This window comes from Phoenix dactylifera, chromosome 2 (genome assembly GCF_051530095.1).
Source record: "Phoenix dactylifera cultivar Ajwa chromosome 2, Ajwa_hap1_PhDact_Kaust_v1.1, whole genome shotgun sequence".
In the NCBI taxonomy this organism is placed as follows: domain Eukaryota; kingdom Viridiplantae; phylum Streptophyta; class Magnoliopsida; order Arecales; family Arecaceae; genus Phoenix; species Phoenix dactylifera.
In genome coordinates this window covers 54,277,416-54,349,504 of record NC_143191.1, presented here as the reverse complement: position 1 = coordinate 54,349,504, position 72,089 = coordinate 54,277,416, and the positions used below count along the sequence as shown (strand labels likewise).

At 37.2% G+C, this 72,089-nt stretch overlaps 2 protein-coding genes and 1 long non-coding RNA gene across 7 annotated transcripts; 2 read left to right on the top strand and 1 right to left on the bottom strand.

The window, feature by feature from the left end:
• Positions 1-6,498: 6,498 nt before the first annotated feature.
• LOC103723402 (lon protease homolog, mitochondrial-like) lies at positions 6,499-25,726 on the top strand. Of its 2 annotated transcripts, none has more exons than XM_039124333.3 (20): positions 6,499-7,008; positions 7,905-7,970; positions 10,243-10,434; positions 10,552-10,617; positions 10,712-10,753; positions 11,637-11,759; positions 12,384-12,482; positions 14,455-14,520; positions 14,620-14,706; positions 14,977-15,016; positions 15,132-15,303; positions 16,315-16,439; positions 17,528-17,658; positions 17,772-17,876; positions 17,955-18,068; positions 21,718-21,885; positions 22,311-22,412; positions 23,211-23,519; positions 24,045-24,563; positions 25,145-25,726. In XM_039124333.3, the coding sequence occupies exons 1-20, from the start codon at positions 6,688-6,690 to the stop codon at positions 25,328-25,330; spliced, it is 3,033 nt and encodes a 1,010-aa protein (XP_038980261.3). In that variant the 5' UTR covers positions 6,499-6,687; the 3' UTR covers positions 25,331-25,726. The 2 variants fall into 2 exon arrangements, with proteins under 2 accessions (XP_038980261.3, XP_088573139.2); XM_088717013.2 differs by having other exon boundaries at positions 6,512-7,008; positions 10,537-10,617.
• A 2,826-nt stretch (positions 25,727-28,552) lies between these two features.
• On the bottom strand, positions 28,553-40,671 carry LOC103720625 (uncharacterized). Its single transcript, XR_003388200.4, has 5 exons — positions 40,524-40,671; positions 29,153-29,287; positions 28,984-29,057; positions 28,837-28,885; positions 28,553-28,732 (listed from the first exon to the last, which is right to left on the bottom strand). It is a non-coding gene; the product is annotated as an uncharacterized LOC103720625 (long non-coding RNA).
• Positions 40,672-42,333: 1,662 nt separating this feature from the next.
• On the top strand, positions 42,334-71,764 carry LOC103720626 (Vps51/Vps67 family (components of vesicular transport) protein). 4 transcript variants are annotated; one of them, XR_003388204.4, is made up of 22 exons: positions 42,334-42,712; positions 43,329-43,468; positions 43,922-43,976; positions 44,066-44,173; positions 44,994-45,092; positions 45,218-45,295; positions 47,189-47,266; positions 48,775-48,888; positions 51,722-51,822; positions 51,962-52,029; positions 52,769-52,842; positions 53,925-53,991; positions 57,114-57,229; positions 58,456-58,722; positions 58,866-58,982; positions 59,599-59,670; positions 59,785-59,835; positions 67,376-67,606; positions 68,409-68,585; positions 69,257-69,396; positions 69,809-69,882; positions 71,354-71,764. XR_003388204.4 is itself a non-coding variant. In XM_008810426.5 (21 exons), exons 1-20 carry the CDS (start codon positions 42,533-42,535, stop codon positions 69,380-69,382), a joined length of 2,319 nt encoding a protein of 772 aa, XP_008808648.2. In that variant the 5' UTR covers positions 42,334-42,532; the 3' UTR covers positions 69,383-69,396; positions 71,354-71,764. The 4 variants fall into 4 exon arrangements, 2 of the variants coding, with proteins under 2 accessions (XP_008808648.2, XP_008808649.2); XR_015975846.2 differs by lacking the exon at positions 69,809-69,882 and adding an exon at positions 65,882-65,998; XM_008810426.5 differs by lacking the exon at positions 69,809-69,882.
• Positions 71,765-72,089: the final 325 nt, after the last annotated feature.

Sequence of the window (72,089 nt, the reverse complement as noted above, 5' to 3'; positions counted from 1 at the left end):
TATATATATATATATATATATATATATATATATATATATATTGTATGGCCTACCTCCCAAGAAAGAAGAAAAATTATTAATTATTAGGCAGCCAAATTATACCTAAATATATATATATATATATATATATATATATATATTGTTTTGCCTATCTCCCAAGAAAGAAGAAAAATTATTAATTATTAGGCAGCTAAATTATACCTAAAAATATAATTTTTTGACAAAAAAAAAATATGCATAGACAATATTTAAACCTATGATAAGGTTATCTCGAGAGATCCATTCAATATTCAAAAATTACTTAGCAACAGTTAGATAAGTGGGTAATGCTGGGGTAAGCCAAAAAAGTTTACAAGACGTTGTTTTCTAGAATGGACGGAAGTATCTTATGAATAAAAAATTATTAAATTGTCATATTAAAGAACTTTTTATGTACAATTTCTATCATTTATTTAAAAAATGTTGCTAATCTAGTGTTTTCTAAGCAACTCATATTTTCCAAGAGAATATGAGGTGGTTGGGTAGCCTCCAAAACTTGGAGCATGAATTAAACGAAGAAAGGGATGGGGCTTGGCCTATTGCTAAGGCATTTTTTATATGGAATTATTTTTTTTTTGTTTTATCATACATGATTAATTTTTTTCTATGGTTCACTTTCCCAATAAAAAAAAATCTGATATAGGTTAAAAAAACACTCTATTTTATAACTTAGGAAAAGATGTTGCACAATTCAAACCATAACCCTGCTATATTGGATCAATCTTGCATGCTCCATGGGATGAAGCTTTTATCAAGTACCATAGTTGAGCCTACAGTAGTACACTTTATTTCGTCTTAGTATAATCATCCTTTTTTTTATAATTTTTTATATTATTTATATATTCCTTAAATCATATATCAAGCGGATTTTTTTTTTGTTGGAGTTGAAATTTTGATCTTCTAATTCTTAGTACCTTTTTCTTAGTAAAAACAATTTTAGTTTTCTCTAATAACTCAAAATAGCCAACCTCCATTTTTTTTTTTGGGCCTTGCTAGTTTGATACATGACATGAAAACTTGGATAGCTTATTTGGATTAAGCTAGGGTCCTCAATCTCAAGTCGTGCAAACTTCCTCCCTATCTTGTTTATGCATGGCATTGGATAATTTTCAATCACTTAAAAGATGATCAAGAGACCCTCCAATGTCAATTATTCATGTAATGCTGACATAACGCATGACATACATCCCTATCAAGTATGTTTACATGTCAAGTTTGATGTGCCCGCTACCAACTTTTGCAATAAGAATTCCATAGCTGAACTGATTGCCCATTAGAATTCAGATAAAGTTTAGCATGATAAATTGCATGTTAATATCTATAAGAAACATTTCCAGACTTTAGGATAAGTAGCTTGAGGCTAGAGAAAGGCCACCAAGCAAGCAAGAAATTCAGTTTGCCGTCATCTGCCAAGAAAAGATAGGGTTCAGGTTGTCTCTTTCGTGTGAAAGAATAATTGATTTTTCTTTCGCAGTGTCTATCATTGGATTAGGATCCTACAATTGGCGTTACAAAAGAAGATAAGTCATTCTTTCAAACGAAAGATACAACCCGAACCCGAACCTGAACACATAATGGGATCACTCCCCACTAAAGGATGAGCTCTCAAAGCAAACCCTTTTGGATTTTGTTTTAGTATTTTTTAAGTCGACGTCCTCAATTAGCTCTTCTTAGTTGGTCAAATAAATCCAGCTAAAGCATAAGAGAACAAGAACATGGATGGACACAAAGGAAAAAGGAATCAAAGACTGCGAGTGGTGATGGCAACAAGGTATTATAAAACTTTATCCCTTCGTACGGATGATTTAATGAAATACGATTTTGAGCACATTTTTTAAGGCAAAACATTTTGTGATGGATTGCATGTGTTCAAAGCATAGCATGATAATTACTCATAAATACGAGAAGACCAAAATTCAAAATGAGAGAGGGATATAAAAAGGACCCTAGATCAAGGATCAGTGGTTAGTGTAAGTGAATCTCTACATCAAACCAAAAGCTTTCTAAGGTTGTCTGAGAAGAAATGTAATGAGGTCTAGTTGCTTATCATATTCTACCTACTATATCTTTGCTTTTAGTAGAATGAAGCTACTTTCTAGCCATTAGGTCTCCTCTCACCAGAACTACAGCACTGTAAGATAATAGTTATAGCAATAAACAAGAACTCTAAACTTGAGAAATAGAACTCTAAAATTTCGCCTAATAATACATTAAATAGTAATCAGTTTCGATGCACATTGGTTTTAATTTGTAACTATGATAACCATCATTGCTTCGTATGGAAATGCAGAAGATCTATATTAAACATATATTCTTAGCAAGAAAAATAAAAACATTTATCATCCATCTTAGCTTCCTTTGTTCGATAATGTGATCTGCTAAAGCATCTAATATAAATTTTACAACTCTCAAATGGTGCACACTTGGTATGGATTGTGTCGACCTACATATTCTAAATTTAGATCCTTCGAACAAAATTATACAGCATATCGATGTGATTGATGATTATGATCATAATATTATCGTTACAATTTATAATCATATGGTCTTCAAATCGAGGAGACTTGTAATCAAATTAATCTGTCGTAGGACCAGCCAATTACTTGCTAAGTATGAGCTTGATCCGGTCTACTTGATACTCCTTCACCTTGGTTAGGTCTTAACCAATAAAAAATGCTTGCACTCTATCTTGGCATGACTGGAGAGTTCATGAAGCATCACTTTGGAGAATAACGCCAAAATAGTTTTGTATATTATATCAAAGTTAAAACTTGAACATTATATATCATGCATGTTCTAGAGTGTAACAACTACAAAATAAGTTTAGTCCTTGGAGGAGCAACTCCGGTCAAAAAAGGCACAGAAATAACGTGGGCAGTGCAGCAGCCACCTTCCACATGTCTTTGATTCCTTTTGTTTTTTTTTTTTTGTTTGTTTTTGTTTTTGTTTGCAGCCATGATTAAACTAAGAAAGCCTTAACACAGCCTACCACCTTGTTGTCATCTTTCGTGCTTGGCCTACCATCTTGCTCAGTTGTTTGTCCAATACGGCTATCCAATATGCTGCTACCTGCAACACAAAACATGCAAATCTCCGCTTAATAATATGAATAGAAATATTTCACAACTTCGACAGATGCGTGCTACATAGTGCCAGAAGAGGTGGTGCAGGTTTCAGGATTAGAAGCTCGAACTCTAGGATGGTTGTAGTTGGTGGGTATCAGATTTTTGATATTTCTATTTTTAGGGCAGAGCTGAGGGCAGTTTGGGCTGGTCTGTGTCAAGTCTGACGTATTCTATGAGCCAACGCTGTCCTGCTTTAGGGTGACTCGGCTACCGTGATCGACTGAATCCAGATGTGCGCCGTGGCATGGGTAGCTGCCACCTATTACTCCGAAATATGTGGACTATGGTAAGTGGAGACCTTTCAGGCCAAGCATGTCTATAGGGAGACCAATGGTGTTGCAGATTGAGTGGCTTTGTATGTGGCCGATTACTCTGAAAGAGCTCTTTGGATTGGTGAGAGGGAGCTGCTTAGAGTATTCCGAAACTTGTTACTTTTTGATATTTTTTTAGGTATATTCACACTAGAAGTGTATGAGTCATCCGTTATAGCAAAAAAAAAATATTTTTCAAATCAAATTCCATGTTAGTCTTCAAAAATAATATTCCTGCCATATTAATTGTTACTTAATTAAATAATATTATTATTTTATCCATTACTCTAAATATTTCTCATCATAATTTCTAAAGATTTGATACTATTTAACTTTCAAAGAGTTTTGGGAAAATAATGTCCGTTATTTTTTTCATAGTGGTAAAATTTGTTTTGAGTAAGTCCATGACTTAATATTAATAGACGCTGGATACGAAAATTAGACACGTTCTGGAGAATGGATGGACATATTTTTTTTTTTTTTTTTTTTTTTTGGTGCAACGGCGGCTCATACCCTACGGGTATGAAGACGGCCTACAAAATCAGAAGCAAGTAAATCTAACAGAGACTCCGGCACAGTGTCGGGCTCCCTCACAGTAAAACCACCAGAATGATGAGCCGCATAGGCAGCGACCCAATCAGCTGCACAATTCGCTTCCCTGTAGACATGTGTAGCCTGATAGGTTCCACACGCCTGCAAAAGTCCGCGAATATCCATGAGTAACGGTCTGCCCTCACCTGCACGACCACGACCCCTAATCCAATCAATCACAGTGGCTGAGTCGCCCTCTAGAATGACCTGGTCGGCATGCAGTATCCGTCTCGCATAAGATATGCCCTCCCATGCGGCTCGGAGCTCCGCACACACCACCGATGCATCGAAGATCCGCTGCCCCCCCAGTGCCACTAACCTGGCATCATGATCACGGATGACGAAGCCTGCACCTCCACCACGTCCATCAGCTGCCAAACTACCATCAAAATTCACCTTCAGGAAACCAGGGGGTGGGGGTACCCAGGATACGAAACAGATGGGCGCTCCAAGAGCGGTCGGGGTACCCCAGATGTCCCTGGCCAACCTGGAAGGTGACCTAACAGCAGTGCTCAAAAACTCCTCTGCATGCAGAAAGGCCCTGGCCACCACCGCCCCCGGGAACGAGCTGCGACCCTCAAAGACTCGTACATTCCTGTCTAACTAGGAGTGGTAGGCCAGATATGCAACACGAGTCCCTCTCTCCTGCACCCCAGGTCCTGCCCCTGGGAACTCCAGGAACCGGATGAGCTCGGCCATGGACGACCATCTCTGTCCCGGATCATAGGCGATCCCTGCAGCCCTCCAAATCTGAACAGCCCGCGGGCACTCAACTAGCACATGATAGATAGACTCCTCCACCTCCGGACAAACGACACAATCTGCAGCTATCCGTACTCCCCGTCGCATCAGAACACTCCTAGTGGGTAGGCAACCCCATGCTACCTTCCACAGGAATAGTGCGATGCGTGGATGGATGGACATATTTTTGATGTTTCATGTTTCTACTGCCTTCTAGTGGTCAAAGCCATGGAATAGACCGAACAGTGTTTTTTCCTAAAAGAAAAGATTCAAAGATTAAAGATAGCAGACTCTCCAAAAGAATGGTCGCCATTGCTGCTTCTTGGTTGATATTTATCGTACACTATATGGCATACTGGTCACAGTTTTATTACATATTCCATTCTAAGGCTGACCTTTTATGCTGAAATCCCTCATGATTTTTTTTTTTTTTTTTTTTTGAGGAGGAGGGTGAGGTCTCAGTTGGCCAGTTAAAGCTTTCCCCGACCTTGAGAAATAAAGGGCCCGGTTTAGATTGGGTCAGGCTCCAGCATGAGCTTTTTAGTCTTGGAGAACATTTGAGCCAAGGCCCAATCCAGCCCAACTTGGGTCATTGACATCCTTAATTTAACCTATTGGATGTGCATGCTGGAACCATCCCAATAGTAACCTGTCTCCATATCAAGCAGTATGTGACGGAAAATTCATTGGCTCGAACCTAATTATTTTGCAAAGCAAGTATAATGCTACGCAATACTGCTCTATTCATTGCTTGAATCATTATTGAATTTGAAATAGGGGGATTAGTATAGTTGACAGAGATTGTTGTGATTCATAATAGATTGGAAGGGTTGAGTGCTATATGTTAATACTGCATTGAATAATGGATGGGGTGCCACCTCTTGCTCCGAGACATCCGAATCATAATTAAAGGCAATGTGGCCTTCTATACCAAGCATATTTATAGAGAAGTTAACAGAGTTGCAGATTGAATGGCCTTGTATGTGGCCGATTACTTTGAGGGCCTGTGGGTTGGAAAGAAGGAGTTACCTAAAACACTCCGAGATTTGTTATTTTTTGACTTTTTTTTTTATATATTCGTACTAATACTGTATGAACCATCTGTTGTAGCCAAAAAAAATAAAAATAAAAAATAAAGTACGAGTAATTAGTATTTAACATGCGACATGGGTGCTCAAATGAATACACACTTTATCATTATCATTCGATGTATATAACTTGAACTTGAGAAGATTTCAACACCATTCATAATGCCAAATAAAACATGCTCTCCAAAATGGCCATCTAAATGAATGTCACTGGCCATTCCAACAATTAAAAATTTTGATAAAAAATATTTTCATATATTTAAAAAGAAGCTATATGTTTGTTTGTTTGTTTTTTTTTTACATCACAAATTGGCCCACCATTGCATGCGCATAGATTGATGTTGATCCGAGATGTTCTTATATGTAGTCAAGAAAATTTGTTTTCGCTTAACAAATAAATTTAATCTTTCTCTTTCCAAGAAAATAGAAGTTAACTTTTTCCGCAAATTGTGATTATTTTCTCCAAAATCCCAACAGATGATGTCAAGAATTTCCGAAAATGTACTTGCGATTAAAACGGCTGTTCCTTATCGCCATAACGGGAAAATGCTGAAAAATAACGGCGTCGATGCCGATATATCGGCCGCTACAAATATCGGAGGCGAGGGTTTTAGAAGGGTTTCTTCCCCCCCAAGGACCAAAGGGTCCATAAAATGCCCTCTCTATCTGGGTCTCGTTCCATGGCAGTTCGGCGCGAAACCCTAGGATAAACGAGGAAATCCGGCGAGAAAACCCTAGAAAACTGCCAAAGATTCGATCTTGCCATCGGGTTCTATCGATCTCCTGGAATCAATGCTGAAGGTTCTCTCGTCTTCCTTCTTCCAGGGCCGATTGCAGAGCCTCTCCACGAGGTTTCCGGCGGCTCTCGGCCATGGCGGAGAAGGGCGGTCCCCCTTGCTCCGGGTTCTGGGCTCTTTGAGGAATCCGAGCGGCGGAAGCCCGGTTTTTGGGAGGAGGGTGTTCTTCTGCTCGGAACCCGGCGATGGTTCCGATCCGCCGCCGGCGGAGGATGCGTCCGCCGCCGCTGCAGAAGGTGGTGGGGCTGAGGAGGCTGAATCTAAGGCGTCCTCGGCCATCATTCCAACGAATCCCCGGCCCGAGGATTACTTGACGGTCCGTGTTCTTCTATTAAAAATCGAATATTTGCAGTTATTTTCACTAATATTTTGGCAGTGTAGGCAAAGATTCGTAGGTTTTTGTTATTAAATTGGGATTTTATTGTATAGCAGTTATTGAAGTTTGATGGGATTGTTATCTTGGTTTAGTTGAGATGGGGAAGAATATCTTTCTCAACAATTTACACTTTCTTAGAGTGTTCGGCGCAAGGTATTCTGGTAGGGACATGATAGTGTAGATGGGACATGATAGTGTAGAGATGGTGCTGTCAACTTCTTTTGGTAATACAGGCAACCCTCGTTTTGGTTTTCCGTTGGACAAAAAAAATCTTTGAGAGGGTTTAAGCATGATTTAAGCATGTCAAGGATTTCACCGTTCAGATTTCATTTTTCTTGTACACAAGCGGTTGTTGGATGTTTGCTTTGAATTTTAGGCCCCTCTCTTAAAAGTATTACAATAATGTGACCAAGGTATTAGCATTTTGTGTATCTTGAAAGCTCTGGTGGAGTGTGCTATTAAAGTAATCATTCTTGAACATGAGAGGGTGGGAGGGAGATGGCTTGCAAGATGATGTTTTTTTATTGCCTTTAGAAGGCTTCTTCTATAATTAACAAGGTAGACTTAAAAAAATGTAAAATTCGATTCCTAAGTGCTTACAGAGATGTTAGAGCATGTAGAAAGATATCAGTTGTACTTTTGTTCAATTAGTTTGGCAAATGGTTGCACTGGAAAGTGGCCTCTTTTATCGCGTGAACTGGAATCCTAATCTATCTAGTCAATTTTTAAAATGGTCATCACTTGCTATGTTTATTCATCAGTTTCATTCTTACATCTAATCACATGTTTCTTGGCTTAACTATTTTTTTTTTTGCCTCCTTTGATAATTGAAGCAGGTTATAGCATTGCCATTGCCACATAGACCCTTATTTCCAGGTTTTTACATGCCAATATATGTGAAGGTATGCCCCGTTTTTTATGCAAGTCTGGAATTTAAGCTTTTCTGGAACAGAAATTGAATATCTCTGTTGTTTATGATTTACTCCATTGGTTTTTAAATATGCCACTTTTTGTTGCTGGCTATGGTTTGGAGTTTTGTTTGAAAGAAACTACAATGTTTCAATTTCTGTTGGAAGCAATCCAAACAAGGGCTGGCTTTGGAGTTTTTGCGAAAAGTAACTAGTGGGCTGAAGTTACTGTACGTACGGGCTATTTATGCTATATTTTGTTATTCTTTGTTTACTCGGCATCAGGGAGCACAAACTTTAGATAAACTTGAATTTGCAAGTTTTGAGATAATATTGGAAATGTGGTGGTGTAAGATTCTGTATAGTTATGAAGGAAAAGTGTTTTTCTTGATGTAGGCTTGGTTATCTTAGAGCTTGTCTCATAGATGATATTTATGAATCAGTAACGACAAGAGTAGTTATAGTCGCTAGCAAGTGAGTATTAATTAAACTAGGCCCATTCCAATAGTTGACCTGAAGCCTAGACCTCTTATCACATTTAACTTACGATTTCATCATTTCTATTTTAAAAGGAGGGTGCATGCTACCAACATTGGGCATGTGCAATGCATGTGGTTTTCTAGAGGTCTTATCAGTTAAATTTTTTTTGGAGGGGATTTGATAAATTTTGATTTTATTTATCTTTTGTTTTATAGCCGATAGAGAGAGTGAACATGTTATCCAAAAGAGTATGTTTACAATGAAGACATCGATGGTTGGCTCAAGTCTCACAGATAAAGGTTCAAAGGCCATTTGCGTTACATTAGCATAGTTTTGTTTTTTTTAAATGAAGTGTTAGTTGATAACATTAGAATAGGATTGATAGCAAAATAGGAACTATGAAAGAAAAATTTGAAGGTAAGGATACTCAGAAGTCTACATTGTATACTATATTACCATGTTGGTTAGGTATGGGTATGATATACCTTGTAATCTGTGTAGCACTTCCAACTGCTGCATGTTAGCTGGCACTTTTGTTTTTTGACTATAAGCCTCAACACTTTGCTTGCACATTGATACTTTACCATGTAAACCTGGGATCAGGCTGGTGCTTCTGGGTGAGAGACCATGGTCAGTAAAACCAGCATGAAGATGATATTATGTAAATTTTCTTCAAATATAAGTAAATGCACTTAAGGTTGACTGATAGTTACCCTATATGATCATTTTATTACATTGGATATGTTATACATCGCTATAGATAGATAAGCAAAATCATATGTTTCAGGTGTTGTATTACTTCATGTGCCTTCGAGATAAAAAATGTGAAGTTTTAGGAAATAGCAGTAAGATCTGCAGTATTGGATAAATTATGATGGTTGGCAAATAAAGGAGGCTACAAGCAAGATTCAGGTAAGCATCATATGGTTGTTATGTAATGAATGAGGATAGGGTTCGACATGAGATTGTTAAAGAATGTCGAAGCTACCATATTTATTGATGAATACTTGTTTTAAAGATTGAGATGGTATGATGTATTTGTTGCAAATATCTTTGCTTTCCTTGGTTAAGCAAACAATTTAGATTTTAGTCAAAGGTGAAGAAAAGTCAAGATATTAGATGAAAGTTGTGAGGAATGATTAGGAAATGCTAGCAGTTGCTAAGGATGCAACTCTTGCAAAAAAAAAAAAACACATGGCGAAGAAATTGTTAAAGGTGATTTTCAAATAATATATAAACTTGTTGACTATTGCTGATTTATCATGCTTAGCAGGACAACAAGGATCATGGTCATGGTTTGCTGAATCAACCCATACCACCGTCTATCAGGTGTACCATGCCTGTATGGTTTTGAGTTTTGGTTTGATATATGAGCAGAACCACTTTGAATTGAGCGGAACTACCTCATACCACCCAATTCCATGTTGTACCAACTATACTACTTGGTTTCAGGCGGTGGTACCATAGCTAGGCAGAAGAAAATATTGTTGCTATAGTATTCATTATCATACTGTACTGACTCTACCATACCGGTAAGGTATTTGTATGGCAGTCGGCTTGATTGTGGTGCTTGGTATACATTTTATAGCTTGAAATGTCAATATTTTCGTGTTATGATTTTAATCCCTTTTCCTACATATATGTAAGCATGTATATTTTGTGAAGCTGCATATCCTTGTTGTTAGACCGCATCAATATGGTGGCAAGTATCTATGGGTTTGAACACACATAGAGGGTGATGTATCATATGATCTGTTCACAAAATCCATTTTAAATTTCCTTGCAGGATCCCAAATTGTTGGCAGCTTTGGTGGAAAATCGTAAAAGATCAGTTGCATATGCTGGTGCCTTTCTTCTTAAGGATGAGCCAGGGGCTGATCCAACTCTTGTATCTGGTTCAGAAACAGAGAAAAATATTTATGATCTCAAAGGGAAGGAATTGTTCAAACGCCTTCATGAAGTTGGAACCCTGGCCCAGGTAACCTTTTCAACGATGTAGTGTGTAAATAATTTTCATTTGCTTATGCAAATGAATGTTGATGTTTAGAATGAGTCATTTGCTAACAGTTTTGCTGTCTAGCATTTGTTTATATAGATAACAAGCATACAAGGGGATCAGGTAGTGCTTATTGGTCACCGGCGTTTGAGAATAACTGAGATGGTAAGTTGCTTCGCCAAGGATGATTAGTTGCTTTTATTTGATTTTTTTGGCAGTATTCATGTCTGCGACTTGCATAATAACCTTCATTATGCAGGTTGATGAGGATCCGCTTACTGTAAAAGTTGATCACCTAAAGGTACATTTTCTGTTTTCTTCTCTATTTTCTGAGTCATCTTACAATAGTTGGAGTTTGCTGTTCGTATATTCCTTGTACCTGTGCTAATGCTACTTTTGATATACACTGGAGAATGGTGTACTTCCGCCCAACTTAAATGGATTCTGGAAGATCTTCGTCCCTTGTAGTTTCTTATTATTGATTTAAAGGGGCCTATCTTTGGTTAACCTGGCACAAGAAGGCCATAATTAGGTTGTGCCAGTTGCCAGAACTAAAAGTTTACATATACTGACTGAAAGATTGATACACCTGGAATGTAATTGAAATGAAAGCAACCAAAAACGAGGGCATGTTCGTTTTTACAGACTATGCATGACATCTGCAGCGCATTTACCTTCACTTTGCCTTGAAAAACCGGAAGCTCATGCTTATATGGAAAAAAGCAGGTTTTAATTTGACTCTATGGACAGGAAGAGCCACATGACCTGACAGCGTCGAAATTGTTATTAGTACTGGAATTTGTCTCTAGACATTGCCTTTTTTGGTTTTGTTCCAGTACTTCCAGCTACTTCTATGAATCTGTTTTTTCTGCCTATGATCATGCTCATAGATAAGCTCTTCAAGTTGTCGTTGGGTTAATGCATATAACATTTGGAATCATTGGAATGGATGACTATATCTTTTTTGATATTTTTGATTGCTCTTCTGTTACTTCAAATTTTTCTTAGATGATTTATTCAATAATGCCTAGTTTGAGATCAGAACTAGATACCCATTTGCAATATTTGACAGTGATTATGATTTATTGATGTTCAGTCGGACTTGAGGTTCATATACAATATCTCTTACTTACTCGAGAAGATTCCTTCAATTTGTCTACACTTAATTGCTGCTAATTTTGCAGGAAAAGCCCTATAATAAAGATGACGATGTTATAAAGGCGACCTCATTTGAAGTTATATCTACATTAAGGGATGTTTTAAAGACCAGTTCACTTTGGAGAGATCATGTCCAAACTTATACTCAGGTGACCTTTTTAAATTGATTGAATTTTGTCCAATTCTTTCATTACGTTACATGTCGGCTTCAACTTTGACCATGGAGACGTCACTCCTATTTTTCCAGTTATTTATTGGCTGAATAGCTGTTTTTACCCTCTATAAAACATCGTGATATCTGACTTCTCAAATTTACAAGGTTGAAGGAAAAAAGATCAAAGTTCTTACCAATATTAAAGCCTAAGTCACTAGCAGAATAAAGACAACTTATACATGCTATTCTGTATAGTCAATGATCCATGCATTTGAAAGTCGCTCTCTACAACCATGGGTGGTTTGCATTTTTGGTGGCCAGTTGAAAAGTTCTTATTGGTGCATTCTTGACTAGAATTTTCTCAACCTAACATTATCTTAATAAGATAAGGATCATTTGTATGCATAGATTATAGTTTATATCACATCTATCGTTAATATTAAGCTCTCTTTTTTGAGTTGAGATCTCAAGCCTGAAAAGCTTTGGCCTGTAAATTTTGTGAGTTGATTATTAGTTTATACGATCGAATGCTTTTCAAATATTATGATTGAAATGTTACAACTAAATTTTGCTGTAAAAGAAGTCACTTCTCATTTTTAACTTTTCTTCACAACCTCAGCATATTGGTGATTTCAATTATCCGAGGCTAGCAGATTTTGGAGCTGCTATATCTGGGGCTAACAAGTTGCTGTGCCAGCAAGTGCTTGAAGAACTTGATGTAAGTAACAAACTTGTGATTTATAAATGTCAATAATGCAGCAAATAAGGATTTAAGTACCAATGGTCCAGTACATGCCATTTGTCCTGATCGTACCGATAAGGTATGGGTGACAATACACCTCCCATACCATTAGCATACTCATGCATGGTAATTTACCTATATTTTGTTGTCCCAACCAAGGTACGCTGAACTGGTATCGGTAGGCATACCGGTCGCCTACCGGACCGGTTCGGACCGGTTTATACTGGTACCGAACTGCCCTTTATAAAATAGCGCGCGCGGGTGTGCTGCCCAGTACCGGTGCAAACCGGTTCGGCTCGCACCGGTACAAGACGGACCGGGCTTGTACTGGTGCGAACTGATCCGATTCGCACCGATACGCCTCCGTACCTCTCGGTTCCGGACCCATATGGGGGGCCTGAATCGTTTTTCATGCTTGAACCGAACCGGTTCGGTACATGCTGAACCGGCCGGTACGGGCCAGTTCAGCATACCATGGTCCCAACCAAGGTTCGCTGTATCAGTACCGAACCCCGTACCGGTGCCGCACTAGTATAGGCGTACCGAGTGTCGGTACGGTACGGTATGCGGTACATCAGGCGTACCGACATTGGCGTACCGATACCGGTACCCATCGGTACGGTTACGGTACGCCCAATACCGACCTGTACCGACCGGTACAGCATACCATGGTCCCAACGCTATGAGGCATATTGTATGTACCTATTTGGCACTAGTGCTGGTACTTGAAACCATAATTGCAAGTACTATTTTCATCAATTTATGTTCAGTTACTTATTATATTATCTTTATCTTCATTGCTCAGTTAAAATTAAATTTATTACTCATTCAGATGTCATGATACTTTATAGCTTCTTGGAGAATCACTGTTTTATATTGATCACTGAACTGCACCTACTACCTAAGAATTTGCTCTTAACCCCGAAATAGTCTTTATGAGGAGATATACTTGAAGATAGGTCATATATCTCCTTTGGCCGCCTCATGTCCACAAACTGTAGCATCAGTGGGCTGTTATAAAGAGAAATTAGTTGCTTTTTGAGAGGGAGTTATTTTACGCTCCTATATTGCCTTTTCTGTAAGCACAAAGCTCAAGACTTGCATCTTCACAAAACTTTGTCCTGCCAGCAGGTGTAATAGTACTTGTTTATCATAACCTTTTGTTCTGAGCAATATCATGATGTTATTTGACTGTGAAATTATGAACTTAATCTAGACAAATTCTCATTGAGTGTTGCAAAAAAAAAATCAGGACATCTACCTGGATGAGCTTTGTAGTTTACATGTCCTTATGTATATTGCTTCAGATCTACTCAAAAGAGGTCATGAAACATCATATTTATGACGCTTCATAATAATATCTGGACTGGATTGGCAGCATAGTGATAATGGAGATCTTTCTGGCTGGTTGAATCAATGCTAAGGTCTTGGCAAATGCCTTATATTGGCAGCCTTTTCCTGTCATTCCTTATTGATTTTATTATTGTTTTCTTATGTTGATTATGTGTTTCACTAGTAAGTGATTAGTTGTGGCAGTGTAGCATCCTGTAAATTGACATATTCTCTTAGTGCCTCTTCTTATTGGGTATTGCCATTTCATTAACTAATTACAGAAATAGGTGTTCTCTCGTAACTAGTATTTATTATTTCTTTCAATTGAACAATCCACTTGCTATCAGCAAGGCTTCCTGAGTGATATATTATAGTCATGTGTTATGCTCAACAAAAATGGTTTTGTTTGAAGAAAAAGATATGTTTCTGCACATTTTAGATATAACTGTGTCCATATTTTAATTTGTATATTTCAGGCTATACCGTTCTTAAGGTTTCTCACTCAATTTCTTGTTGGGTGGATGTTGGGCTGTTGTAGTTTACTGTGCTGTTACAATGTATTTCATAGATCAAAGTCTTCCGAGTCACAATATCCTTATCAATATTTTCTGACCAGGTGTACAAGCGCTTGAAGTTAACTCTGGAATTGGTCAAAAAAGAGATGGAGATCAGTAAGATACAGGTTGTTTTTACTTGGGTTTTTATTATGCTTCGCTTTTGCATTCTCTGGTTCAATCTCTAAGGAGAGCTGCAGTCTCATCTCCATTTGGTTTCATACTAGGAATCAATTGCAAAAGCAATTGAGGAAAAAATAAGTGGTGAGCAGCGGCGCTATTTGTTGAATGAGCAGTTGAAAGCAATAAAGAAGGTATGTCGTTGTGATTCTTATTCTATGGGGTCCACTGAAATTGATAGAATAGTCGTGTGCAAACAGGAAGGTGAATCAGGCCCCTTTGTGCATTAGAAATATTTTACCTTTTCCCCTTTTGATTTCATGATGATGACCTTGTGAATAGACTGCATTATTAGCATGTTAATGGTAACATGGGGATGTTGTTTGTTAAGTTGATTTTGTAGGAAAGTTGCTTCACCAGCACTCTATACTATGAAAGTATATAACTTATTTGCCTTTATCCAGGAGCTGGGTTTGGAGACTGATGACAAAACAGCACTTTCTGGTTAGTTATGACTTATGCCTAAGTAACATTTAGAAGGGTAGTGCAATATTAGTTATATAGTACTTTAAGACATATATTTGACATAAGGCACTTGTGTTTTCTTCTTTTCTTGCAGCAAAGTTTAGAGAAAGGCTTGAACCAAATAGGGAGAGATGTCCTCCTCATGTCTTGCAAGTTATAGACGAGGAACTCACAAAGTTGCAGCTGTTGGAAGCCAGTTCTAGCGAGTTCAATGTAACTCGTAATTATCTTGATTGGCTGACCTCATTGCCATGGGGAAACTACAGGTTTTACTGGCAATTGTTTTGCTTCTAATCATTTCATGTAAATGTCAATGAGATATGGTCTGTTGTACTTTAGTAGTAAAAGATAATTACCTTTCCATGTTTCTGTCTATCCAGCATTCTTGCTCTTGTTTAGTCATCTGATGGCAGATTGCTAGATTGCCTTTCTATTTTGTCTGGCTTTTTGGTTGTTCATGCTGTTATTTTCTTCTTCCTTGGTACATTCTGTTTTTCCTGAAGGTTATGGTGATGCTTTCAGTCTTCATACTTGGTGACCTTGCTTCAGTTGCCATTGCCTAGCTTGTTTGATCACCACATAGGCCTTTTACTTTGGCTCCATTGCCTGGAGTTCCATGCAGCTTCAATTTTATTTCTTTTGGTTCACGTGTATCTCGTAACTTCATTTATTTGATCTTTATCTTTTGTGCTTTGATTCGGCCATCATTTTTTGTGCTAGGCCACTTTTGTTGTTTTTGCACCCATCCGCATCTATTGGGTATAGCTTTTGTCGTTTGCTTGCTACTTTGCATTTCTTCTCCTACCTTTCTTTCGGTCTACCGTAGTCTGTTAGTAGACAAGCTTTTATCTTAATCCACTGTTTGGCCAGTCCGTTGCCAATATCAGTGGTTTTACTTTGTAGTTATTTGCAGTGGAGTCAATGTTGCAAAGGATTACTTGATCAAACACATTGCAATTTGTTTATTCTTTCAGAGGCTTTATTGGCTTATGTGGTCTTCATGCATGGACCATGAAGTAAAATTTTTAATTAGTGAAATGGGATCTTGTATAGCTGCTAGCTCTTCTTTATATGGTTACAGTTTATTATTTATGCTTTCTGATTTCTTTTCTTTTTAATTAAGACTCATAACTCCCTATTGGTAATATAGACCTAGGTATCTACTGACCTTTATGGTTGCTTACAATTTTCCTATGTTCTGTTGCTGTTTATCAGCTTTTGACTTGTATACTTTTTGAGAACCTTATTTTCATCATTGTTTCTTCTATTTGCTGCAGTGCCGAAAACTTTGATGTCGATCATGCTCAAAAGATTTTAGATGAGGACCATTATGGTTTATCTGATGTGAAGGAAAGGATATTGGAGTTTATAGCTGTTGGAAAATTAAGAGGAACATCACAAGGCAAGTTTCTTCTTATTATATTTGGCTCTAATATTTATTAACCATAGTAATTGATCTTTAGGGCCATTGCTCGGTGCAATGGTAAAAGACTTAGGCTGACAAGTGCAATGGCGCGGGTTCGAGTCATGGGGCAGCCACTTTGTGCAAAAAAAGGGCTAAAATATAGCTCTGTCCCTAGTTTGCCCCCCCAAGGACCCCTCATTGGTGGAAACGTAACTAGCTAATGAAAAATGCTAGTTGTTCTTTGCTTCCATAATTGTTGTGTATCTTCTTTGCAACAAGTTCGCTTAACCATAAGTCCATAACCAACATGCTTGTCTTCAACTGCTTGGAGTTGGCTATGCATTAATATATGATTCTGCCTTTCGTGATAAGCACCTGATTTATCTGTTAGTATTTGTGCTTCTAGGATGATGCTAACTAAAATGAACCAGTACATGTCATGATTTTTGCTATTGACCGTATATCTATTTGAAATGATCTTCTTATTTGTGTTCTTGTAACATTTGACTTGTCATGCAGGATTCTTCTTGCTAGTACTTGATCTTCTACAGAAAAAAAAAGTGTGAATCTGATAATACATAGGGCTTCTAAGTTGTCATATTTGATCTTGCATTGGTAGTTGGCATGGGATACATATCCAATTCTGAAAATCTAAATTGCAGGTCTGATGGTTCATGCAGATGTTGCAGTCATTTTTTTCGAAACTGTGTTTAGATTCATATTATTATTGGTTATTATTTTACTATACCATAATAACTCTACCCCATATCTTCGTGGTTAACCTTGATTACTAGGAACATCAAGTGCCAAATTACTGCATGGAGTCTAATCTTTTCAGCAATAGCTGTCCATGTTAGAATGCCACAGAATACAAATTTCTTGTATTAAGAGACCATATATTTAGTATGCTTAAGCTTATTTCCTTTTTCTTTGTTCGTTGCTGTACAAAATTCATTGTTTGTTAAATACATGTTTGCCGAATGGAAATCTGGACACTGAAGCTGCTCTATGGTTGGGCTATTTTGTTGCTTGATCCCAAATTTATTATCGATTGCATGTTATCAGATTTTATTTTCTAATTGCAGGCAAAATTATTTGTCTCTCTGGGCCTCCTGGAGTTGGTAAAACTAGCATTGGCCGCTCAATTGCACGGGCTTTAAACCGGAAATTCTACAGGTTCTCTGTAGGTGGCTTGGCAGATGTGGCTGAAATCAAGGTAAATAAAAGAAAAATTCCCTAATGAGAAATCTCAGCCAATCAGGAGTAATTGTTTTAAGATGCAACAGCATGCTCTGAATAGAACTCATTTGTGTGGTGACTTTTCCCCAGGGTCATCGTCGTACATATATTGGTGCCATGCCAGGAAAGATGGTGCAATGTCTGAAAAATGTGGGGACAGCTAACCCTTTGGTTCTTATTGATGAAATTGACAAGGTATATTTGCAATGAATTTTGTTGCTTTCTCCATCTTTCTGAGATAACATCTTTTATTGATAATAAATCTTGCAACAGTTAGGAAGGGGACATGCTGGTGATCCAGCTAGTGCTTTGTTAGAGCTGCTTGACCCTGAGCAAAATGCAAATTTCCTTGATCACTATCTTGATGTTCCAATCGACCTATCGAAGGTGAGTCATTGGTTCTTTCCCAGTACTTTGTAATTTAAAGTTGATTGCTTCTTGATGAATTGTGGCACTTACTAATGTAGGTTTATATGCAATTTATGAAGTCTTGCTTGTCACTGGTGTAGTGTGTTTGACCTTTTAGGAAGTTCAATTCTTAGCTAAACAAAGTCCATGAAGGATTATATGTAATGTTATGGACAGAAGCAACCTTCTCATGCACAGCAGCCAAGGTCAGCTGTATGGACCTGACCATACCAGTAAAGTACTAATACGGTACCAAGGTTCAGTTGAGTATATGAGCTGAACCAGTCTATAATGGCCTGAATCTCTGCCCCGTACTGTCTGAACTGACTTGTACCACTCAGTTTTGAGTAAATACCAGGGCTAGGTGCGAGAAACAAGTATTGGAAGCTTGTGTTGGTATGGGATGTGTACCATATTGTGCTGGTAATGTACTGATATGATTCCTGGACCAGCTTTGCAGATCTTGACTGGGGCTCATCCTTTATGGGGCACGAAATGAAGAACAGAGACGGAGATGAAACATAGGTGTTTATAATACACACATCATTGTAGACAAGGGTTTCAAATACCGTCAAAATGGGATGGTACGGATGGTACTGTACTGTTCCATTGGGTTTTTGGCACAAGTATGGAGTGTGTGGATATGGGATGCAGCCCCGTCCTGTGTTGGTACTTAGTCTATCGTTCTGGCAAAAAAAACCATATGAGTTCTGGTTCTGGTGTTTGAAACCTTGATCATAGATGTATTGAAATGATATGCTATGCCTACACATATTTGTACAGTATAACCAACTTTAAGTAGGGTGCCAGTTATCTATTTTTTTCTGGAAGTGAAAGAAAAAAGATGCTCTTCTTCATTTCTTTGTAAAATAAATTTTTAATTGTTCTCCTATGAAGATCTCTTGTGCTTTAGTGACAATTTTTCTCGAGGATTAATATTTTTAAACAACTTATTTTCAGAAATGCTATTTGAATTGGGTAAGAGGTGGGTTTCTTTGTACCTATGCTGCAGCCTTTATTCAACAGTCAACCTGAAATTAGACCACGGATTGCAAGAAAATCAGAAGATTCAGAATAGCTTCATAAATATATATATATATATATATATATATATATCACATATTTACTCAATGATACAAAGTTTTATAAGGCTTGAATAAATAAATAAATGTGGCAGCTGGAGGAGAGTAGAGAGGAAGGATTTCAAACTGTGCACTCCTGATAATAACAACCTGATATGTCTATATGTACACACAAACACACATATATGTACACACTTATGTCTGCATGTGTACAAGACTCCTCAAGTAGTTCTCTAGTTCACACTTAAATCAACATGATGGGAATTCTTCCTTGTGTAACATATGTCTTGACAAGAATCATCTGGTCATCACTCAGTGCTTGCAACACCTCACTTACATACATTCTGGTCATCTGGAAGTGGACTGGTTGCATGACTTACATTCTGGTCATCTGGAAGTGGACTGTTTACATGACTTATGGGCAGATATCGCATTGGGTTGGTCCAGTCAGGTTCTGGTCGAGTCAAAAACATAAACCCTTAACCCAAATTGACAGATATGCGATAGGGTTGAGAAAAATACATCCAAACACAAGCCATTTATTTAGATAGGTCCATACCTACTTGCCAATCCAAATTAATGCTTCAATTCTGAATCAAATATGTTATTGAAAACGAAAGCATGGTGTGCAAAATCAAAGACAAGAAAGTTGAATTCCACTGTGCGTATATTGTCACAGTTGCAATTAATTTACAATATATAAAAAAGTAATCAACTAACAAAGAATAAGATTAGCTTAATTGCAACTACAATAGTAAGATGAATGAAAATCACAAAATAATATAATTCTTGCAGGATAAGTAATATATGAGGATTATAATAAGACAAAGGAAACATAGAAATATTAAATAATGTATCTAACGACCCAGACTGTTCATGGTGCTGAGCAAATAATCACAGGTAATCGCATTCTTAACAAATAAATCAATGTAACCTTTCACAGGTAAAAGACATGCAATGAGGCCTAATATACCTGAAATAACTACTTGCAAAAAGCAATAAGAAATAAATAAATAGAGCTTCATCAACTTGAGAACAAAAGCCTCTATTCTTGCATAACTATCACAGAAGCGACCCACTTCCGGAAAATTCTGATATAGTTTTCTATTCGCAATCAGAATCAGTGCCCACATTTTGTTGTTCAGAAAAGCATAACCCTAGTTCTAGTTTTAGCTTTAGAATCGTGTTCCTTGGCTTCAAATCGAGAGAACCAAGGGTGGAGGCTATGGTACTTGGTACTTGGTACTTGGTCTGGGCATGTGAGAGCTGGCCGTTTGAGCCTGATCCTGAGGAAAGATGCACTGAACTCCTCTGCTTCAAGTCCTGAGTTTGATCCCATACAGATGGCCTGGGATGCTCTCTCAGTCTCTCTAATGGCAACAAAGATAACAGGGAGGATTTGGGGTGAAAAAGAATCCAAAAAGTAATCTCTTGCTTGGCTTTTCCTTGTCTTATTGCCTACCTGTCCCTTGAGATATCTTGCATATTATTTCCTTGTCTATCTGAACTCTGAACTGAAATGAGCTGGTCAAGCATAGAATCTTATACCATCGGTGGTGATCTAGAGTGCTAGCCAACTGGATTTTATAGCTGATTCATCCTTGGTGACCTTATAGGCCTGGGGACTAAACACAAACACAATCAATTCATTTATAGTTTGGTCGGTGTTGGCCCTTTGGGTGATGCGAAACCTATATGGTTTTTAGAATTACTCCCATGCAAAGCCTTTGGTTCAGGCAGGTTTCACTAGGTTAGTGTGTCTGGGCCAGTTTTTGGCAGTCCTAGTAATGTGACTTCGAAGTCTCCTTACATGAAGCCAATCAGAGAGGAAAGATAGAACTAAAGGTGAATTTTGCTACTTTGCCTGAAAGTCCCTTTCAAAGTCTACATGATTTTAAAAAAAGAATTGTGCAAAACCTTTCATTTGGGCAACTTTGGGCAGATTGGCACGTCTGAGTCAGTTTTTGCTGGACCTACTTATGTGACTAAAAGATCCCCTCACATGAAACCAACCAGGGAGGAAAAATAAAAGAAAGGTGAATTTGACAAATACTGTTTGCTATTTTTCCTGGAAAATCTGAGTACTGTGTACATGTATATGTATTAGCTCGAGAATGTGTGACGAAAGAATTGAAATGCATATGTCCATGTGTGTATTTGGACAGATATTGGTCGCTCATGGACAACTGATGATGTGCCTTAAGAGCATGGATTAGCACATCAAGTTCCCTCTGATTTGGAAATGTTGCAAAATCCAAATCCTTTTGATGATTATGACTTCATGGCCTATATAAATATATATGTCGAGCATGTTGGCTATATAGTAGTGAAATACGTAGAAATTACGTACCTTTTGCGTTTATATATCTCTTAAACTTATGAGATCTTTGTGGTTCTTTTATCCTGTGGTGTTCTTTCATTATTATATTCAGATAATGATTGCCATATTGAGTTGCATATTTTCATCCTTAAAGGTCATCTGTGATTACGTAGATGCTTTCCCTATTAGAGGTCTTCTGATGCAAATGTTTCTGCATATAATGTAGGTTCTATTTGTTTGCACTGCAAATGTCATTGAGATGATACCAAACCCTCTGTTGGATAGAATGGAGGTCATTGCTCTTGCTGGCTATATCACTGACGAGAAGATGCATATTGCAAGGGACTATTTAGAGAAGAGTACTCGTGAAGCTTGTGGTATCAAGCCTGATCAGGTTTGAAAGTTTTCCATTGCTTATTTTTGTTCTCTTATATTTTTAATGCAGCTTGAAAGTGGAGTAATTTTTTAGTTTTGCCAGTTCAAATTGATGATTTTCTTTGAAGTTCTACTCAAAAGCATTAGCATAATGGTGTTTTTACTGATGCAATTTTATATAGATCCAAAGATCAATATAGAATATCAGTTTTCTGCTCGTCTGATTGCAAATTTCTGCATCATATGGTTAATTCCTGCTTATTATTCTCCAGATAATCTGCTTGTCATTTTGCAACACATCTTATGACAAGGACACTGCTGTGGACAAAATTATAATGTACATTAGAGAAAGTTTAAGAGTTCATTTGAGACTGTCTTATAATGGTTAGTAGTCTCATGTGTCCAATAATTTGGCTCTAATACTCCATATGATCTCATATACAGGTCCAAGTAACAGATGCAGCTTTACTTGCACTTATTGAAAATTATTGCCGAGAAGCTGGTGTTCGGAATCTGCAAAAACAAATTGAGAAGATATATCGCAAGGTATACATTTCAGGATTCATAAAACTCGAGAGAAGCACGAAGTTAGCAATTTCTCATATTCAGTTATCGAGTTACTGATCAGTTCTCTTTGACTTTTCTCAATCAGAATGTTCTAGTGTTTAGCTTCAAAATATATCGGAAACTCACAGGAGTTTACTCGTTACATCACAAAATGCATATTGTTAATTATCTCTAAATATTCTGAATTCACATTATCATTTCATTCTAAATATTTTTTTGGTAAAACAATATATAGAAAGTCGGAATAGGAGCTCAGTGACATATTATCTCGAAGCAATGATATAAATATATCCAGTAATGATCTTTTATATTATCTTATTTTTTCTGAATCTACTGCCTCAACCAAATACTTTGGCATATTTGGAGAGAGTGAGATCTTACTTTGAAAATAGACACCGCAAATTTTTCTGTTTAGCTTCTGCTGTGGTATGTAATTAATAATATAATATTAGTAAGCATATACATGCACACCATATATCACATATATAAATGCGGAGATGAAATAAATAGAAGAAAGGAAGGGAAAATAAATTTGAAAATGCATCTCCTTTGCAAACTAATAATTGCTTTGCAATGGTTTGTAACCTCTAACCTTAGAACATGCCTGCAGTTTTCTTCACCATCCCAATGTTGCGAGCACTAGCCTTTTCAGGGACCACATCTTGCTTAGCTGCTTCTATATGCATGAATAAAAAAGTTTCTTGAAAATGGGGATCAATGATGATCTGCTGTTTAAATGGTGATACATCTCTCATTGATGCTTTAAATTTTTGATAGATTGCTCTTCAACTTGTCCGTCGGGGAGTGACAAATGAGTCATCTTCAGATATCAGCATTCAGCAAGCAGCAGTCCAAATATCTGGCGACAGATCTAAAGAATCAGGTGACATCATGGGTGATGAACAAGCGGGGAGGAACATGCAGGATTCTGCCTCATGTGAGAAGGCAAATGAAATTGCATCCAAGGAAGCAGATGAGTCAAGTGCCCAAAAACTTGCTGTTGAACCTTTGGCAGAAACTGATCAGATGGAAACAAATACATCAACAGACAATAGTTCATCAAGCGAACAGCCCGCTATCTTGGAGGTATTATGATAAGCTGCACATGCTTATTCTTTCAATCTGTTATAATACATTTGACATGTAAATTTAATTTTTCTTCTTTCTTAATGATGTTTAAGTTGATATTTTACACCATAGCACTAGGAAATGGTTCGCTTGGTCTCCATTTTCGTTGTAACTGAACGGATGGCACATTCGTAGAAGGGTTACTGGAGTGATTTTAATAACTGTCACTGTTATTTGTGGATACATATATAAGTTTATCGGCATATAGCATGTGTATAATGTGGACCAAATTTCGGCAAAGAAATGTGCAGTAGTCATCAAAGTATTATTGCTAATTATGTTATAAATATAACACTTTTTGTCCAAAACAAACCATATAATTATGTTATAAATATAACACATTTTTGTCCAAAACAAACCATATTTATCTTTTTTAAGTACCAATGCTGTGATATGTTTATATCCAGTTTAAATAGAATTTGAGCAACAAATGCACCCAACACGTTTCTAAGGTCATGTTACTCTTGAATTTCTGATTGACAGGACAATAAGGTGTTGGACAGTGTCAGTGGAGCAGCAGCTAGTGAGGTGGTTGAAAAGGTTGTAGTTGATGTATCGAATCTAGCTGATTTTGTGGGAAAACCGGTATTCCATGCTGAACGGATATATGATCAGACTCCAATAGGAGTCGTCATGGGTCTAGCTTGGACTGCCATGGGTGGTTCAACTTTATATATTGAGACCACCCAGGTGGAGCAAGGAGAAGGGAAAGGTGCGCTTCATCTGACAGGTCAGCTTGGAGATGTAATGAAGGAGAGTGCTCAAATAGCTCATACAGTTGCAAGAGCCATATTACTTGAGAAAGAGCCAGAGAATCAATTCTTTGCAAACTCGAGGCTCCATTTGCATGTTCCAGCAGGTGCTACTCCAAAGGATGGACCAAGTGCTGGGTGCACCATGATCACGTCGATGCTCTCTCTTGCCATGAATAAGCCTGTCAAGAAGGACCTTGCAATGACAGGTGAAGTAACATTGACTGGGCGGATTCTTCCAATTGGTGGGGTATGTAACTCTAACAAGATTCTATCTGTTCTTATTGCATTTGTTTCGAGTCACTAAAAGCTTTTTCTTTTTTTTTTTATACAATCACGAACATGAATATATACAGCAAGTTTTATTCACCTTTCACTAAGAAAAAAAACCCTATTGCATTCATATATTATCCTACTTTATTAATGATTCCAATCAACTGTCAAATGCTCTGATATGTGTTCAGTGCTAAAACTATGTCTGTCTACTTTGTCTTCTGTCTTCCAGCCCCCTTTTTTCCTCCATATTTGTCAACCTATGTTGCAGATTCCTTCATAGGGCCTTTCATGGTCTAAATGAAACATATGCCAAAACCATCTCATACAGCATTGTCGCATTTTATTATTTTTCAGTCTTCTTCAAGTTTCTCCCCAGTGCACTCAATTTCTTGGTCCATTCTTCCTGTTTCTGGCAGCAATCATTAGGCTTCATAATTTTCTCCTTTTAATATGACTTTCTTAACAAATTCATTGAGGTGTTCCAGATCACAATAATCTCGCCGTTTTTTGGATTAGTTGTTATTTTACTCATTTGTTATCCATATATGAGAGCAGGTCAAGGAGAAGACCATTGCAGCAAGGAGGAGTGAGGTGAAGACGATCATATTTCCATCGGCCAACAGAAGAGACTTTGACGAGCTTGCTGCAAATGTAAAAGAAGGCCTTGAAGTCCACTTTGTAGATGATTATAACCAAATACTTGAGCTGTCTTTTGGAAGCCATCAGGAGTCCCAAGAGTAACCATTTATACTGAACTTCCTGTTGTTGATCAGAATTATCTTTTAGCAAGTACATAGTCCTCTGATTGTGGAGTTCTGACAAGCTGTCATCGGCAATCGTAAAACCAACCTACAATTTTGCACTATTTTGCCAAAGTTCATTTGTTATTGAGCTTCTTAATGGCATAATCACATGGTCTCAGGAACTCATGAAGTATGACTGTTGCCTTTAGAGTTTCTGGTTATTTATATTATTCATCCTATGTAAAATTACACGCCACCAGCCTATAGTCATCCTATGTACTATTATTTGGAGGTGGTTAAAAGTTATAGTCAAAATACAGACATTGAGATAGACATGAGTTTCATCGCCTTTACATTAAATAAAGGCTTCTCTAGCCATCATTCTTTCGATGAAGTCTTCGTCTCTTGTGCAAACTTATTTCCAAATCCGCTTGTTTGTAATCCTGTTGAGAAAAAGGTGGAGATTTATCCAGGGGTTTACATATATTGCTTCTCATTTTCTGGTTTAATATCAACTAAGTCCCTTGTGTTTCTTATGATCTTTTTTTTTTATTTTGGATATGTAAACTTTGATGGGTTTGCCATGCCGGTGGAGTTCCCATAACCTATCGTTGGCAATCTAAGTCCATTGTTTTCGAGCTTCTTAATGCTACTTCAACACGGTCTCAATGCTCAAGAATTATGACTGTTGCCTTACGACGTCTGGTTCATAGACCGCCAACTTGTTTATTTTAAAACCATTTGCAGGTGGTCAAAGCAATGCGGAACCGTCTCGAGCCAGGTGGTTCTGGCTATTCCGCGCTGTATCGGTGACTCTCCGAGAAGGAAGGGAGAGAGAAAGGGAGCCGGAGAGAGAGGAAGACCGGGCGCTGGTCCTTTTCACGATTTATGTGGCCGTTCTCTTGTTTTGTTTGAAACACGGTTGGCCGCTTTTTAAGGCTGATTTTACTTAAGAATTGGAAAATTAAAAAGTGGCCGATCTCTATTTCGAACGAAAGAGAACGGCTGTGTAAATCGTGAAAGGGTCCGGCGTTGGCCTCCGCCACCTTTTGCCCGCCTTCCTCCCCCCCCCCCCCCCCCCTCTCTCTCTCTTTCTCGTTTTTCCTCTTTTTCGTCTGTTCAACTATCGGTATGGGCCTGTATACGAGCCCGACTCGGCACGACGCAGATCCGTACTGACTCGTCACGTCGGAGAACTGATATGCTGCCCGACATCAGTTCTGCCGACATTCGGTTAAAGGTTATAGTCAAAAAATAGACATTGATATAGGCATGGATTTCATTGTTTTCCATTAAACAATGCCTCTCTCTTTGATAGTCCTCGTCTACTATGTGAACTTATTTTGGAATTTTGAGTGTTTGCAATCTGTTGAAGAAAGGGAGATTTGTGCATGTAGTTTTTATCGTTCTGTTGTAATCTAAGGTAAGACTTTTGTTTCTTTTCATTCTTTTTTCTTAAAAAAAAATTGATATAAACTTTTTTGCGGTTTACCATTGTGCTTATCAATTCATTGAGGTTAACTGTTGGTGTTCCCATGCGAGCAGAAATCGGTTTCTTGTACACAAGCTTAGAGATGTCTTTATGAGCACGTTGGTTAGCCAACGAACGACATCATCACAAGGAATGTCTGTTTTTATACATCTACTACCAAACATCAAAACATTTACTTGGCGTTATTTTTTCATAAATAAACATCTACTACCAAACATCAAAAGATTTATTTTTCCCTTTAGACAAGCAGGAATCCTTGAAAGTTGAAACACAGTTTGTGTAAGTTAGGGTTAGACAAAGCAAAACCATTATGGCTGTTTGTCTTTTGCCCTTTTTTTGCTGAAATTATAAAAGAAATGGAAAATTAACAAGCAAATAAAGAAGATAATTTATTAATTTATTAAAGAAAGAAGGTGGACATTACATCAGAGTTTTTAGTGGTTTCTCTCAATGGGATTTTCTTACATGATTCTTTCAACTTTCAAGTCTCCTGTCTACTTTGACATTAGTTCTCTGTTTTCTTACTCTTGAAGCTTCATCCAACCATTGTTGCCACTATGATTTCTTACAACTCAGTGGTTTCGCATGCAGCCTCCACCGTATGGCTGCATGGTGATTGGCCCATGCAGTTGCTGCTGCATTTTTTTTTTAGTGACAACATAGCAACCATAACTTTAGTGAAAAGCTATAATTCATTGCAATAACAACATAGCTCTTTTAAGCTTTTTGAGGAAAAAGGGTACAGAGACAACATATCAACCTATAACTTAAGAAACTGCCAGAAAAAGGGGAAAAAAATCCAACACGTTCATGAGAATATAGAGAACCTCAGAAATAGGCTGATATATCATTCTTTTAAGTAGTAGATAGACTTTATTTAATAATAAAGTAAATGAGGGGATAGATGGTCTACTCTCCTTCAATTTGCATCAATGGGAATATGATGAGTCCGTATATATGCCTATTTAAATCAGAAAAAAACTCTATATATGGACCTTCCACTCAAGAACTTTGAAATGCAATATTCATGGAAAGCCACATTGTCAACACTCGATACAACAGACAACTTGGCAAGAATTAAAGTGGACACAGGCAGTCCTCTTACCAGGTGGCAAGAGGGGGTTGGTGCAGCTCATGGATTTGTTGCCAAACACAGCAGGTTGGTTGATTGTGGAGTTGCCAAGTCAGCAAATGTAGGGCTGATGAACTTCTTTCGTGTTCAATTCACAGTCGCCCCGAAGCATTTTCATTGAACAACTCTGTAGGAGTAAACAAGCTGTCACAACCACCAAATTACATCTAATGCCGCATCAAAAATTCAGCAAGAGATTTCAGCAATCAAGCAAACATTCCAGATATCCCAGATTTGCAATTTATGAGATCAAATCAGCAGAGTTAGTGTAGATGGTCTACCAGATTTGGACATATTTGTCTGAAAGCAGCAGAAAAGATCCCCAAAGAGATGAACAAATATATTCACAAAAACATAGATCACTGAAGCATTTCTATTTCCACCAACCAATTCTCAGCTAAACATGTAGCTGATCTGCAATGTCTAAACCGATTCTCAGCTAAACATCTAAACAGCACATTGATCATGCTAGCCAAAGAAAGGTGATGACAAAAAGGGTCATCACTGAAACAAAAACCAAAGTCCATGACATCAGTCATAGAACCGTAGGAAGCCTACAAGGATAAATTAAAAGCTTATAGCTCAAAAGGAATCCATAACAAAAGTATATTTCATTCCAAACACAAGGAAATCCATTAAAAAAATTCCAAAAATCAATACACATCCATCCCTCTTTTGCTATGCTCCCTGACCTCGGGCACTCGAAGGAGTTTTGGGCTATCAGTCCACGCTCCCCCCACTCTTCCGGTTTTCTTGTACAGAACCATTGCCATAAACTGTATGCAATCACAATAGATTATATTAGAACGTAAATATATTAGAAAATGAAAGGAAAACTGAAAGCATATACATGGGTTCAATGTAAGTTCCTATTTTTCACCTTTTGTGGCTAGGTAGAAAACCATTTGGCCATTCATGCATAACCCAACCTGTATACATAGAACAGCCAAATGACTAAGGATGCATAACCAAATTGTTATATCAGGGGGAGTTCATGTATAACCCAATCAGTTATGCAGAAACCCACATGGGTACTCAATCATGACCTGACTGGGGGCCGCATTGAGTTGTCTTCAACCAGTTGGAAGGAAGCTCCTTTTTCTGTCAATAAAAAGGCAAAAATCAGGGGAAAGAAACAGAAATAAGTTTAAGGATAAGAAGAATGTGAATAAGAGCAAGGGGCAGAGGAAGCGTACCAGGGCAATGCCCAAAAGGCATACTGGATCAAACTCCGGAACTCAAACAATAGTTGGTCTTTATGAATTTTGCAAAATGAACATCAAGATCACCATGAGCAGCCAATGCTGTTGCAAGCATGAACTGTTGGGATCCTGTCAAGTTGTGGCCCAAATTGATAAGTGGCGTCAATATGGTCCAAATAGGAGAATGTTGGATCCCGTCTAGTTAAAGCCCACATTGACAAGTGTCTCTTGAATTTTGTAAATTTTGATAATCACGAGGGCATAAACAGAATTTCACATTGGTGAAGAGTTATCTTGATGGGGGGTGACTTTTCACGAGTGTAACGACCTGTGGCAGTTGGTCTCTAGAGAAAGCTTTAAATAGCCTGTGGGGACCTCTTTTTTAAACACATGCATATAGAGCTCTCTCTCCAGAAGAATCTTCTGCTAATCTCTTATTATATTGAAGATAATTGCTATTGTAGATCAAACTTCAAGTTCATCATGGATTCAATGACTCAAGGTATGATCTAAGATCTATTTTATTAAAATTTATTTTTATCAATGGTATCTCCATCCAAAAGCTGAACATGCAATCATCCACCGTCATTTTCTCGGATAGGCATGGTTGGAACGTATTTATCAATTTATCTTGTGTTTGTGAGCCTTTCCTATATCCCCTTCAAAATATAATCAACTTGGATATGTTATTCAATGCACTTGTTCAAGAAGTATATCCAAAACCTTTCTAATTTGATTTCGTCCTATTTTATTAATAATCTTTTACCAAAATATCTAGAGTTCATCCCCCAAATGACTGCTATTAGATTTAATTCTCATAGTTTCTCATTCTCAAATTATCATTACTAAAAATTGTTGGGGTTCCTACCTCATTTTTAAATAGCTATCAGATATAGTGACTATTCATTTGCCACTAGATTTGACTCTATCCCATTCATGATTAATTACCAACTGCAATAATGGTTCAGCCCCTCAAATGATTGTCATCAGATTTGATCCTATCTCGTTCTCATGCCCTCAAATGATTGTTATTAGATTTGTTCCTATCTCATTCTTTAATAAGTACCAAAATATTTGCACATGAAGAGTCTCTTATTTGAAGGAATGTGCATGAGGTTTATGCATTAATATGGTTAGACACTCCTGTGTTTACATGACCCGCACATATTCAATGCTACAGGTACAAAGGGTTCAATCAACTTATGTAGGGTCAGCACTAGCGTATGGACTTTAACACATATCATGCTTGACCCATTACATTGTCATTCTTGCCTGATGCATGCATGACAATTGATTGTGCCATTGACCCACAATGGACCTACCTAGCTTGCATAAAGAAATACCCTAATTTGATGTCTATTCATCTTCTCTCCTGTATGCATATAGGTAAAGCTTCATATTATTGTATAATATCATTAACAAGACAAGTGTGGCCACAAATTTGTCAAAATACTTAACACGATACGTCAATTTTCATTATTGTGGGCAGTACATCATTGCTAAGAAGCTTAGACAACTTGCAATTGTATCCACAACGATGACCAATCAATTTTTGAACCTTAAATTACAACCAGCTGGTACATTCTATGGTTGGTACTTGTCCTATTTCAAACATGAAAATCGGAAATGCTTAGACATTCTGTTGTTCTAGCTAGAACTACCAAAAGTTGCTAACCCTAATGAATGATTCAGTGTTTCAAGTGAAATCAGGTCATTTGTGGCCACACATATTTGGTTTACATAATCTGTATTACATAAAATGTGAATATCACATTATTAAGTGTGCTCATTTAATGATTCACAAATAATACTCTAAGGATATAGCAAGCAAATCACTCAAACCTCTTTTTGGTGCTTTCATGTTGAATGTAGAATCGTACATGACCTACTTCTTCAAGCCATTGTCTTGTTGATTATTAGCTGACTTATTATCTTAGGTATTACAAGGTTCATGTAGATAAATTTAATTCATTTCTCATCTCCATTTTTTTTTCAAGATTAAACAATTTGGTTGTCGCCTTCCTTTGTTTTATTTGTCCTACATCTTTCAGCACTCTGGGAGATCTTTGACTTATAGACTTCACACTCCACCTAATGGCCAGACTTTTGTTTTCATTTCTTTGTTGTATCTTTTGTCTCCGCCTTTATGACTTATTTCAACATCATCATATGCTAATCTGCCTTTAAATACTGTCCTTTAGGAGTATGGCGAAGAACCTCCATCATCTTAACTTCAACTCCTTATATTGTCTGACCATCTGGGAGTGTTGGATTTCTTGCCCATTTTTATATAATATCTAAAGCTTGCCAATTTTTATAGATATCTAAAAATATCACAAAGACCAATGCAGACCCAAGTTATGTTGGCAAGGAGGAAAACCTTGCAATCTTCCCTTATCATGACTTCACCACATGTTCCCATGCTAATAGCCTTTGCCCTACAAACTTGTCATGTCCTAGGTTTCTTGTTTATTAAATACAAGAAATTAAAATATTTTATTTTATGCATTTATTTGTTTATTCCCACCTTTAGAAGATTTTGTAGGACTTCAATTTTGGGTTTTGGATTAAATTTAAATGTGCTTTTTATAGTTTAGATCAATATTTCTTTCCATTTTTCTGCCCCACGGCTTCATTTACACCTTTTACCTGATGCTGGATTTCGAATATCTACTGTATGATTAGGGCATGGGACTCTGCATGGTGGCCGAACCAATTCATGTACTAGAAGGAGACTACTGGCTTTTATTATGCTAACAGGACTATATTTTTGTTGGAATATAGGAAGAGAGATTTCTCTAGTGAGGAAATGATGAAGAGGTGAAATACTTCAAAATTTTTCTATTCACTTTGGCTCTTGCCTCTTTCTAAAACCACAAGACTTACATAGTATTTATAGAACTCCTAGGTGCATGTATAAACCCAATACATGAACCGCTTAAATGCACATAGAAAACCCAAATACATGAACTAGCCAAATACATGAATACTTAAATACATAGGAAACCCAAATTCATGAACTCACCCATACATGAATCACCACTTTCAAGGTGACCCTTCACACATTCATGAACCTCCCAAAAGACATTCATTGAATTAAGTTTATTTTCGCAACACCCTCCTTTAAACTTGATTCTTCGTAACTCCAAGCATCATCCTCAACTTGCAAAAAGTGTCATACTTGAGAGGCTTCATAAAAATATCTGCAACTTGATCATGGGTCTTCACATACTTCACTTGCACTTTGTTCTTCGCAATGCAATCTTTAAGAAAATGATACCTCGTATCTATATGCTTGCTTCTATCATGGAAAACCGGATTCTTCGGCAATGCAATGGCCGACTTGTTGTCAACAAAAATCTCCATAGCCTCCTCTTGTGGCATTTGTAACTCCAACAATTTTCTTAACCATATGACATAACAAACACAAGATGTAGCAGCATCATATTCAACTTTACAAGTAGAAAGTGTCACAACTGGTTGCTTCTTCAAACTCCAAATAAAATCTGTATTTTCCAAGTAGAAAACAAAGCCAGCAATGCTCTTCTGGTCATCCATATCTCGGGCCCAATCACTATCACTATAGCCCACAAGCTTAAATTCATTAGAAAATGAATAAAGCAAGCCAAAACCAATTGTACTTTTGATATAACGAAAAATTCGTTTCGCTGCTTTGAAATTTGTCATGCTTGGTGACTCTATAAACCGACTAATAAACCCAACTCCAAAAAGTATATTCGGTTTCGTGCAAGTTAGGTTTCTCAAACTTCCAACTAGACTCTTGAAGGTTGTAGAGTGTACCTTCTCTCCTTCTTCATGTTTAGACAATTTGGCTTCGCATTCCACCAGAGTACTCACGGATTGATAATCTTCCGTCTTGAATCTCTTAAGAATCTCCTTGGCAAAACCTTCTTAGGAATAAAAATTCCATCCTCCATTTGCTTGATCTCAATGCCAAGATAATAAGACATGAGATCAATATCCATCATTACAAACTCTCTCGTCATAGCTTGTTTAAATATACTTGTATTATTGTCCGTAAAAATCAAATCATAAACATATAACCAAACAAGTAAAATATCTCTATTTTCACGCATCTTAGCATAGAGAGCATACTCATGTGGGCACTTGGTAAACCCGTTCTCTTGAAAATACTTGTCAATTCGACTATTCCAAGCCCTTGGCGCTTGCTTCAAACCATACAAGGCTTTCTTCAACTTCAATACTTTGTCTTCATGGCCTTTGATCACATAGCCCAAAAGTTGTTCAGCATAAACCTCTTTCTCAAGAATGCCATTCAAGAATCCAATTCGACATCCATTTGATAAATCTTCCACTTCTTTTAAGCCGCAAGTGAGATTATCATTCGGATGGTCTTCAACCGTGCAACGGGAGCAAACACTTCACCATAGTCAATTCCGGGACGTTGGCTATATCCCTTGGCTACCAACCTTGCCTTGTATCTCTCGACTTCACCATTAGTACTCTTTTTTTTCTTTGAAAACCCACTTCGCACTAATGGGCTTTTGACCTTCCGGCATGGTTGCCAACACTCAAGAGTCATTCTTCTCAATTGACTTGATCTCCTCATCCAGTGGCAATTCTCCACTTCTCATCTTTTACCGCTTCTTCAAAAACTATGGGCTCACAATCGGCAAAGTGACAAAAAAGAGTTAGATCACCATTTAGATTTTTCATTACCTCATAAAGATCTTGAAGACTCCTCATTCGTGGTTGCCTTTCACTAGAGCTTCCACTAGAAGATGAAGAAGGTGAATTAAGAGTTGTTAGTGATTGAGAAGGTGTTGTGGGCTCTTGAACTTTACTTTTTTGCTCCTCTTCATCAAGGAATGGAAAGAAATCATACCTCTCCTTATCTTCATTACTCCAATCCCATGAATCTTCTTCATCGAACTCCACATCGCTACTAATCATGGTCTGCAGTGCCGGTCTGTACCGGCCGGTACGGGCCGGTACGTACCGGTCCGGCCTGGGACCGGTACCGAATCAGCGTGGAATTCGGTACCGGTAGTTTATTGTTGAAGAACCGGTACGGGACCGGTACGGAACCGGTTCGAACCGGTACGGGCCCGGTTCGGATCGGTACGCGACTGGTACGGGACCAGTTCGTACTGGTCCGGGCCGCCACCGGTACGCCGACCGGTACCGGTACGGCGGACCTTGCTACTAATAGTTGCCTTGCCAACACTTGAATTGTAGAGTTTGTAGCCTTTGGAACGTTGATCATATTCAATGAAGATGTGCTTCTTGCTTTTATCATCGAGCTTGGACCTCTCTTGAACAGGTACATAAACATAGCCAATGCTCCCAAAAACTCCTAAATGGGAAACACTTAGCTTTCTTCCATTCCATGCTACTTGGAGAGTTTTGTCCCAAAGGCTTCTTGTTGGACATTGATTGGATAAGTACACCGCACAATCAACTATTTCCGCTTAAAATTCTTTCAGCATCTTTTTTGTCCTCAACATGCTTCGAGCCATATTGAAATGCTCCCTTTTTTTTTGACAACACCATTTTGTTGTGGAGATATTGGAACAGTCAAGAACCGCCGAATGCCATTTGCTTCACAAAATTCATTAAACTCGTTAGAAGTAAACTCTCCCCCTCTATCCGTTCTCAAGGCTTTAATACAAGCCACTTTGTTTTTCAATATGTGTTTTAAATTTTCTAAAAGCACCAAACACTTCGGATTTTTCTTTCGAGAAATAAACCTAAGTTTCTTTACTAAAATCATCAATAAAGAGAAGAAAATACCGATCGTTACCAAATAAAGAAGGCTTGACTGGTTCACAAACATCGGCATGAACAAGTTGAAGTGGCTGACTTGCTTTTGAAGTAGTTTCTCTTGAAAAACTCTTTCGGAATTGTTTGCCTACAAGACACCCTTCAAATAGTTGATCCGGTTGGTCAATAGACGGCAAGCCCTTCAATATCCCTTTTTGACCCAACAATTTCAGGCCTCCAAAATTCACATGCCCAAGCCTCAAATGCCAAAGCCAAGGAGAATCTTTCAAGCAAAAACATCCTATTCTTTGTCATGGGTACCTTAGCAATCACATTCTCCTTATCATCGTGAAGTAAGAGACTACGATTTTAATTCGTATGAAAAATGGTGGTCATCAACTTATGAGTAATGTTTATTATGTTCCAAGTATGAATAGTAATATTTTGAGTTTGGAACAACTTTTGGAGAAGAGACTACGATTTTCATATAAACCTCATAGTTCTTCTCCAAACGTTGTCCTAAACTCAAAATGTTACTATTCATACTTGGAACATAATAAACACTACTCATAAGTTGATGACCACCATTTTTCATACGAATTAAAATCATACCTTTGCCTTCAATTGGAACTTTAGAGTTATTTCCAAAAATGACAAACATGGCCACCGATTCGTCAATCTCTACAAACTTGCTTTTATCTCCACACATGTGATTGCTTACGGCATTATCGAGATACCACAAATCTTTCTTGCTTCTTTCTTCTCCTTTGTAGGCTAACAACAAAGTGGCCTCCGCTTCCTCATTCTCTACATAATTAGCCTTCTCTTCAACATTGCTAGAAGAACTCCAACACTCCTGAGCATAATGCCCATTTTTTGGCAATTGTAACACTGAACTTTGGACTTATCATTTTTCCTTGTGTAGTTTCCTCTACCTCGTCCTCTTGAGGAATGCCCCCTTTCTTCATTGTTGGAGTTTTAATTGCCTTGTCGCCACTTCCTCTTCCTCCTCTCCCTCGACCTTGTCCACATCCATGTCCTCTTCCTTGTGGACTTTTCTCACACTCCCGTTCATTCTCCTTCACCGAGAGCTTGGTGACTAGAACTTGCTCGATCGACTCCTCCTTTTTGTTGACTCTCTTTTCATGGGCTTGTAACGAACCCATAAGTTGATCAACCGTCATAGTCTCTAAATTTTTGGACTCCTCAATGGCTACGACAATGCAATCGAACTTCCAATGCAACGAGCGAAGAATCTTCTCAATGACCCAGACATCCTCCAATCTTTCTCCATCCCTCTTCATTTGATTCACTATGGCCAACACCCTTGAAAAAATCCGCAATGGACTTGAATTCTTGCATTTGTATACCTTTGAAATCTCCTTGTAGCATTTGAAGACGCACTTTTTTCACTTTATCAACTCCTTGGTAGGAGTTTTGTAAGATCTTCCATGCTTGCTTGGCGGTGGTCGCATTAGCCACTTTTTCGAGCATGGCTTTATCCAAACAATGATGGATGAGAGTGAGAACTTGTTGGTCCTTCTTCCGCATTCTCTGCAGAGCCTCCCTTTGAGTAGGACTCATCGTAGCTTCTTCACGAGGATCCTCATAGCCTCTATCTACGATCTCCCACACATCTTGCGATCCAAGCAAAGCCTTCATACGAATGCACCAATTATCATAATTCTCTTTTGTAAGGCGAGAAAATTGAAATTTGACCATCTCCAAAATCAAGAAACTGGAGCTCTCATCCAACAATGAAGAATGTGATTGCTGAGGTGCTCATGACAAAGAATAGGATGTCATTCCTTGATATCCAAACTGATATTACTAAATGTCTCAAGACTTGTCTGAATTCTTCTTAGCTTTGGCATTTGATGCTTGGGCATGTGAATTTTGGAGGTTTGAAGTTGTTTGGTCAAAAATGGATGTTGGAGGGCTTGTCGTCTATTGACCAACCGAATCAACTATGTGAAAGTTGTCTTATTGGCAAACAATTCCGAAAGAGCTTTCCAAGAGAAACTACTTCAAAAGCAAGTGAGCCACTTCAACTTGTTCATGCCGATGTTTGTGGACCAATCAAGCCTTCTTTATTTGGTAACAATCGGTATTTTTTTCTCTTTATTGATGATTTTAGTAGAGAAACTTAGGTTTATTTCTCGAAAAAAAATTCGAAGTGTTTGGTGCTTTTAGAAAATTTAAAATACATATTGAAAAACAAAGTGTCTAGTGTATTAAAGCCTTGAGAACGGATAGAGGGGGAGAGTTTACTTCTAATGAGTTTAATGAATTTTATGAAGCAAATGGCATTCTGCGGTTCTTGACCGTTCCAATATCTCCACAACAAAATGGTGTTGTCAAAAAAAAGAATAGGAGCATTTCAATATGGCTCGAAGTATGTTGAGGATAAAAAAGATCCTAAAAGAATTTTAGATGGAAATAGTTGATTGTGCGGTGTACTTATCCAATCGGTGTCTGACAAGAAGCCTTTGGGACAAAACTCTTTAAAAAGCATGGAGTAGAAGAAAGCCAAGGATTTCCCATTTAAGAGTTTTTGAGAGCATTGGCTATGTTCATGTACCTGATCAAGAGAGGTCCAAGCTCGATGATAAAAGCAAGAAATATATCTTCATTGGATATGATCAACGTTCCAAAGACTAAAAGCTCTACAATCAAAGTGTTGGCAAGGCGACTATTAGTAGAGATGTGGAGTTCGATGAAGAAGATTCATGAGATTGGAGTAATGAAGATAAGAAGAGGTATGATTTCTTTCTATTCTTTGATGAAGAGAAGCATAGAAGTAAAGTTCAAAAGCTCGCAACACCTTCCCAATCACTAACAACTCTTAATACACCTTCTTCATCTTCTAGTGGAAGTTCTAGTGAAAGGCAACCACGAATGAGGAGTCTTCAAGATCTTTATGAGGTAATGAAAGATATAAGTGATGATCTTACTCTTTTTTGTCACTTTGCCGATTGTGAGCCCATAATTTTTGAAGAAGTGGTAAAATATGAGAAGTGGAGAATTGCCATTGGATGAGGAGATCAAATCGATTGAGAAGAACGACTCTTGAGAGTTGGCAACTATGCCGGAAGGTCAAAAGCCCATTGGTGTGAAATGAATTTTCAAAGAAAAGAAGAATACTAAGGGTGAAGTAGAGAGATACAAGGCAAGGTTGGCAGCCAAAGGATATAGCCAACGTCCCGGGATTGACTATGGTGAAGTATTTGCTCCCGTTGCATGGTTAGAGACCATCCGAAATAAACTCACTTGTAGCTCAAAAGAAGTGGAAGATTTATCAAATGGATGTCAAAATGACTTTCTTCAATGGCATACTTAAGGAAGAGGTTTATCTTGAACAACCTTTGGGCTATGTGATCAAAGGCCATGAAGACAAAGTGTTGAAGTTGAAGAAAGCCTTGTATGGTTTGAAGCAAACGCCAAGGGCTTGGAATAGTCGGATTGACTAGTATTTCCAAGAGAATAGGTTTACCAAGTGCCTACATGAGTATGATCTCTATGCTAAGATGCGTAAAAATGAAGATATTTTGCTTGTTTGCTTATATGTTGATGATTTGATTTTTACGGACAATAATACAAGTATGTTTGGAGAGTTTAAGCAAGCTATGACTAGAGAGTTTGAAATGACGGATATTGGTCTCATGTCCTATTATCTTAGCATTGAGATCAAGCAAATAGAGGATGAAATTTTTAATTTCCAATAAGATTTTGCCTAAGAGATCCTTAAGAGATTCAAGATAGAAGATTGTCAATCCGTGAGCACTCCGGTGGAATACGGAGTCAAATTGTCAAAGCATGAAGGAGAGAAGATAGACTCTACAATCTTCAAGAGTTTAGTTGGAAGTTTGAAATACCTAACTTGTACAAAACCAGATATACTTTTTTGGAGTTGGACTTGTTAATCGGTTTATGGTGTCATCAAGCATGACACATTTCAAAGCGGCGAAACGAATTCTTCGTTATATCAAAGGTACAGTTAGTTTTGGCTTGCTTTATTTGTTTTCTAATGAATTTAAGCTTATGGGCTAGAGTGATAGTGATTGGGTCGGAAATATGGATGACTGGAAGAGCACTACCAGCTTTATTTTCTACTTGGAGAATACGGCTTTTACTTGGAGTTCAAAGAAACAACCAATTGTGACACTTTCAACTTGTGAAGCTGAATATGTTGCAGCTACATCTTGTGTTTGTCATGTCATATGGTTAAGAAGATTGTTGAAGGAGTTATAAATGTCACAAGAGGAGGCTACGAAGATTTTTGTTTACAATAAGTCGACCATTGCATTGGCGAAGAATCCGATTTTTCATGACAGAAGCAAGCATATAGATACGAGGTATCATTTCCTTAGATATTGCATTGTGAAGAACGAAGTGCAAGTGAAGTATGCGAAGACCAATGATCAAGTTGCGGATATTTTTACAAAGCCTCTCAAGTATGACACTTTTATAGCAAGTTGAGGATGATGCTTGGAGTTACGAAGAATTAAATTTATTTTCTCAATAGTTTTGCAATGTATAAACTACCCGAGCATAGTTGCAACAACTAATAAGCTAGAAGTAGAGGAGCATTAGTGTCCTATAACTTACCAGTGCGTGAAACTTTGGCCAGTTGCAATAGTGTCACCTAACTGCCCTAACTGCTTTGAATGTTTTGAAGAAAAAAAAAGTAAGAAAGAATGTTACTGATCTTTGATATGAGGTTCATGGTTGAAATAAATCCAATCTATTTTGGCACATGCCAGCAATATGAGCCGAAGGCTTGGAATACACTAGTGATGACTTTTAAGAAACAATGCCTATCTTGCTTCCCTATAGACCAGTTCTACAAATTCTCAAGGAACTTTTCTTATATATTCTTTTCATCCAGTTTCACAAGTTAGTTCCAAAGCCCATTGGCTTGTCGATTTACCAGAGCTTATACAAAGGAAATGTAATTCAACAGGCTAGACTGCCTTCCAAATGCAATGCATGATCTCCTCAAATCTGTTCCCCATGTTTCTAGTTTGCAGTTTGCACCTTCTTAACCTTGGATGTTAGTGTAATATAGAGCACCTATGCCAAATCCAAACTACATAATATCTCACTTCCAGTCTTCTATCCAAGGCTTGCATTTTAATTAGCATCTATCACTTACCATACACTCACCAGCTATACACAGACCAGATTGTATTCTGCCAAGTGGTTGCAACATTGGGTTCATATGGAAGGATTGATACCATATGATCAAAAAATTGTTCCAGAAATCAGCCTAAATACATAATTCTCTCATTTAAAAAAAAAACACATAATTCTGATTTCATCTTCCCATATTTGATGTCAGCCAAATAACATGACCAGCTACAGAAAAACATTATATATATCGTGAATTTTTTCAAAGCTATATACTGCTTTCCCACTGACTATTCTCGCCAAAAAGAATCAATCCGAAGGATGATAAGATAAAAGGATGCAACAGAAATAAGAAAAAAGAAACCGGGGTATCAAATCTCTGAACTAATATTACAAAAATCAACTCCCGAAGTGTGATGGAATCCCTAAAAAGAAGCTCTTTTTTGCCTCAAAAGAAAGCAAAGATGACGAAAATGTTGGCTCTGATTACCGTCGAGAGGAAGATTTCTCGTGGAGCTTCGGGGCGAGATCGAGTCCAATGGATGGAGACGAGGGCCCGAGGACGGCGGAAACCGCAAAGGGAGCCGTTCGTTTCAAGTCGTGCGAGTCCCAGCACAAACTAATGCCGGCAACCCCAGAGGCCAGAGCCGTTGTGAGCTTTATTATTTTGCTGATATTTTCTTTTATTTTAATTGCAATAATTAAACTTTAATTTTTTAACTCAAAAATGAAGTTTAGTGTCTAGAGTTAATAAAAAGATTCATTGGTGTGCAGAATAGAATGTGTTTTTTGGAAAGTTGATACCTAAGAATATTACACATGGAAAAATAATTTTGGCATATTTGATTGATTGGCATATTTTTTAGAGAAACTTATGTTGGTTTGAGCATCTATTTTGCTAAAAAAATTGGATAAAATACGATTTATGCTCTTAATAAATTGACTAGAAAAAAAAAGAATATAAGTCGTTAGGTTTGAGGGCACTCTTGGGAAAAAAAGAATTTTACCTTAATTCCAAGCTCATGGGAAAGATGGTTTTTCGTGTCCCATATGAATTTCTATTTTTTATATAAGGTGAAAAACTTATTCTTATGGAAAGACAATTTTTTTTATCTCTTTTATTTAAAATCTTCAACCAAACATAAACTATTTTGTTATTTTTCTATTGACCATACTTTGCCCCCTCTTCTCTCCATGAACCAAATGAATCCAAAAGCTGAAACAACTGAATGGGAAAATCATGCATCCGAAACTAGAAACCTTCTCCATCCAATCAATTGACCAATTAACCCCTCAATAAACCCATAAGAAATCTACATATCAGCAAACATTTCTCTAGAAAATGCAAATAATATCAGTAAGTGATTTAGAAGGATTAGAGGACTCGATATGGACCATTTTAGCTACTATGATAGGATGGATAGGGTTTAGGAGTAAGATTCGCCGCATCAAAAGCCGAGTTATGAGTAAAATTTTCAAAAGTCATAACTTAATTATATGACATCCAATCAAGATATATATATATATATATATATATATTTAAATCGAGTAACTTTTCGAAATATATGACGGGGCACCACCTCTTAAAAGGTAAGGCCCATTTAAAGAATGGGCCCGAATTTTATTATTTGGGCTCTAAAACGGGCCGGTTAACCTATTTTTTTTCTAGAAAAAATTTTGATCGATTGTATCCCTTAATTTGAGAAGAATCAAACAGAGTCACAGAATAAGTCATATTAGAATTAAAAGAGGAATCCAACATAAATTATGCAAGGCATACCTCGTTATTATAAATAAAGTCTATGTATCTCGGATCATTAATAAAAGAAAATGGAATGTAAACCTTACTTTTATATTATTTCAATTTTTTTAAATTTTTTGGAAAAGATTAAAGCAGAACGAGTTGATGGTAAAGAATTTTTTTCTTTTTCCGATTGGGCATTGGAACCAAAAAAAAAAAAAAAGAAAAAGATAATTTAACTCACTAGGTTCCCTAGCCACATAATCAAAATAGTTTGTACCTTCTATGATATTGTTGTTTCAATATCATTGTTATCTTTTTTTTCACGAGAGAGAGCACAACGTTACCCTGTTTTCTGTTAGTTTATCAGTTCTACCATTATTGCTTAGTTCCGTCCAAGTGCCAAACAATCTCGCATCTTTGTGTCAACTCGGCAAGATATTAGCTTCATTATTAACAACTAGATCATGATTCCATGTTTTTTTTTAATCACAGTCGGAACTTGGTTTGCCGACAATAGCTTAATTATATATACGCACTTAATTTTTATACGGACTTCATATTTTTTTTCATTGTATTGTATATTTGGATGCCAGGAAAGGGCTATGGCTTCGGCAAACCTCTCCTCTTATTAACAAGTCAGAGAGAGACCTCGTCGGATCTGGGAATCTAGCGAGATATAAATCGAACGCCGGCGTCGTCCCTCATCGGAGAGACCACACAAAGAAGAGACGAGAGGGAGAGGAGAAGAAGAAGGAATGGCGGCGGGCGACGTTCCTCCTCTGGACGAGAAGGCGAAGCGGACGAGGGAGCTGCTGGCGAGCTTCTATTCCCCGGATCCCTCCTCCGCCGCCTCATCCTCCCCCCACGCCAAACCCGCCTCTCTCGACTCCATCAACTCACCCGTCTTCGATCCCGACGTCTACATGGGCCTTCTGGTACCGGATCTCTCCCTCCCCTTTCTCCAATTCGGGCGGGGATCTTCGATCCCGCTCCTGTATCTGTTTTCTTGATTTGGGGGTGATGAGGTTGTTTTAGATTGCAAGCATTCTGGTTCTTTGTTCTGGTTGTTCATTTGGTTGGAGATTTCGTGGGTTTTTGATGTCGTCAATGTTATTAATCGCGAATTTATGACAAATAGTGTGACTTGCAAGAATCGGTGGAGTCCAATTGCATGAACACTGTCCAATTGCATCTCTTCTTTCTTCTGATTGTTTCTTGCTGTCGATTTCTAGATCATATTCCACTGAAACGAGTGGGATTTTGATAAAAAGGATCTTTGTAAGCTTGAAGTTTTCGTGGGATTTCTTGAACTATGAGAATTAGTGAAATCCAATTGCACGTGTACTGTTTTTATGCTGTTTGGGATTGACATGATTGCGTATGAAGGTATGATTGCTACTTTGTGCCCGTACGTGTCATTATGCAATACGGTTTGACACGATAACTTTGAAAGTGATTGATCCAATGTCTGTTAAGGAATTCTTGTGTTGTGATAATTTGGATATTGCATGTAGCTAGGCAGGGATATAATTTCTTCCGTGCCTTTTGCAGATTCAAAAGTCAAATTTGGAGGGGCTTCTTCAGAAGCATGTTGAGATGGCAGCTGAGATCAAGAATCTTGATACTGATTTACAGATGTTAGTTTATGAAAATTATAATAAGTTCATCAGTGCTACGGACACTATAAAAAGGTTATATCACTTGTTCTTATCATTGTCCTAGCTTTGCTTTTGTATGATGCTTTTTTGCACCTGCCTTGCTGTTATTATTTATTTCTTGTCATTTTTTTTGTCCTGTAAGACTCTTGATTAGCACATTGTGCATACATTTTATTGTATCGTGCGGTGTCTCCATGGAAGGAAGTCTAGCAGGTTAAAATTGAAGGAGGGTAGATTAAGCCTTAAAAAAGAGTTTATTCATGAAAGTGCTTAGAATGCAGACATGTTCAATGCACAATTTCTTAAATGTCAAAACCATCAACAGCATGTTGCATACCTTGCTTCATCTTAGAACAAAAGAAAAAGAAAAGAGTGCCCTGGCATTTCTTTTATGGATTCTTTTTTGATGTAATTACCTGCTATGTTAGATTGATTATGCATTGGGAAACAGAATTTGAGGATGTTAGTTTTGTTTATTTATTATAGGATGAAAAATAACATTGTTGGAATGGAGGCAAATATGGATCAACTCCTTGCTAAGGTATGTGTTCATTTGGGTTTTAGCTTTTTATTTTTTTGCTTTGCATTTTGCCTAAGGAAGATTCTGCCTGCTTCACATAATTTTTTCAGATTACATCTGTTCAATCAAGGAGTGACGTAGTGAATACATCTTTATTTGAGAAGAGAGAACATATAGAGAAGTTGCATCGCACTCGAAATCTTCTTCGTAAAGTTCAAGTATGGAGTTGAACCTTAATGTTTATCTTCTGATATCATGATATAAATTGAGAACATATCAAAACTATCAGCTTTGTACAAGTCATGCCTAACTTGATGATGTATAGTGTTTGAGAAGCCATAGGATGTTGCACTCAACCATTATTCTTGCTGGATATGTTCTTTAACCCTGATCGCTAGAATTTGCAAAGTGGTCATAGCAATTATTTGAAGCTCTTTGCTTCTCCTTAATATATTCATCATGTCTAAAACTGAAAATGCTTCGGTGCATTGGATACATTGTTCTACCGGGGAACCTCTGACTTATTTGATCTTTGAAATTCTTGCAAAAGTTATGTAGTTTCAATTATCACAAATGAAGTAAAAAGTTCACCTAATTTTTTGTGCTTCATTGTATTTATTGCTAGCTTTACCATATTGTCACTTGCATAGATGTCTTACTGGTTCTATCATCTTTTTCCTTGATTGTTTTTGCATGGATTGGGACAGTGATTTAAGAACATCAGCTATTTTTTGGTCTCCACATCTATTCTTTATTATCCACAATATTTGTTATTCCAGCATTGCTTTTGTTAATATGAAATTGTTTGGACGGTTTATCTCAGTATCCTATGTTGTCAATCAGGACTCGAAGTTACACTGCTGAAAAAAATGACATGCACATAATAGGTGGTTTCATGTCTTGCAGTGCAATATAACCTCTTAAACACTTCCAAATTGTCTTTGTATTCACTGTGAATTGTTTTTCAAGAAAAACGTTAAATGCAGCTCATATAAGATACAGCTAATTTAAAAGTATTATATATTTCTGGAAATACAGTTTATTTATGATCTTCCGACTCGACTCGGAAAATGTATAAAAACGGAAGCATATACGGATGCAGTGAGGTTTTTCACTGGAGCCAAGCCAATTTTTGAGGTTAGTTTTCTCGCTTAGTTCTTTCAGTTTCCCATCTTCTCCCAATTTGGCTATCTCCTATCTGATACTTCTGTTGCAGTCAGTCTGATTATTAATGGTGTTGCGATGAGCTTTTTCTTTGGTAGGCATATGGGGATTCATCCTTCCAAGATTGTAAGAAAGCATCTGAAGAGGCAATGGACTTAGTCATTCAGAACCTTCAGGTAGCTTTATGTAGCTTGACTTAAAAGTGGCAACCTAAATTAATATGCAGAATTATTCCAACCTAAATTGATATGCAAAATTATTCTCCACCTCTATGTACCAGCAGTCTTCTGTGCTAACACAAAATACAGTGATAAAACTGGATTCAATTTTTATTTACTTAATTGTAAACTCATATTTGTCTTTATGCTCCTTAATGCCTCTAAACTCCCTTGTCTTTGACACACAATTGAGTGGAGCCATTGACTGGGATTGAGTTGCTTAGCTTAAAAAGTAAATTCTCTTGGTGTGACAAAATCAATACAACATTGCAAAGAAGCTAAACAAATAGGTAAAAGGTATGGAGTATCAAAGTTTGCAGTCTTGACATCAAACCGTGTACTAGTATGTCATCTGTACACCTCATACTGAGCGCTGCTATGGGAAATATCTTGGTACTGACACTGGGTACTGGGTCATACTGACTTTCAGTACCCCGTCAGTTTGGCACAATATGCCCTGTACTAGGTGGTAAATGTCTTGGAACTGTCACAATAAACCATGTGGAGTATTGCGAAACACTAATAATGATACATTAACAATTTGCTGTGATATAACCATGTACTGTAGGAAATGATTAAGCTTGCTTGGTCCAGCCGCTTGGTAAATGTCTTAACTGTTTCATCAGTGAGTCACCATGTAGATTGATAATGTGTTGAAGATATTAATTATTGAGTATTTGAAGAATATCTATCATACTATTGCTTGCCAAAGGACAGATTTATAATCTAACAACTTGTATAAGATTTATCTTTACAGTACATCACTATCACACAAGAGCTTTGGTGGAATATCAAGCATCTACAGAAAATCTTTCGAATAATGAATCCAATTTTATCTCATTTTTCCAGTCTCTAAAGGAACGACAGGGTACTTGACATGTGACTTCCTTGCTGTGAATCTTAAGTCTTAATGCTTGCACAATTAGAACCTAGTTAGCCATGTTACCCGATATGGATGCTTTACCCAGGTTAGCTTTGAGACTTCTTACCAAATTGAAGAATCTGCTAAATTCAAAAAATTTTCAGGCCAATAATGCTTTACCTCATGAACCACAAGTTTTGTGACAGAGAAAATATGGCACACTGGTTCAGGATTTTTTGTAAGCTTCTTGTAATGAAAAACCGCACTAGATCTTTTCTTCTTGAGCTCAAGAAGATCTGGTTCTTTTGGTTAAGCATCCTGTTGATTATAATCTTGGAAACATGTATACAATACATCCCCCTGAAAGTTGTTAAACTGATTGTGGAGCAGCTACTATCTTTTGTTCTTGCGTTAAACATGCTAAAAATATCTTATCTTTTGTCCTGTAAATAATCTTGTATATGCCATAACCAATGATGGGTCCCAAAACACTTGAAATCTGCAAATCCCAAATTTATATTAAGTATTTTGGGTTTTCTCCGTAAAAAAACGATATTGGATCTTTTTTTGGTTGCCCGTTGTACTGCTCAGATGTAATTAAGCAACCTCGTTATTCTTTGTCTCAGCATTTCTTGCCTTTATAGTAGTTAAATGAAGCTTAATGAATTCAATACATGGTGCTAATAATTCCTGTTTCCTTCTAGTGGTGTAATGTCTACCTCCCACCCCACCTCCCAATTAAACTATTATTGTTTAAAGAATTATAAATTTCTGCAAGGAGCTGACAGTCTTTGCATATGGTGAAAGTAAGTCCTGAAAAATGTGCTTTGTTGTCATTATTTGATTCTCATTATACATTGTTATGTCTTGTAGCATAAGTGAGTTAAATGGAGTATGTTCCTTATGGAGGTGCTCAGTGAAGTAGTTTGAAATACTTATTTTCATAAGATAGTTTTTACCTGCTTATTGTTGATGACATGTAATTTCAGGCAAAGATTTATTCGGATTCTGAACCTATTGAAGCAAGAGCTGAAGCTGTTGTACTTCTAAAGCAGCTAAACTTCCCTGTTGGTATTTCACCCTTTTTTGTTACTTGTCACTTTAACTAGTTGTTTTTTACTTTTGATTTAAGATATGCTACTGCCTTTTGGCTTCAGGTTTTGTTTTTTTTTAAAATTTTTTTATATATATATCAACTGAACTGTGCATCACAGCAATGCGGGTGCATGATTTATTGTAAAATCTGTAGGGGTGCTCTATGTATATGTATATATCCCTAAGTTCTTGCTCATGAAAGAACCTTTTACATTGGTGTGCATAAGTAGATGAGCTATGCTGTTTTGTAGTAGTGAAAGCACGCAATGGTTTTAATATATGAACATTTTTAAGCCACCTTCATGAGCCCTAGCAATTTGTAGAATAGCAGTAGATATGACAAACTTCCTTTGTCTCTTTTTCGCCTGCCCATGAGGCCATGATGTTTAGGTGGATGATGTTATCCTCCAACATGTCCAGTATTAACCTCCCCCTTCCCCTGACTACAAAACATAAGACGATTTCGGATTTGGTTCCTATCTCACTTTATGATTGGAGCCCTTTTAAAGTGGCAAGGAAAGATTGGGTCATGGCTTTTCATTTCCTTTCTTAATACAAATTTTACAGGAGTAGTAGAATGATGACCACTGACATTGCCAGTTCAAAGAAAACTCATATATTGTTGATGTAAAAACAGAAAGCCTCATCACTAATGACTACTGCCATTAAGCTAATGAGTCTGATGGATGGATTAAAAGAACTGATGGCTGCTTGCATGGAGTTATTTTGTTGCTGCTAAAACAAAAAATTGAGTTGTGGATTTTGGTATCCCTTTTTAACAAAGCAAATCACAGATTCACCATATATTCCATTATCCTAAGCTGTAGGAATTTTTTGCTAGGTCACCACTCTTTTTGAAAAATCATGTTAAATTTTGGAAAGGGAGGACTTCAACCGTGCATGTTTGTGGAGAAAAAAAAATGAAATCATAAAATAAATACATCATGTGCTTGGTATCTCAGCATAACTTTGATAGCCAAAATTTTATACATGAATACATGGTCCGTTGCACCGCCCCGCACCGCCTAGTACAAGACATACTATACCGTACTAGGAGACCGGTACGAAACTTAACTTCAAATCGGTACAAGCCCCGTACTGCCTATACCGAGGTGTACCGCCCCGTACCAAGGTGTATCAACTTGTACCGAGGCATACTTAGGTACATACCAGTTCGTACCGAGGCGTACCGGGATAAAAATTGAGAAAAATGGTTAGAAAGCTATTTCGGTACATAGGTGTACCGTACTATGTTCCGAACCGATAAGGTACTGATATGGTACCCAGTACCGAGGTTGCGGACCCTTCATCAATATGTCTAGGAATCCTATATGTTTTGTAATATGACATAATTTTATATGCTTTCCACTGTCATGCAATTGATAGTTCTACATGCAACTAGCTTTTTGCATGGTTGACATTTTGAAAGTGAAGATCTCGCACACCCCTACTTGAGTGACCACTTATTATGCTCTCACAGGTGGATAGCTTAAAGGCAAATCTACTGGAAAAGTTGGAGGACTATATGTCAAAATTTCAAAATGAATCTAACGAGGTGGAGGCTTCAGAACCAGACAGTAGCGGACCATCTAAGGTAGGAAATCTATCAGATTCAATACCTTCTCTACCAGCTTCAACAAGTGCACATGTGGTATCATCTCTCTTCTTTTGTTTACTTTCACCTATCCGATTATGAAATTTATGTGCTTCAAATTTATGCTTTTCTCTTTGCTACCTGGGCTTGAAAAATACATCATCTGTCCTATGCTTTGAAAAGAATTCATCAGGTGCACTATGCTTATGCTACTTACTTTTTTGGTATCCCATAATGCCCGTTCAAGGAAATGTGCTTCACTTCTCTTAGAATGGATGAGGTAGGCACTATCCAAGAAATAGCAGTATTGTGGAGGTCAATATTCCCAACATTGATGCATCAAGAAAATAGAAAAATTGTCCAAGTATCATGGGTGCTCGGATTTTTACTTAAGTTTATATTTATCAAATGACCCTAATGTTATGTATGACCTATTAAAATTTGCTCTTAATTTTATATGTAAGCTATTCAACCAATTGTGGTCCCATCCTATTATTTGGTTTTAATTTTTCCCCCACTTGATACATATTGAAGTTGATAAGAAGAGCTATGGATCATTTGCCATTATACAACAAATTTAGGAAGTGTTGAGATTTTGTAAATTCTTCAGATTTTTCTTTTTTAGCAGTTAGTTTAGATTATGACTTGTTTGGTAGTTCAAAGCGAGATAATGATTTTGGAAGATATTTACATAGTCACTTTCTACATGCTTTACACTAATATTTGAAATTTCATGCATACTGGTCCTGATGATTACGAGTTATGAACTTGTCCATGCCTTGAGAAATATTGCACTATAATGTACCTAAATCCTACTAGCTAGGTTGGGTTATGAGAAAGTTTATTCCAAAGCCAACCCATAAAATGACCCATGTGGACTAGAGGAACGCTGCAACATGGGCTTTTTTGGGACCAACCATGGGCTAATCTTATACTGGTCCTGATGATTACGAGTTATGAACTTGTCCATGCCTTGAGAAATATTGCACTATAATGTACCTAAATCCTACTAGCTAGGTTGGGTTATTAGAAAGTTTATTCCAAAGCCAACCCATAAAATGACCCATGTGGACTAGAGGAACACTGCAACATGGGCTTTTTTGGGACCGACCATGGGCTAATCTTGGGATCTGTGATTTGTTTATGATTCGACCCTTTTCTTGGAAAGGACACTAGGGCTTAAATGAGGGAAGCTTGTGTTGACCTATGTAGGCATGTGTTTAGTCCCAAATTGGTTGTGCATTGGAGAGACCGTGGGTACTTAAACAAGGCCAAGTATCCTATTTAATACCTTCTAGCTAGCTTTTTTGAATGTGGTCCTAGGTTACGAATTGCCTATATTAATACCTTGGGCCAAATGGCACCAAATAGCACTATACTTCTTGAAATTCCCTTCAAACTACTGTTTTTGTTGGTTTTCCACCATCTCAGGGTAAGAACAAATACACGCACACATATACATATAGAGAGAGTGGTGCCTATGGTTGGATTTCACAATGCTGGTGCTTGGATCTATGCATTTTACGGCTAGAACAAGCCTCTAGCTTGGTAATGCCTCCCTCCACCCCACAAAAATTCCTTCAAGAGGAGAAATGATGGCTAAATTTAATAAAACTTTTAGTGTTTATCTTGTAGGTGGATTTAATAGTGTTTGATCGTCAGATTCATGCCCTAGAAATTTCGGATCCTAATCAAGGAAATTTAGGGTTAACCCAAAAAGTCTTCCTCAAAATTCATGAAATTCTGCAAATAAGCGGAACAAATGATGCTTGTCTGGGTTGATTTTCAGATTGGTTGTTGAGGAGGGGCTACCCTACTGAATTAATTTAAGCTATTTTTTTTAATAAATAATTTGAGCTATTAATATTATAAATGCATTCTTTCTTTTTTCTGTCTTATCAGTTATAGTGCACTATATCATTGCAAATCATGGTAATTTTTAACATCATTCATTAATTCAATGATTTTTTTTGTAACCTAATTGCATTTCAGTTGTTAGTTTTAGCACATATATGTTTTCAATGTATTTTTGATTGCAAATTATGTGATGTTATGTAACATAGTAGCTACAGAAAAACTTTGACATGCATTGACACATGACTAGGACAATTATATCAAAATTCTTCCTACATTTTTTTTGCAAAAGCATGAGATTAAAACAATAAAACACAAAAAAATAAAAGGCAAAAAACCAAATTTGGTGGCCAAAATAGACCATACCAAGGGTATATCTGCCATTTCAAAGTATATCGGTTAACACTCGGTTGGTACTGAATGCAATTGGTGCATTTGTACTGGCTATCTGTTAATAGCGTACCAATACTCAAGAGTTGAGTCCTTACTTAGTTAATATATTTTAGCTGTCCATGTACTTTCAAGTGGGTGAGATAGTGAATACCAAGTTGGCATCAATTTTGTCTGTTAGCTTGTCTAATCTTACCAATGAATTAGTTAACATGATGCTTTTTCCAGCTTAATAGTTGTGTGTTTAGTTTTGCTTTTTGATTTATAATTTGTTGCCAAATAACAGTTTTTTTTAATGCACTTCAAAAAGAGATATTTTGTCCCCGAAGGAATGTGTGGTTGACATGTTTTAAGAGACCAGGGTGATAATACAGTTTTAAGCTGTCCTTTTTCTTTTTATGATTCCTTCATTTTTATAGAATATATCTTGTTGTCATATTGCATCATTATGTTTAATAATGCAATAATCTCCTTATACCCTATAGTTCATCTTGTTTTCCTTGTTGAATTAGCTAGGAAGTTTGTTCATGGTATTACTCAACAAATATATAATATATTCATTTCTTCCTGTATATCTGTCTGTGCTTAGGCTTCCGTTGGCAAAATTTCTAGGACTGTCCGTGCGTATCTTATAATATTTCCCGACTCAGAAAAGCGACTTATTGAACTTGCCCAGGACTTGTTTACCAGGTAAGTCATCAGCTCTATGACATGCATGAATCAAAACTTTTCTCCAAACAGGTGTTGATGGTTACCTCTGCATGAAGAATTTAAGGCATATTGTTGAGTATCTGTACTTACATATTATTATTGATCATTGTGTATGAAGGTGCTATGAAAATGTTCAACAGAGCATAATGAAAAGAATGCCATCAGCAGAACTATTGGCAATGCTGCGTAAGGACTTAGCCTGTAACTTAATGTTGTATTATGATTGCCATTGCTATTGTACTCTGACTTCATTGATAATATGCTTTTTGAAATGTAAGTCACGTTTTGTTTTTCTTAAGTTTCCTTTGTAATTTTTGTGGTTTGCAAAGCTTCTGTCAGCCTGCATTTTTTCATGTTTGGGTGGTGTACCAGCCACCCATATATCCAGTTGAATCACTGTGCAATTGATAATATTAGCAAATCTTGTGCCATCTAATGACATCAGTTCTATCTTAATTTACTATTACTCCTGTCCAAGGATGATGCCTCTAAAATACTGATTGTCTTCATGTTGTTTTCTCTTTACACCCATCCATATCTTCTCTGTTCCTCCCCTCTTCCCCTATTTTTCTTTTTTTGACCATTTAACCTGAAGTTTGAGAGACCTTGCTCAACTATGGCCCACATTGTATGTGCGCAAACAGCTGAAGTGTCTTTTATCATTTTATGCTTTATCATTGCTACACATCCTTCATGTTTATAGCATATTTCAGCAATGCCATTTATTAACCAATTATTAGTTATTAATAAATACTGGAAGATTTATGACATTATGAGACACACACAATACACGTGTAAGAACCCAGACATGAGCTAAAACTGTCCATTTTTTTCCTAAGAAGATTGCCCTTGTTAATGAGGCACGAAGCTTGCTTTAGGAGTTAATTGCATCATTTTTACCTGATCTCTCACTAACAAATTGCAGGAAATATGTCAGAAGATGTGACTCTGATGGATAATGTATTGCCTGAGGCTGCTCTCCCTGCTTTTTCTTTGGAGGTTTCACTCTCACTCTTTAGTACTTGAATTTGGATGGCAGACACTTAAAATGAAAATTTCAATTTGTAGGTTATCTTTTAAGCGTGCTTTAATATTTCCAAACTTATTTAGACTGTTTAATATACACATAACTTGCACTTTTTAGATAGATACTTTTTTTTGTAAAGTAGCTTGTACTTCTTATATGAATGTTAGTAAGTAGCCTTCAAGATTGCGATTTATAAGCTCTGAAGGTAAGTACTTAACAAGTATATCTGTCGTATTTTGTTTATAAATTATTGTTTTGCTATTCATGTTGCTAACATTTCTAACTTGGATTAACTTAGGAGTTTGTTATTGTTTTAAAAAAAAATATATTCTTTTTTTATTCAAATATTTGAAATGTAGATATAATTAAAACAACAATCCACATTAATTATGAGTATGGCGTGTCATCTATTAGCTTATCAAAATTTGAATGTTTTGATGGAGATGCAATCAGTTTGTTTAATTCCTAAGAGAGAATATTTAACTTTCTGTAATTTTAAAAATCTTCATTCAGACTGGACCTAGATTCACGAATCTAATTAAGGGTCAGTGGATCTCTGATGTTACAATTGATTGTAGTCATTTTACACAAAAATAAAATGCATTATTTTGGTGAGAGAAGTACTAAAGATACCCAATAGCTTTTAATTTCGGAAAAGGGAAAATATGCATTAATCGTGATTAGTAATATCATTTTGTAGCATTCTAATTTGGTTGAGTATACACCAGAAACATTATGCATGCCAGCGCAGGCCCCTGCACGGCTTGGGGAGGTGAGGTTTGAAAATGGCCATTGCAACAATTTTTGAGTGCTCAAGTAGTCTCTAGCCTTAAAAGTTTAGTCACCTTGGCAACTTCAAGTGCTCAAGTTTGATAAGAAACCCGTTACAAATGAAATTTCATGTGACTATAGATTGCAATAAATCTCCATAGCATTATCTTTTATAGTTTGATTATTCGTAGCCATACTGTAGGCAAAAACTTTATGTGCAAGCATTTTCTCTTCTTCACAGGCCTGTGAGGTTGCTCTGCTGACAGATCTTTTTGTCTTTCAGGCTGTCAGGTCCCTTGTCAGACAGTATATCTCAACTGCCTTCTCTTATCTTCTGCTTGAAGTTTCAGGTGCAATTTCTTTCTGTATTTCGAAAAAATATTGACAAACTTGTAACATAGTGTAATAAAACTTGAAACACTTTAGTCTCTGCAACAGACATGCATCCCTTGTTCTTGCGAGCCTTTTGTGAGGTCATGTGACCTGCTATCACCAGGTGTGGACCCACAGAAAGTTGGGGATGTGGACTGTGCATCATTGTTTTCATCTCCATGTTTATATGGATCTAGCAAATTTATTGGTCAATGCATTTTCTTTGAGATTATGGCCTAATATATGGATGATTATATAAATATGCCATATAGAAAAGAAATTCTAATGATATAAACTCAAGGAGAATCTTTTTCACCTTCCATGACTTAGGATTTAAATTATTGGTGGGAAATGACGCTAGTTACTGCAAGTAATTATTATGAATCATTTAAGGACGTACTCGGGGACTATATCTAGAATATTAAGGTCATACAGCTGCTTGCTTGACAAAATTGAAGAGTTTGTGTGCTGCAAGGCCAGCAAAATCATTGGAAACAAGAAGCTTGTCCCTGAATGTTATGATGCTATTGTTGCGAATTTCTGATCTCAATTTGTGACCTGCAAGTATTAGACTTGTGCAATCAGAATTTTATTTTTATAATTGCATGTAGAGAAAGTGGGAAATGGGAGTAAGTGTGTGAAGCCGGTAATTTATGAACCTGAAAAGTGAAAACCAAAATAATTTACCTATACATATATGTTAATAACAATGTACTGTTAGAGCATGTAAACATGCATTAAGAAATAGTGAGACTAAATTTTTATCTTAATGGATGACTTACTGTTAGAGATCCAAGAACAGAGCCACTTAACTGCAGTAGTAGCTAGAAAAGGTTGGGAAAGTGAGGATGGTGCAGTTGGAAATTCTTAATCTATTATTCATGGCATTTATCTACCATCTTAATTATGCAACATTATATGTAAACAATGCTCAGAGGGGCACATTTCTAAATTACACGGATGATTAGAGCTGAATACAGAATCAGTTATGGTTCTAATTCATAGATATCATCATATACAAGCGCAGATTTACAATTAATGGCCACTAATTATGAAAATTCAGTATTATGATAATAAATTATGAAAGATATGTAAAATGCAAACAATAATTTCTTTGACATGTCCAAGATAGCTTAAATAATAGCAGAAATGGTTTCAGATGTTAGTAAACAACTTTCCATGTTTGGTGTAGGGCTTATAGAAAGTGTATACATGCAATATAACAATAGAATTCTGGATAGGAGGCAGAGGAGAATGGAAGAAATAGAGGCCATGGAGGAATCAGAGTTGAAATGGCCAATGATGGTGGCAGAGGGGAGGGCATGGAAGATCTAGTGGCAGTGCAGGCGATGAAGAGGTTGTCATGGAGATTGGGTGGGGGGAGGTGGGCACATCACTAGGGAAGAAGGAAAGGGTGGGCCTCATCGGCAAGAGAGAAAGACGAGTGGAAGAGGAGCAAGGAACCCCTTCTTGGCCTTCGCCATGCTAGACGAGCTTGACCGGGTAGTGATAGGGAAAAACCTAGTTACTTGAGTGAGATGGGGTAGGGGTAGGACAGGGATTAACCCATTTACAGTTATTTTGGTTTGGGCTCTATGTGAGGTTTTATGGCTGAAGCTTTGAACCGGGCTTGGGCCAAGCTAAGGATTTCTGCCCAAGATTCATTTCAGCTCTAATTGTGAGGCCCAAACTTGATTTGAACCCCCTCGAGCCAGGCCAAAGCTCGACCCAACGCTGGCATCACAGGATTAAAAAGAAAAGGGGGTTAAAAAGACAATCACTATAGTTTGAGTAGTCCATCACAGGATTGCAAATCCAATTGACTTCAATTTGAGTTACATCACTATGATTGGTAGTCTGGATAAGTCGCTTAACAGATCGATCTAGTGGATGATGCATGTTAGTAGGGTCATTAGTCCTCACTAACTAGATGTTATGCTAGTGGGCCTATGGGAATCTGTTGTTAAAATAACTCATATGAGAACAAGATTTTCAAAGATGTGCCTTTTCATTTTCACAAATATTCTGTGCATAACATGATACTTTTTAGAATACATTACACAATCTTCTGGTACATCTTATTGATATATTGAATCTCCTTATTTGTTCCACCAAATGGATTAATTAAGAGAATTTTGAGACTTCTTGGTTGTCTAAATGCACAAAGTAAGACAATTATTGTGGATTATTTTCTGTGAAATTATATGTAGAACTAAATTGGTATAGCAAACCATGGAATGAAAGAGTAGTGGTAGGCCACCTGATGTAGGAAAGAGGGTGTGGATAAGGAGGTGGTTTGACATAGGAATAAAAATATTTAGTTAAAAAAGAAAGTGTTGGGAAAATAATGAGTGGCTTGGTAACGACAAAAAATGAGATATAGGTTTGAATATCAATGTGGATGATAGATCCAAAATGGAATATTCTTTTCTTGCTCTATGATAGTGTGCTACCGATGAAAATAACTGAATGAGCTTTAACTTTAAGATAGTGGGTTCCTTCCTGTTATCTCTGTCGACATCTTTTATTTCAATAAACTTTATAATTATGAGAGTCTACCTACATTTTATACCAACAGGAACCTTTGCCTCTTCTTGGCATATTGATTGTTAAAAACTATCTACAGAGGTTTTGACCTGAGATGGTCGGTTCCTTCCTCCTATTGTTTCTGACATTTTCCATTGAGAGTTTTATCTTATTCTCCACTTCAATATGCATTATTAATGTGAGGGCCTGCCCGCATTTTATGCTGATAGAAACCTCTGTTTCTTCTTGGTGTCCCAACTTTGCATATATGTCAAACTGAACCTCGAGTTCTTCATTCTATAATTTAACTCCCTTATGAGCAACAATACTTTATGTTCGCTTCAATGCTTATTTAACTTTAAAGTATGAAATCTTTGTTATAAGTGTATTCAAAGCTTTTTCTTGTGAGCATATTCATCTTTGGAAAAAAAATGTTCGCTTCAATAATTATTTTAATTTGAAGTGTAGGATCTGCGTCGTAAGTGTCTTTAGAAATTAGAACACCAGTGGTTCATTATTGTGTAGTGATAAGCAAATGATTGTTTTTTTCTCTTTTTCTGTTTTGAGTTGACAGAAGCACTCACAAAGTTCCAACCTAAGCCAAAGGAAGGTTTAGAAGAGTCTTCATTGCAAATTGCCTTTGAAGGTGGCAAAAAAGCAGTAATTCAGGGCAGTATGGATCTGTTGCTGGTAAGCTCCCAAACCTTTGTAAGGTGACTGAGCTTGTGTCACCATTTAATGATAATTACAGAAGTTCATAAATTTTATTTTCTGTTAGAAAGGAAGACAAATCAATTTCTTAGTGTGTAGGTCCCTTACTACCATTCAGTGAAGTTCAATAGTTGGGGATATGACCTAAATGTACTCTAAGAGTTGAAATTTGTACGTGTAGCTTCACGTTTCTTTCCTTGCATAGGATCTTTGAAAATGATGGAATTACTTATCTACATGCATGCTTCTTGCTTGTATGCTTGCATGCTTGAAACCATTTGTAGATGTGAGAGGTTATCATCTCTTGTAGAATCCAAAAATAAATTTAGAATTTGTAACGCTCAGATAATATAAATAGATTCAACATATTTACTCATTGTATGAGTTCTGTAATGAGTTTCTTGTTTGCAGAAACTTTTCAAACATATAACTACAAAAGTTACTCTAACAAAATGGAAAAAACTCAAGGTTTCATTATTTGAACCATGTCTAAATAAAAATCTTCGTATCCATGATGTTGGGGGATAACGCATATCTCATCATTTTTTTTAGAATATACATCTACCTTGTCTGTTAGAAATGATGAATATCATTACTTGGAGAACCTCCAAAGATACTTCCTACAATGCTGATGACATTAAGTACTTTCTATTAGCATATAAAGATATTTCCTTTTTATTATGAAGACAAGAACATCACACATCTGATCTTCTAAGATGATATAGAAGGTCCTTCTTGTTAGAGTTGGCATCTTTGAGAAAATTTTTATAATTAGCATAATTACCATATGTGGGAAATGACATGTGTTCCATTCTACAAGTCAACCAATTCCAGAGAGGCACATAATAAGGTACAAGAGTTTTGAGCTTGTCCTTGTTAGAGCGGACAACAAAAATATATCTATTTTAGCTGCATAGCTCATTTGGTGATGTATGCCCAATCACATGACACAATTTGGTACTAGCATGGTGCAGTATGATAAAACTACATCAAATACCTTACAAATTAAAATCAAAAGCGCAATATAATAAAAAAAATTCTAATCAATACAAAGATTTTCAGTTAACTAAGAAAAAGAAGGTCCCATATTTACTAGATAATTGCATGGATTAGCATCTCTTACGTTTACAATTGGTTTTTTACATTTATATATTTGATCCTTTTGATTTTGGTGTAAATATTTTAACCTTGGTATTTAATTCTAGGAATTCCGTCAGCTTCTTGATGGTAATCTAGAGTTATTAGCAAAGCTGAGGGACTTAATTATTGATTGGGTGCAAGAAGGTTTTCAAGACTTCTTTCAGAAACTTTATGGACATTTCCTTTTGCTTTCTGGAAGAAGTAACATTACAAATCAGGATTCAAGCATTACAGATTCAATACCAGTGGACAAAATTCAGACAGGACTGGTTCTTGTGCTGGCCCAACTTTCTGTTTTTATAGAACAAAGTGCAATTCCTAGAATTACAGAGGTAAGAAGCTAATACCCTTCCATACTTTTTACGAATCAGCTGACTTAACTGATATCCAGTTTTCTGTTTTCTTGTTTTTAGTCTTATAATTGTTTGACAGACTGTGCCAAAGACATTATGGTAATTAATAATATATTTGTCAGGAAATAGCTGCTTCTTTTTCTGGAGGTGGTGTCCGTGGTTATGAACATGGACCGGCATTTGTACCTGGAGAGATCTGCCGACTATTTCGTTCAGCTGGCGAAAAGTTTTTGCATCTTGTACCAACCTTATTGCTTAAATTATTGTTTCCATAGTAAATGCATGATTTTAAGACTTTGTTGTGATTTGTGATTGAATTTATTTATTTTACTGTCATTATATAAATTTTGTGGCCTCATGCTATATATTTTCACTTCCTACATCATTTATGAAGCATCCTGGGTTGCCACCTCAGCTATATATCATAGTCACTCGCTAACCTATCAAAAATAAAATGTGACCGAGTATCCCAGGCCAAATATTTTCTTGATGTGTTGAAAATGGTGTAACTCCTTAGGTTGCGCTTTCTGGTCAGAATGGGATAAATCAAAGTGGCAGTAGACTTACGAGTAAAAATTAACTAGCTCAGCAACTAGTTTAGTTGTTTTATCCCAGTGATCTGAAGGACATTTAGTCTTTCCTGGATGCATGAATAAAAGGGGACTGATCTGTAATACAACAATTCAGTCATCTTATATTTACTCAACTAGTACAAGCTGATGCACTCTAGCTCTGATTTCGAATAAATGTTGTACTATATCATTAGTCTGATATCTACTTTTTTTGCCCTATCGGACTTCAGGTTTTTAAACTGAACCCAAACTTGTGACTAATTCACTTTCTCTTCCGGTGCAGTATATAAATATGAAAACTCAGAAGATATCTGTCCTTCTCAAAAAGAGGTTCACAACACCAAATTGGATCAAGGTAAATGTTGTTTCATGCTCATTGTAGTTAATTTCTTAAAAGTTGATAACTTTGCAAAAATCATTAACTTTTTATTACGTTATCCTCTGGTGTTTCTTATCAATAATAAAACAGCACAAGGAGCCACGAGAAGTTCACATGTTTGTTGATTTGCTTCTTCAAGAGGTTTGTTAGTTTCTTTCATTTCTTCAATTTATCTATGCATCTATTTTAGTCTGATGTTTTATTATATTTCTATTCTATTAGGCCAACTAATTAGAAAACTAGATTACATTTTATTTTAGTTTACTCTTGAATGCCTGAATATCAGAACGTAATGGACTTATGATAGTATAGTTGAACAAATATGCAACACTCTTTTTTTTAGTAAATCGGCTAAATTAAACTAGTCTAGAATAAATACATTTGTGAAAATCAGCAAAACAAAATGTCCAAAAATTGACTAGAAGATCTATTGTAGAGTCTCATAGAATGGGCCCAGTGTGATTTACCACATAAGCTGCCATCCAGTCAACCGCACTACTAGCCTTCCTATCATGGTATGCTGAACCGGCCCATACTGACCGGTTCAGCTTGTACCGGACCGGTTTAGTTTCACAGTGAAAAACGGTTCCGGCCCCATTGGGGTTGAAACCAAGCGGTACAAAGCCTGTACTGCCTGAACCGGACGGTACAAGAGCGTATCGGACGGAACCAGACTTGTGGCATTCTACAGCGTGCCACAGTGGCATCCGGTTTGCCAAAGAGGGGCATTGCTGCTCTATGGCATTGGCAGAGTGACTTTCATGCCACTCTGTGGCATTAAATGCCTGTGGCCACAGCGCGTTGCGCACGCGCCGTGCGCGCTGCGTGCTGTTAGCAGGTTCGGTACCGGTATAAACTTGTCCGAACCGGTACTGTACCGGTCCGGTAGGTGACCGGTACGCCTACCGGTACCGGTACAACATGCCTTGCTCCCTATAAATATGAGATATGCCAATCGAAAGCAAAGAGCGCATCATTCGCTATTTGTTTTGCAGAAGGGGATGTGGTTTGGCAATAGAAGATGGAGCATCTGATAATAGTCAACAATCCCCCTCCAAACAAATATAGGAGGCCCTCAATCTCTATATAGTAAAAATCAACCCCTCCCATGTAGCATGTAGTTTAGTTATTGGAACTGTAGTGTGAAAAATCTTGGCATCGCCTGCAGCTAATAAAGCACCACTAGCACTCCTCATGATAAAAACTGCTCTACTGAAAGCACCTCTATGATGTACATTGTCATCAAAGTTGGCCTTGAGGAAGTAGGGGTGGTGGTTCCCAGGAAAAATAAATTACGTAGGGGGACGCAGAAGCTACATTGGAAGAGCCACATGTTACCCCTGCTGTCAAAGGTTCTGCTGGAGCAACCACCTCGGTAAACTCCTGGGCTTGGGCAGATGCTCTAAAAAGAATCACTCGAGGACTCGGTCTTGCATCCTTGTAAATGCGGTCATTCCTGGATAGCCAGATATGGTAAGCAATATAACACATCATAACTACTACATATCTTTTGTCATTACTAGCAGATTTCTCTGAGAAAGAAGAGATAGTACATGAATTATGGAGTGGGGCTTGCCTCCGAACTTGAGATGCTATTTTGCTTTGCAGGATAACATGAACTATCTAATCCTCTACATCCAAGCATGCATCACAATGATTTGGTATATTAAGACCACGTTGATGTAAAATATTTTGGCATGGGAGTCGATGCCAAGCAACCTTCCACATAAATAGAGCAATTCTAGGATAAACAACTAATCTCCACACTCTGTCAATACCATGATTAGGTCGAGGTTTAGATAAAACAAGTCTATAAAAATTAGATACCTTAATTGTCAGTTTAGAAGATGGACCCCAACCCAGCGCATTGATTGTGTTACCGCTTGGAATTGAAATGAAGAGTACTTTCTTAGCTAACTCCTCAGGAATTAAGAGATCTTTAACCATAAGGCCTTGTAGCAAATATGTGTCTAAAGGAGCTGGATATCGAGCTAGGGGTGTGGAAGATTAACATGGACCATGAATCACATCAATGGATGCACCATTACCAATATTTCATTTAATATTTGCGAAAATAAGAGGAGCATAGGAGCAGATCTTCCTCCGTACTATGGAGCAACTTGGAGTACCAACTGGGGAAGACAGAGCAGACCATGTGCCGTATTTCGCTCTCATAAAAGAGCTCCAGAACCCATTCTCATTCAAAAGAAATCTTGCAGCATGTTTAGCCACCAATACCTCACTTTTGGCAAGCAGAGAAGGCAGATCACCATCCTGAATAGGCTAACACACACGATCCTAGGACAACAAATGTACTATTTTTGACTTATCATCTGAGTCCTATAAGATATTTCTGATAAGACACTCTTCATAAGCATACCCCTCGGAATAACAGAATTGGACATCAAGTATATAAGAAGAGTTGATAGTATTGACTCTATAGGAGTAACTCTACCCATCACAGATATAGCCTTCCATTTCTCTCCCTCCATCTTATCCAAAAACTGTAGCACCGGACTATTATAATCAATTGAAGATGGTCTCTTACCAGAAATAGGAACCCCCAGGTAATGTCGTATACCATCTGATTCCTTTATATATTGATGATTTCTAATACTCTGCCTGGTAAGGGTGTTTACTTTTGGATTGAATTTTATCACAGATTTTTCAAAATTCACTCTCTAACCTGAGCATTGCAGTAGTCTCCAATAGGATCGGCGAAATCGGTACCGGGCACCATACCGATTTTCTGGCAGGACAAGACGGTATGGGTCTATGTTGTGCTGTGTCGGGCCCGTATCGACACAGTACAAGAGGCGAAAGAGAGGGAGAACGAGAGAGGAAAAGAAAGAGCGGAGGTCGAGGGAGGTCGGCGGAGGGCTGAAAAGCCGCTGCGTGGAGGAGGCGGAGGCCGGAGAGTCGCCAGAAAGCCGGGGAAGAAGGGCTTCCTCCGGTTCCGTGTTTCGTTCGAAATACAGGGACCGGAGCGGGCCCCTCTTTCGCGGCTCCCTCCACACAGCGGCTCCCCAGCTCCGCCGGCCGGCCGCGGAGGCCGGCTTCGACCTTCCTGTCTCTCTCCCTCCCCGGTCTCTCCTCTTTTTTTCCTTCGTCTTCTCCCCCTCCGGCATGGGTCTCGTTTTCGTCGTCGGAACTGTCTCGATCCGCGGCCGGTGCGGCTTGGGACGTCCTAAACCGGGCGGTTTGGAACGGTTCCGCCGACCTTGGTCCTCAATGATAGTCGAGAAAGCCCTTGCAGTTGCATCTTTTAATATCCTCGAGAGTGCAGCTGCACAAATAATAAAAGTAGAGAGATAGAGGCAACCTTGTCTCAAACCAATGGAAGAATAGAAGGTCTCAGAGGGAGTGCCATTAATCAGAATAGCAAAAGAAGGGGACATGATACAACCCCTAATCCTATCTATCTATGCCTTCTGAAATTCCAACTGTCGAAAAGATGTGAAAAGGAAATCCCATCGAACTCTATCGTATGCCCTTTTCATATCCTACTTGATCGCCATATAATTGTGTCTGGTTGGAGTTCTATGGAAATCATACATAATTTTCTAGACCATAAGAATGTTATTAGAAATACTCCTTCCTTCAATAAATGCAACCTGTTCTAGATTCATCAGAGGATGAAGCACAAGCTGCATTCTATTGGTCATTGATTTTACAATAATTTTATAGATAGTAGTAGTACATCAACTGATTGGATGATAATGGGACGGGAATAATAAGAACTTTAAAAATAGAATGAAAAAAATATACTATAAGTGAAATGTATTTGATAATTATTGACCATTTTACTTTCAACATTTACTAATAAAAAGATCAGTACTAATGCAAGAGATAATTTGTTTAACGTAACAGTTGAATGTTTGTAGTAGAATAAATATGTGCTTATGTGGAGACATCTGATCCTTTTTGATTTAATGCAGAAAATTCCAATTCTTTCTCTTTTGAAGTTGAGCAGTTGTTTTTGTTATGGTTGGAGCATTCATCTTGTGATTGTTTCAACCTATGAGAAAATAGAGAAGAAAAAAATAGTAACATTTATATGTTTTAAATGAATAAGTAGAGAAACAGTATAGTTATAACCTTTTGTTGGATTGATCATACTGTGCAATAAGTTGCAACAGGGAATGATTTTCTTGAACAATATCCATTTGAAATATGCCACATGTAGCCCAATTGGACCTTGCAGATGGGGTGTTGTTTGTTATGAATGTTCAAATGAAGATGCAGTGTTTCCACAGTATTTTCTTAACAGATTCTTTCAGCTTATTGGTCCACCCTTCTATAATATAGACACAAAACATTATATTAATATACTTATTATCAGGAAACATTGCTTAATTAAAAGATATCATGGTTGTACTACCTCTAAGTATTGATCGCACAATTCGTTAACAGATTTGCTCATTAGGATTTTAGTATTTCAATCAAAAATAGTTAAAGCACGTTCTCCAGTATGATCACATATTTTAATACATATGAGATACCTAAAATTGAAAAATAAAATGATTAGTATGTACATTTTAGTGTGTAGCAGATTCTAAACCTCTTACCTTAATGATATTGGTGGATTTTTCTTTTGATAAAAATGTCACCTAATTTCACCAGCAATGTCGTATACCTTCCTATTGCAAGTTTTACAAGAGTTGTATTGTAAATCTCTATCTGGCTCAATGTGGACGGCGGTTGCTAGAATTCGATAGTACAATTCTTGTAAATATAACTAAGCATTAATAGTAAATAGTTAATAAAATATTAGTTTTATTTTCTTTATACATGCTATTGATGTCGCAAATTGTGTCGAAGAATTTAAGTTTAGAATTGTTATTCTCATAAATCTTTGTGATAAGTCATGACACAAACCGTATATACGTCACTTTTGTGTTGAAGCCTTGGCCTTTTCATATGTTTTAGACCTGGAGAAAAGAAATAAATAAATAAATATATTATTAATTATTTTTAATATTTATAATGATTTATTACTGTTTACCTCATCATCCCTGAGAATCATCCTCCATAATGAGAGGTTGAATGTACCTCTTGCACATTTATCTGACATACATCAAATAAGTATGGTAAGCATTGGAAGGTGAAAGGATATGTTGTCAAGATGTACGAGTGATAAAAAGAGGTACATTCAACCTCTCATTATGGAGGATGATTCTCAGGGATGATGAGATAAACACTAATAATTCATATACATATTAAAATAATTAATAATATACTTATTTGATTTTTTTTCTTTCCTCCAGGTCCAAAACACATGAAAAGGCAAAGTTTTCAATATAGAAGTTACGTATATATATGGTTTGTATCATGACTTACAACAAAGCTTTTTGAGAACAATAATTTGTTACTTAAATTCTTTTACACAATTTGTGACATTGACAATATGTATAAAGTAAATAGAACCAATATTTTATTTATTTTCTACTATTAATACTTAGTTATGTTTACAAGGATTGTACTATCTATTTTAGCAACCATCATTGACATTGATCTAGATAGAGATTTACAGTACGACTCCTGCAAAACTTGCAATAGGAAGGTATATAACACTGCAGGTACTATTAGGTGCTATGTTTGTCAAAAGGAAAATTCACCAATATTGCTAAGGCAAGAAGTTTAAAATCTGCTACAGACTAAAAAGTACATACTGATCATTTTTATTTTTCAATTCTTGGTATCTTATACGTACTAAAATACGTGATCATACTAGAGAACCTGGTTTAACTGTTTTTGATAGAAATCTTGAAATCCTAATGAGAAATCTGTTAATGAACTACGCGATCTATACTTAGAGGTGGTACAACCATGATATCTTTTAATTAAGCAATGTTTCTTGATAATAAATATATTAATATACTGTTTTTTGCCTATATTATAGGAGTGCGGACCAATAAAGTTGAAAGAATTACTTAAGAAAATACTGTGGAAACACTACATCTTCGTTTTAATATTCATAGCAAACAACACCTCCGCATCTGCAAGGTCCAACTGGGCTGTATGTGGCATATTTCAAACGGATACTATTGAAGAAAGTCATTCCGTTTTACAACTTATTACTTAGCAAGATCAACCTAACAAAAGGTTATAACTATTACCGTTTCTCTACTTATTCTTTTAAAGCATATAAACGTTACTAATTCTTTCTTCTCGCTTTTTTTCATAGGTTGAAACAATCACAAGATGAATGATACAACCAAAACAAAACAGCTGCTCAAATTCGAGAGATAAAGTATCCAAATCTTCTGCATCAAATCAAAAAGGATTGGATGTCTCCACATAAGTACATATTTATTTATTCTACTACAAATCAACTATTATATTAAACAATTTATCTTTTGCATTAGTGCTGATCTTTTTATTAGTAAGATGTCGTAAGTAAAATGGTCTATAATTATAAAATAAATTTCACTTATAATATTTTTTTTCATTCTATTTTTCAAGTTCTTATTACTCTTCAAAATGTAATGGACTTATGACAGCATAGCTGAACAAATACTCTGACACTCTTTCAGTTACCATCAAAATAATAAAATTATAGGCTAAAATCTGGCTTTCTATTTATTTATAGTCTCAAAAGTATGCTGCGTGATCTTTAACTGGTTATATCAGCCATTTTTGTGCTGAACGTCGACAAACATCAATAGTATCTACAGTGTATAAAATTAGAATTCCTATGTCACATGCAGGCTGTAGATTATTGCTGCTGTGAGAGCTATATCCTTGGTAGGGATCCTCTATATCGACACCTGTACCTTAACTTGATCTCTGCTTTTACTTTACCATGATTGTGTTACACAGAGTGAGATAGCATGCGCAAGAGAGAGAGAGAGATAGATAGATAGAGAGAGAGAGAGTGGTCCATTAACAGAAAAAGAATTTTTTGTATCTGCACACTAAAATGTCACATGTGCATAACGTATACCTAATACTGGTTCCATATGAGTGCAAACTTTGGCTTAGAAAATTTTGATTATCATTATAATAGTACATAGGTTCTCAATGAACCAATATAGGTTGATATTGATAGTCGAAAATCCGAAACATAAAATGATCAAATGCAAGATATTCAATATATGTTTAAAGAAAGCTAGGAAAATGGGCTCTTTGGATGCTCATTTTCCCTGTGCATGTGATATCCTGACCCAGTCATGGAGGAGGCAAGGAAACGGAGATATTAGAGGAATTGGAGGAGACTGTAGATCCTGCAATTCTGGGATTCCTGGGATATCAGAAGCCATCTTTTAAACAGTTATCATTGTGCTGGGATTAGCCAGATTGCAGCATAGTATCATCCTTTCCTTACCAATTAATTGGGATCAAACTGACAACTTCTCTCTAGTTACAATCATCAGGTTTGGCAATATCATGTATGCAATTGAAAGCAGAACTAAGCGAGCAGTGCTTAGTTGTCTATGTTCAATAACTGCTTTTTTTTGTCTTTGAAATCCTTCCATGGGGCCTCGATTTAGATTTGCATGATAATGTGATTTTGTATCTTGTCGATAAGAAATAAAATATCGAAATAGCTATAAATTTTCTATAGTAAGTTTCTCTGAAAACGATGAAGGAATCATATGGGAGTTGTTTTGTTCCTTTAGTTTATATGATGAATGGTTGGCTTTTTGTCAACTGATCTTTCCTGTCATTTTTTTCATAGCTGGAAGCTGTTGCAGTTGAAGTTGGACAGATTTTACCTCGTGGGATTATTCGAAGGCATCGCCGTTCTGACAGCACAGGAAGTACTAATTCCTCTCGAAGTAATCCAATGCGTGAAGATAAATTAAACCGGTCAAATACACAACGTGCTAGGAGCCAATTTTTGGAAAATCATCTTGCAAAATTATTTGAGCAGAAAATGGAGATTTTTACAAAAGTTGAATACACACAGGTGAGAATCTACTGATTGTAAGTCACAACTTATGTGTAACACACACCTTGTCTTGGCATTAGCTTAATTGAATAAGAGGTGATCATAAAAAGATATTTCAGAATCAAAACAAGTAGTGGATCAAATTAATATTTTGCTCATAATCAGTAAAATAAGCAAGTTGCACAAAACAATATAATGATGTCGGAAAACCTGGACTTGACAGAAAATTAATGCCTTTTCTGTTAAATGGACAAGGAATATTTTTTATATTTATCGAAAATGAGAAGCAACAGTAATTGTAAAATTTTTTGTCAGTCAATTCTTTCCTTCGATATAATGCAAAACACATTTATGGCTTGAAGACAAAAAAGATGCTTTAGTACTTGGTTAGCAGGAATTCATGGCAGCCTGTGCAAGTCTCTTGCTGGTAAGGGTGGCTGGGACAAACAGATTGTGTAGTGGCTGGGACAATCTTCTCATTTACTGTCATCTTCTTTATAGCTGATGACCTTATATCTTAGACATCATCAGCTGAAGCTTATCATATTCTTTTGTGAAGAAGAACTCATACAAAATGCTTAATTTCAATTTACTCTTTATCTTGATTCTAAATATACTTATTTCCATGCTTGAGTAAAGGAAAAATAATCCAACAGATTTAAAGCCAAAGATTACTTTCAGTTTATTGAATCTATGAACTTTGTTTTTAGAAGGTTAAGTAGTAGGCTGGCCAGTAAACGTACCAGTCAATGTAAACTTCAGTTGTCTTGTGCTAATATTATATAAAAAAAGGTGGACTGACTTTACTCCTGACTTACAGGAGTCGGTTCTATCAACTATAGTAAAACTATGCCTGAAAAGCTTGCAAGAGTTTGTACGGCTCCAAACATTCAATCGAAGTGGATTCCAGCAGATTCAGTTAGATATTGAATTCCTGAAGAATCCCATGAAAGAGTTTGTTGATGATGAGGCAGCCATAGATTTCCTACTAAAAGAGGTAAGATGATGGCTCATGTTTTGTCACTACAATGTTGGTTTTACCATTTTTCTTGCTCAAACCTGCTTTATGCAACTATGGAAGTCATGTATTCAGCTTTACTGGAAAATGAATAGGCCAACATTTTCTGTGGCTTATTCAAGTTATATGTGTGGCTTGTTCATCCTTTCAACTGAAAAACAGTTCAGATAGCAGTGGCCTTTGCAAGCATATTGCTTGAGCCTTTTTTTGGCTACCTAGATGTTTTTTCTTTTTTGATTTCCAAAGTTGGTCAGAATGTTGCTTCAAATAGTCAATATTAAATTTTGATCAAGCACAAGCTAACCTATATCACATTTGCAAGTTACGTTTTACTACATGATGAACAATGAGCATACTATCTTCAAGGCATTCTAAAAGATATGGCGAGGGTAGACTTTTCTTTTTACCATGTTGTTAATACCCTTTCTTGAATCACTGCAACTTGCCTGGAATGCTCTGGCCTTGAGTTTTGACTGCCTTTTGATTCACAACAACTTGCATTATTTGTAGAACTTGTTTTCTCACAAGAATCAATATGATCTTCCTTTCTATGAACAATTATTTCACTAGTTTAAAGTTTAAACAATATTAAACAACCTAAATCTGAAAATGTTTTGCATTAAATTAAAGACTTTGTTATTCTGCTGCAGGTGATCAATGCTTCTCACGAGAGGTGCCTTGACCCAATTCCCCTGGAGCCCCCGATACTGGACAAGCTCATAAATGCCAAGTTAGCCAAGAACAGGGAGCAGAGCTCAAATTCTCATTCACAATGAACATGGAAAAATAGGTAGGGTATGTTGACCATTCTATTGCAGTGTGCTTTCAATTATTCTCTTGCCTTCATTTTACTTATTGGAGCTTAGACTGCAAACAGCTGGGCTGAATGTTAACCTGATCATTTTACATGCCTTGGGTGTTGTCTGGACTTAAATTGACCTCTCTACTGAACTAGTAGGTTATCATCATAAGCTGGGTGGTCTGATTGGTTCATATAGAAAAACTATGTGAAACATAGCTCAATCCAATTGAATCTGAGCTGCAAATACATACTGATTTTCCACCAGGCAGAGCCTTCCATATCTAGTTGATGTTGCATCTCTCAATCTATAGTAAACTAATTGAGTCTGAATTATAGTTGCCCTCGACCCAACCAACCTCTTTGCTGCTTTGCTCTTATCTGACAGAATGTATTGTGGCAGGCTATAATGTGTTTCACCCATGGTTCGCTGAACTAGTACCGGAGGGCATACCAGTCAGCAGCCGGTTTGGCACGGTATGAGTTCGCATTGTGCTGTTCTTGGGCATATTGAAAATAGGGAGAGGGAGGGGAAGAGGGAGAAAAGGAGAAAAGAAGGGAGAGAGAGTGAGGAAGAGGAAGGGGGAGGGGCCCTCTAAACCATAACCCTAAGCCTACGTGAGAGAGAGAGGGAGTTAGGGAGGGAGGGAGGGATGGAGGGTGAAGGGAGAGGGATGGAGGAAGGGGGAGGAACCCTAACCCTAACCCTAAGCAAGAGAAAGAAAGAGAGGGAGGGAGGAAGCGAAGGTTGGTTGTACTGGTACTGGGACTTGTACTGGTTGTCTGGCAGTACGGTTTGGTATAGTACCATGCTGTGCCGTTCCAACAAAAGGAGAGCCGGAGAGGGAGGGGGAGAGAGGAAAAGAGAGAGGGAGGGAGAAGAGGGGAGAGAGAGAGGCGGAGATAGAGGGGGATAGGGAGGGGGAGAGAAAGAGAGGCGGGGAGAGGGGAAGGGAGGGAGAGAAAGCCCTCATCTCCTCCATAGGCCATAGGGTCGCCCCTATTTTGAAACGAAACAAGGGCGGAACCCTATTTTTTTTTTGAAAATTCTTAAGTTGGTAGATGTTTGCGGACTGCACTTAAGAATTTTCAAAAAAAATTAGGGCTCGCTGAAATAGGGATGACCTATTGTAGCTTGCGGAGGAGATGAGGACTTTTGATCCCTCTCTCTCTCTCTCTCGGCCTCTCTCTCCCTCTCCCTCTCTCACTCCCTTCCTCCCTCTCCCTCTCTTCCTCTCCGTCCCTCTTCCTCTCTTTTTCTCTCTCTCCTCCAAACTGAGGGGCAGAACCGTGCTGGTTTCACCCTCGATGCACCCTGAACTACATGGTTCATTGCGGTACGGCGAACATTGGAGGAAGGGCTTATCGGTGAGAGGAAGTGAGCAGCCGGATTGACCCTCAAAGGTAGAGAGAGAGGGGGGGGGGGGTCGTGAGTGGCAGGGGGGGCATATTTTAGACTTGAAGGCTCGAGCCGAATTCGTGCAGAAATGAACCGGCCAAATGGGCTAAACCACTGAACCATTTTGAAAATATGAGCTGAATCGTGTCTCCGAACCAGCCAATTCAACATGGTTCAGCAATCCTTCGTTTCATCTAATGACAGCATGAGCATTCTAAAGTGTTTACTTGTAATGCTAACAATGCTGGGATTTGAGAACTATTTCCATACTGTACATAAATAACATGAACTCACACCAGTTAAATTGTTAGAAGCAAAAGGCCAGTGGCAAGAAGTGCATATTCTCAGTTGGTGGCGCAGCATATTAGTTTTCATCACCCGATCATTGGATGGTGATGGAATAGTAATAAAGCTTATTGGAGTTTTTATATTATGTACCACATGCTTCTTTTTCTTGTTGACTGTGGAGATACTTGTACGAGGCAGAACCTTGGTGCATTTATTCGATCTTCGGGTGCATATACTAATTTCTTCTAATTTTGTTCGCAGAGTGCCAGAACCTGATCGAGGTCAAGGGGCTTTTGGTTTATTTGTAAAGCATCCCCCGTTAATGTTGGATGTGGGTTCCATGTTAAATGCAGCATTCACTCTGTTCTATGTAACCTTATTGTTTATATCATATATGGGTTTTCTCGGAATCTTCAGAACAAAAATATAGCAAGTTTGTTGAAGAATTTTCAGGAGGATGACTTGAACTAGCGTAACTTGCCTGGCATTCTTTTCTAAGGGGGAGTGCAGGCATGGAATCAGCTATCCACTCTTCTTACTGCATACAAACAACCAGACTTTTTACTAGTTTAATGGAGGTTCATTGTAACATTTTCTTATTCGAGGTGAACAAGGTTAGATTGATCACTTGTAATCATTTTTGTTATATAAATCATTCTTTCTTGTCTTCCATCCCATGTTTCCTCTCGACTGCACATTATTACCTGCATTGTCACTGCCATACCATATTTTTGTTGACATCCCACTTGAAGTTCTGGAAGGCAACTGATATAGCTCTCAATAAATACTATGGGCTAGAAAAAGAGAACCACATAATGGTTTATATTGTTGGATCACGTCAACCTATGCTATTTCACAAAGTATGTCAAGGGAGAAGGGTTAATATGATCAAAGCCTTTGACCTAAGGAGATCTCTCAGCTTGCAATTGTTGGTGACAAGAAATTTGGAGGCCTGAAACCAGTGCAAGTAAACCAAGGCTGCATGAAAGATGGTTAA

What these genes read in the sequence shown, in the direction of transcription:
- LOC103723402 (XM_039124333.3), top strand. Translation starts at nt 6,688, where the DNA reads ATGCTGAAGGTTCTCTCGTCTTCCTTCTTCCAGGGCCGATTGCAGAGC. An exon ending in TGGAGATCAGTAAGATACAG is followed by an intron (nt 14,521 to 14,619) that starts GTTGTTTTTACT and finishes GTTTCATACTAG; the next exon opens with GAATCAATTGCAAAAGCAAT. An exon ending in TGACAAAACAGCACTTTCTG is followed by an intron (nt 15,017 to 15,131) that starts GTTAGTTATGAC and finishes CTTTTCTTGCAG; the next exon opens with CAAAGTTTAGAGAAAGGCTT.
- LOC103720626 (XM_008810426.5), top strand. Translation starts at nt 42,533, where the DNA reads ATGGCGGCGGGCGACGTTCCTCCTCTGGACGAGAAGGCGAAGCGGACG. An exon ending in TCTTCTGCTTGAAGTTTCAG is followed by an intron (nt 53,992 to 57,113) that starts GTGCAATTTCTT and finishes TTGAGTTGACAG; the next exon opens with AAGCACTCACAAAGTTCCAA. An exon ending in GCAGTATGGATCTGTTGCTG is followed by an intron (nt 57,230 to 58,455) that starts GTAAGCTCCCAA and finishes ATTTAATTCTAG; the next exon opens with GAATTCCGTCAGCTTCTTGA.